Here is a 72,089-nt window from a genome sequence, read left to right on the forward strand (position 1 = left end):
TGGACGCGACTATATATATTGCATGGGAGCCATCGTCTCATCACTCTTTAGAGTAATGTCTTTTCCGCATGAAGGAAGAGTGGTCAAGCTCATGGACCAACTTTCATTTCCCGGATCACACATCGCAAATAGTCATGTACCATCCCTAAATGGTCTATTCACGCAAGAAGTGTCTCAACCCACGGTCCGTCCTCCTGATGAGCGCGAGTAATCTGGGAGGATATGACTGGAACCCAGGGGGCATGCGTCCTAGTCTGCTTCGGTAGGAAAACTTTGGGTATAGGGTAGGTTTCCACAGGAGAATATGACTAGTCTGTACCCCGTCCGTCTAGGAAGAGGGGTTATTCTAGAATAAGATTCTTTTGTCAAAGTTATGTGAGTTGGCGGGCTTCGTCGCTCACCTTTGTCTATTTCGGTAGACATTGTCGAGGAAGTGTTTTGTTTGAAAGATTAACAAGACAATCTTTGGGTAACCTGAAAGAGGTAAGCCTCTCTCGTTAAAACAAATGTTTTGACGGAAAAGAAGTAGAGGTAACCTTGAAATCGTACTTTATAACTGGGGGCATGCAAACCTTTTGGAGTGCAAGCAAAGAGCGGTTATTTATCTGTTTTTTTGGGTTAGCCGTTTCCTAACTTGCATAAAGAAAGGATGCAGGGCATAGCTTTGTGAGATGAAGCTCCATAAAAAATAGAATCTCGATGAGACACTCTTATCATATGACTGGGTTAATCGAGCAGTTTTAGCACAAAGTTCATGCTCGTTAAAAAATAAACGCCAGATCCGAGCAGTTTTAACGCGGACTTCATGCTCGTTAAAAAATAAACATAAGCAATGAGCAAGTGTTTCCACCAGCGTTTAAGCTCATTTTAAAAATAAAAAATGAACCACTACCTGGTAAATAACCATCTATGAATGTAACATTATCCGCCATTAAAAGCCTTGGTCGTGTTTGCACCGTCACCTCCACTTTTCATTTGGCCGATCGTTCACCTCCATATGATTGTTTACCCACTTTGAGGAACAGCTGCGAAGAGTGATTTCACCTAGCCATCCTTGTGACACTGCCGTGATTGGAAAATTCCAACCTGTACCTGGAATTAGCTGCTAACCCTGTTTATCACTCATTCCTCAAAAGATGAGTCTTCTTTAAGCTCTTTTCAACTGACTCGTAAAATATGAAAAGATTGCTGAGTTTTGGCCTTCCAGCTCGTTAAAGCGACAGGAAGTGCTATCCCTCCTCTAGATTTTAATCTTTTTGGACCTGAGGGATTATTGCACAAAAAGATCAAGCGCTTGTTTTGTTCGGCTCGTTAAAACTATCGAAAACTCATCCCTTCTGTATTGTTTTAAACTTTTTCGGACTTAAGGGAGTAGATGACGAAAAAGGAACTTTGGAGTTATCTTTACGTACCTTTTCAGACTCTCTAAAAATGAAAAGGGACCGAGTTTTCTTTGTCGTTAGACTCGTTAAAATCATTAAATAGCGACAAACTTGTCTTTAGACGAGAACGAGTTTCACTATCGCTAGGCTCGTTAAAACATAGCGATGGGCTTGCCCAAAGGGTAAGTTATAGAACAAGCATATGTTATCCTCCTCAAGCTTGACAAAAATAAAGAGGTACTGGTCAGCAATGACTGGGGAAAAATTGGGAGAAACTCAAGAAAACTTTGATGGTAGCAAGTCGCTCTTGAACATGACACTTTTCCTCCGTACCACAATCGGGTTGGGTTGTTTCATTCACCGGTCACATCACCATGGTCTTGCCATACCATCCATATTTGGGGTAATGCTACCGAGCCATCGCATCAGTGTCGCCATATGTTCAAGAGAAGTCGTTCAGAAAAGTCAACCGTGTCCCATCCACTGCCATACATTATCCTTCATCCTTTCATGACCGCCACCCTGAATCATATGTCACAGATCGTTTTCACCTCCATCAAAATCATTAGCTCCGTTCCGTGTCACTGATGTGGGATTCATTAAGGCCCTCCTTTGACGGATCGCTTCTTGTCGACATCAGCTCATTATCCAAGAAGTTGATCTAGGAACACCCCCTTCAATACTTTGAAGCTTGCATGCCTCAATGGCAAGTTTCTCACTTCCGGCGACAGGTATACATCAATGACCTTCGACCGAAAGATTTTGCGTGGTGTTCGACGCCAAGTCCTTTATTCACACCACGTGAATTGTACTGCAGTACCTTGAGGGTCGTTATCATTATCGGTGATTCCTCTCGCGCTTGTTAACGGTTTACCTCATTGACCGGTAATCAAGCGATGTCTTTCCATGTTCGACTTCAGAAGATTTCTCACATGGATCGACTTGTACTTAGAGTGAAGATCGAACGAGTTTGAAGACCCCGGATCTAGTTTCATCCATCCGGGCTGCGATATATATTCAGGAAAGATAAAGACATTGACATGTACATCATTGCAGCAAATAATCATCCTACTCAAAGGATGATAATTTCATCAAAATTATCAGTCTACCATCAGACGATTGTCTGTTCTATGTACGGAAAAATGAATTTATAAAGCTGAGCATGGGAATGCCCGCCTCAGCTAGATCATGAAAGCAGTATGAAAAATAATGTATTGTATTGTATCTTATTACAGGTCTCCTCCCAGCATTGGATGAACTTCGGACCCTCCTGGATAAAACATTTCACCCGATAAACGGCCTCATACTTTAGGGGGCAACTGTTATAGACATTTTTGTGCCTTACAGCATTGAGCATGAAATGTCCATAATCTAAGGGATCCAAAGTCCCTAAACATGTTGTTCCTACCCCTAGAGGAACAAGGCTAACAAACCACAACAAGTCATAGAAGTTCTCCACCAGAATCTGCTCAAAAACAAGTCAATTCAGGATCAATTCAGTGGCTCCACTAGCTGTCTGCGCTGAATGTCAAAGCCAACACTGGCTACCTGTGCTGAATGTCAAAGCCAACACTGGCTACCTGCGCTGAGCGAGATTTGACATGTGGCAAGTTCATTCCACAAGGTGTCAAAACCCAGGAAGCTTCCAAAATCTTCCTCAATGACACTTGCCTCAGTGAATTCGACTGGTGATGAGTAAGAGGTTCCAAATCTCTAAGTGGAAGCAAGAACCTCCAAGTGGAATCAAGAACTGACAGAGGGAGAGGACACTAGTCAGATCTCAAGCTGACTCATCCTCTCTCCAAACATCTATATATGGATCTCTCCTCCATGAGATCTAGAGGCTGGAATTTTGTTATTGCAAACAATTGTTGTTGGTGAGATCAGAATCATTGGGTGCTTAATGCTTTGAAGGGAGGTGAAGATAGGAATTCCATTTTGCTGGGAAGGAGATGCTGGATTGGAGCCTTCTTGGTTGTATCTCTTCCTGAACATTGTTATTCATCAATAAAGCTATCTTGGTTTCTCCTATATACTGATGTATCTTTGATGTATGATTGCATTAGTATGTTTAGTTTATTTCTAATCCTGAACTAGTTATGAATATGAATCCATGTCTTGTGTAGCGTTCTCTTCTTGTGATCTTGCAGAGACCTGTTGAAGCTGGGCGAGTGAGAAGGCAAGTAGCTGAGAACTCTCAAAGAGAAGAGAAACTGGATCGAGGGACAAACGGAAGACACCGGTTAGTCCATCCATCTCTCTTCATTCTAATTCATAAAGGAAGAATACTAGAATAGTTGTCTCTGTTTGTTGCTAAGGCACTGTCACACCTTAGGTGGATAGGATCGTCCTGCATAGGCATTTTTCCCCACAACACCTTGTATTGGCTTTCTATGGTTTTGATCCATGGTTTGAGTAATGGCTTTCCTATAAAAAGGAAAGGAGATCAATTGGCTAAGCACTTATGTGTTGAATATATTAAGAGGAACAAGATCTGAAATAATTGTAATCGGTTGGTGAGTTAGAGTTGACCTTGAGCATGAGAAGACAGATCAATTGAGGGGTCGTGATCTCTTTGGCGCATGATCAGATCTGTGGATCTGACAGTCTGTGGCACATTGGAGGACTGATAATTTGGCTCTATTTGGAGGTCCGCAGGCGATCCACAGCGCAGGTGTGGTGGTACATAGCTCAGCGACAAGATCAGGTGCGGAGGTACGCAGTCCAGTAAAAGGAGAAGGTGCGGAGGTATGCAGTCCAGTCGAAGGCGCAGGTGCGGAGGTGCGCAGTCCAGCAGAAGCCGCAGGTGCGGAGGTGCGCAGTCAAGCAGACGGATCAGGTGTGGACATCCGCAGTTCAGTAAACGGCGTAGGTGTGGAGGTGCACAGTTCAGCACATGAATCAGGCACGGAGGTACGCTGTCGAGTAGACAGAACAGGTGCGGAGCTACGCAGGCTAGACACAGAAGAACTGCGGATATTCACAGGTTTCTATTGGTGAAGTTGCAGACTTTTCTTGAAATATTTGTCGGCTGCCTTTTGTCTATTACTGTAGAGTTCTGGGTTTAGATTACTGGTATTACTTTTCTCGTTACTGCATTCTAAGAAGCTATTGGTTGATTCATTAGTTGATTGTAAAAGGAGATTGGTTGAATTGGTTGATTCATATGTACTTGATGATTATTTGATGTTCATGGATCCAGTTTGAAAATTAATGAAACGTGGTCCTTGGAAGAAAAGAAGTAGGTCAGCACCTACATACTAGTAGCTCAGCTAGTACAAGAGCTAAGGGGGTTGTCACTCTCTTCCAGGAGAGACTGGAAAACGAGAGAGGGTTGTAGCTCTTTGCAGGTTGCAGCCTGCATACTGGTAAAGGACTGCACCAGTACAAAATCATTGTAAAGAAGTTTCTAATTGAAAGAAGATAGAGACACATTGCAGCAGGTGGTTTTCACCCACATTGGGTTTCCACCTTATATCTGGTGTTCTTTGGTGTGACTGTCTGTTTTCTTGTTCCTGTTCATTATTATATGGTACTGACACTCAAATTAATGGTCAACATCTAAAGAATAAATTAAATTATAAATCTACAGGGAATATTGAAAATAATTTGATAATACTAATTCACCCCCCCCCCCCTCTTAGTATTATTTCCAACAAATAAGGCAATTTTGTATTAATAAAAGTAGGAGAATATTACAACCCTTGAAGTCCTTGACCTTGTAGATCTCTCTCGACTATCTTATCCTTCCTTTGCCACAATAGCAAGCATTCAATCATACTTGAAGAATATGGATGGATTATGGACCTCTTGACACAAATAAGAAACATGAAGGCATAACTAAGAGTCTCCAAAAGACAACCTAGACTCTATGGGAGGCAGTGAATTTATAGGGTAAAGGAGGTAATTTGGGATTTACCATTCTAGGGATTAGATCCACATTAGAGGGAGTTGAGTTTTAGGAGATAACAGATAAGACCTCAATATGGAGTTTGACATATGATCCAACTGTAAATGGTTGAAGCCACTTCTGAAGCTTCTAGAAAGAGAGACTTCAAAATTAATTTTTATTTTTTACTCATTTCCCACTATCATCACACTTTTTGAGAAATAAACCTACACTAGCTAGCACAGTTTCCATTAGTGAAACTTGCATCAATGCATTCTCTCCTAAAGGTAAGTGCAATGATCCACAAAAATAGGGATTTTAGCTAATGTAATCCATGATTCTTGGAACTTTTGAAAAGAGGATGTTTTTATCTTTGTAGGGGATGATTGAAAAGTGTGAATGGATGATGATTGATCCAGGTTCAAGGTCATTTGGTTGAATGTAAAAAAATGGCCTGTAACAGTGATGCTATGGGTCACTAGCACAGGATCAGTGTGATGGCAATGAATTTTATCCATAATCTCTAGGTGGGATGTCTGCTATGCTTGTGAATCCTCTAGGTTCTCCCCCTCTCATTCCTATAGTTTATTCCCTTGTTGTTTCTTTATCAAGTATGTGGTATGACTGGGACCTTGTATCTAGGGGGCTTCAACTTGTTGTGTCACAATATGTTCCTAGGGTTTCCTTTATTCAAGTCATTTTTCATATTCCCTCTCCTTCGATGGCATTGTCCTCCTCGAGAGCCTCTATTTCCTCTAGTGTTTCTAATTTCTCTACAGATCTTGTTGTTGTAGGGATTCTCTATAACCTTCATTCTAGATAGAATTTATCCTCTTCTAAAGGCCTTCTTGGTGCCTTAAGCCAATTAGTGATTTCTTCTTAGAAGTTTCATGGGTAGAAATTGACCTTGTCTATAATGTCCCCATCCACTTAGGAGACATAAGGAATGGAATCCACTAGCCTAATAAGGTTCCTGTAGGCTAGCGAGGGAAAAATTAATCAAGGGAACACAATTCACCTAGGAGAAAACATTACAAAAGCCAAAGTGGTTAAAAGGGGACATGGGTCCTAGGCTAATAAAAAGTCACTTTGAAATTATGAAGTGAGAAAACCCACTAAATTGAATTTATTAAAATAAAAGGGTAGAAAGGTGAAAAAAGTGTCAAATGAGTTATAAAAAGGGAAAAATGAGGACTCTCTCCTCATTCTTTCATTTTATCATTTGGAAATTAGAATTTTTGAGAGCCCTTGAGAAGAGAGTCTAGGGTTTTTGGAAAAAAATCCCCATTCTGGTTGCTAGTTTCGGTGTTGAAGCTATACATCCTAGCTAGTCTTGGAGTGGAATCACTCATATTTCATCGCGAGCTTCATTATTGACAGAGGAGAACACAATGGAAGTGATTGAGTAATTTTCATGGTGTTATCATATGATTTTATCTTCTAACCATGAGAATTCTATATTATATTTACAATACAAGTTTCCAAGCTTCATATGAGGGCCAAGCTCTGCCAAAAATCAGTGGGTCAAGACTATGGAAGAAGGGGTTGAGTTTAGAGTTATTTGGGCGATTGAATTATGTTATTTTCTGAGATAAAGGGTTGAGTTATTTGTACTTTCGATTTGCATATTTTTTTACTAAGGGGAGAAAGTTTACCACTACTAAAAACGGGTTGAGTTTGCTTCATCTTGCTGGATAGATGTAGCACTAAAGAAAAGCGGTCAATTTCTGCACGGTTAAAGAGGTCGATTTTCTCCCTTCAGTTAGACTAAGAGGTCATTTGAAGGGGCTAGGATTCCTCTTTATGGGATGAGTACTCTTGTCCTCACTAGCTGAGAGCTGAGCATACAGGAAATGAGATATATACTCTAAGAGGCAAAGAGATTACAACCATTTATTGAGGCTAAGATATGTATCTTCTTTGGGGATGAGTTCTTTTACTCTTGTTGGCCAAACTCATAGCAAAACCATTCTCTTGTTGGCCGAGTCTGTACCAAATTTGTGGTTCGTGGTGCATACCTGATTGGAGATATTTATGACGAGAAAGGTAGAGGTCGAAGGTTGTCTTATGGTTAATTTCCTAAGTCTACATTCATCACTTGTGGTTGATTTATACCACCAAAGGGAATGATATTTTAGAGAATGTATGGTTGAAGTGAAAACCTAGGTTCCTCTTCAATATTAAGATATGTATTCTTTGTTATCAAGTTAAATGTATGACTATGTGTCATCACATTATCGAATGTTACAAGTATATATCAATGAGTTGTTTGTTTTTAAGTGCAATATAAGTCTCATTCTACTGATTTAAAATATTCTTATTAGTATTTATGGGTATTTTTCATCTTGGTTTAACATAAAACACCAATATTTACACCTATAACCATGTGCACTCAAACTGTTTGATGAAAGACCATAAAGATCAACTCAAGCAAAACTCAGAAATTTTGCGGGAAATTAAACATACTTCCAGTGGGGTGCCTTACATTATCAAAGGCCAAAAATAAAGCCTAAAAAGAGATGGTTGTTGGAAGTAAATTATCCATTACTGGGGTTCTTAGAGCGTTGAATGCTCAGGGCATAGTATCCCAATGAAATTTTTATCATTCAACTATAGAGATTTGGAAAGTTCCTCTAAAAAACTTGTATTGAAGAGGTTGGTTAAGGTTGAGGGTCTAAATGTTGTCTTCCTCCGGGAAACCTTAAGGGTTGGGGCGATGATATCTAAGTCTATGGAATCAATGTTAGGAGGGTGGTATTTTATCTCTTCAAATATATGTGGTCGTTCTGGGGGTCTCGTTGTTGGTTCGGAGACCCGCAATGTTTTATTCTAAATTTATGGAGTATTAATTATGGTTTTGGGCTTGAATTTTTCTCTTCATATTTGGGGGTTTCTTCATATGTATTAATCACTATGGACCTTGTGAAGGCTGAGTGGAAATTTAGAATCATCATTTTGATATGAAGGTGTTGGACATTGAAAATATGATCATTGGAGAAGATTTAAACTTCCCCTTGGGTGTTGTTGAGTCCTGGGGTGTGAGAGCCAAAGTGAATAACCTATTTGATTTATTTTCAATCAATATTAAGGGTAAAAAGTTGTGGATATAGAGCCTAGAAAGCTAAAACGTTCTTAGAGAAACCACTGTATTGGGGAGGATCACATTTCTAAAAGGATTGATAGATTTTTAGTGGTGGAAGCGATGGTGGATTGATTTACTAATATCCATTAGTGGATTGGGTCCGAGGATGATTTTGACCACTTGCCCATATTGTTGAATATTAAAAATCACGGTTACAAGTCTAGAATCTCATTGAAATTTTATTCCTCCTATATTGAGGATTAAGAGTTTGTAAACCTATTCAAGCAAGGTTGGTCCTCTTATGTCCCATGTTGAAGTAAATGTAACTAGGTTCAGTCTTTATAAATGTACTTTTGATATTTGTATTTATCAAAGAAAAGAAATATTATTTTTATAATATATGTCAATGAGTTTCTTTATCATTGAAGTAGGTCTAGGACATGTTAAAGTGCTATAGGTGAGTCAAAGAGTCAAAAGAATTATGTTGAAGACCTTAAGGGTATGCTACATTATGTATATTTTTGTATAAGAATCAAAGAAGACACCTCCAATCAAAGTGAAGTCTCCTCCTAGCAAATACACCATCAAAAGAAGCAACAACACCGATAAAAGCACCCATCGAAGCAAAGGAAGTCAAGTCAGCCTCAAGGTAGCAAGTTGGCCTACAAGTCGGCATAAAGGAAGGAAAATCCTCTATATATAGAGGTTTTCCACTCCCTCAAATGACAAGCAAATCAATCTAAAATAAACGAAGATAGAGGACCGTAAAAAAGGCCGAGAAATGGACAAAGAAGGAGCCCCTAGTGCAGTGAAGAAGAAAGAAGGAATAGCAAAGGTCTTGGGAATGTTTTAGGGCCAATACCAACCACACGTGTGAAGAAAAGGAAGGGATATTTGTGGTTAGGACATCAGCAAGTCACCTCCCAACATACCTCATTGTTTGGGCTACAAACTAGGCCTACTAGGCCTCCTATCCAAGTGAAGAAGGAAGGACCTCAAGCAAAGGAAGGAGAATCAATATAACATCAACAAGACCTCTCACACATGCAAGAATTAGGGCTTCAATGCTGTCACACAAAGCCTACAACTATAAATAAAGAAGGATTTTTTTTGGTCAAGAGAAGGAAGGAGTATCCTTAGGTGAAGGATCTCACTAAGTACGAAATATAAGTGTCTCTTCTAGAAGGACTACTAACAATGGAAGGAAGAACGAAGTGTGAGAAGAAGGACGAAGTACCGAGGAACGAAGCACTGGAAGAAGGTGGACAAAGTGTCAGGGAGACATAGTGCAAAGAAAAGGAAGGACTTGACTTGTGCTTGGAGGATCTTCTAGTCAAGGGTCTAGGGTTTGACATTGATCAAGAAAGATGCTTCAATAAGAGAAAACTTACGGAGGGGTTGTCCTCTCAAGATAAGAGAGGTTTTGACCCTAGCAGAGAGCCAGTACCTTGTGTTCTTGTTTTATCTTTTTGATAGAAGTTTGATGAATTACACACACATGCATTAATAAGAGAAGAAGAAGATTAAGCCAACAAAGAAAAATTGTAAAAATACTTCAAAAATTGTTATCTAGTCCTGAAGAATCACTCTATATCTCATTGCCCTAGATTCTTCAACATGGTATTAGAGCTAAGGTGACACAGGAAGGAAAGGGCATCTCAAGAACACTCATCAAGGAAGCATATCTACAAAATTTGAAGCATCAAGCCAAGAAGTCTCTATCACATCAAGAATAAGAAGGTCTATCATCTATCATTCATTATGGGAGACTAAAAATCTAGAACAAGAGCCTTATATAAATGCACCTAAAAACAAGATTATATCAAAGAGGGACCTACATCAAGCCACAAATCATCAAGCAAGACCACTTGGAGAAAGCATCTTGAGGAACATCAAGATTCAAGAAAAGCAAGCCATCAAGACTTCAAGGAGGGAAGAATTCAACTACATTTCAAAGTCTATCAAGTAAGTATAGGTCCCCTTCTGAATATACATCAATGTCTTTTTGTGAGGTAAGCAACAAATTGGTAGGTACCAATAACTTTCTTGCATGGAAGAAGAGGATTGATCTACTTCTCACAGAGAATGAACTTCTAGAACAAATCGAAGGGAATATCACTATCCTTGCTAAGGAAAAAACTAAAGCCTTAGTTAAGTATAATCAGGATGAGACAAGAGCTCAAAGGATTCTAATAAAATCTATCAAGGTCTGTCTCATTCCTTATGTCTCCAAATTTGAGACATCGAAAGAAATTTATGATAAGGTATAGAGTTATTCTTGGTATAAGAAAGCAAGGAATAGCTCCCTACTTCATGAAAATCTCTGAGATGAGGGATCAACTTCAAGAGCTAGGGGAAGTCTTGTCCGACAAAGAAATGACAATCGTAGTACTCAATGATCTACCTGAGGACTAGGGTAACTTCACATCAAGCATATATGCCAAGAAGGAAGCTACCACACTAAGTGAAATGTGGTCTCTATTCAAGATAGATGAATCCAAACTCAAAGCTAAGGAAGATGCGGTATCATATGAGCAAGCATTTGCTACCATGGCCAAGAGAAAGAGAAAATTTGGCAAATTTGCTCCACGAAGATCAAACAAAAAACATATGTCCAAAATCCAATGTTTTGGATGCTAAGAATATGGACACCACAAAATGAATTTTCCTAAACTTAATAAGGACAACAAAAAAAGACAAAATGGGAAGAAGCTCATATGACTCAAGAAATAAAAGAAGAAGACAAGAAGAAAAATAAGGAAGATCCTCCGGATCTCTACTATGACTAAGTCTACATCTTTACCTAAAGTCTTCTTTCAAGGTTTTGAGTAGTGTAGGAGCATGTAGGAAGAGAATAAAATTGCATGGCTAGAAATATCTTCTAGAATCTAAAAGCATGATGTACATAGAGTTTTAAATACTCATGTAAAATGAGCATGTATATATAGAACTAAATGCTAGGTTAGAAATATCTTCTAGAATATAGGAGCATGGTAGATATAGCTCAAGATATTTATGTAGAAGGAGCATACCTAGAATAAGACCTCATCCACAATGAAAGAAAATTGGTCATGATTAAGAATCTTAGGAGACATCCATCATCAAAAGGAAAGAAACAGTTGCAGGTTATGTTTCTTCAAGATCCTATGATGGAATCTTCAAAAAAAGATTCATAAAGAAAAGTAGATGTCTCGTTGGGAATCCTATTCATTGGATTCAAGAAAAGGATGATATGAAGGCAACCTAAGATGAAGCAAGAAGGGCCACACCAAGGACAACCAAATGAAGCTAAGATGGTCAAAGGAGAATCAATATGAGGTGTGTATGCATCAAATTTTAGTCATGTTATTATATGTATATTATTGAGTCATGGGAATAGTTCTATAACATCATCAAGTAGGGAAGAATCTCTTTCACCAATGACACACTCAAAGGCATGTACTACAATACAATGAAGGTCAACAGAAGGAAATACTCACATAAGGTGTATAAAATTTTAGGCTAAGAAGCATGTGAAGAAGAAATGTTGACTAGTCCTAGAAGCAAGCAATGAAGAAGTGCTCCCACAAGGAGTAGAAGGTGGTTGCCAAATCCCCCCATGAAGAAGTAAATGACGAAAGAGATCAAGAATGTGAAGAACACCATGATCACAAAGAATCACTATATGACAAGATACATTCAAGACATCTCTGAAAAGAAGGCATTAAAAATCTGACAAAGGAAGAAAAATATCAAAGGACCCTTGACACCTATGAAGGCCTTAGAGATATGAAAGATGTAGATAACTAATTCTACTCTATGAAGATGTCATGATGAAAAATCCATCCAACAAAAGCACCATTTAATGTTGAAGCAATATCAAGATGAATTCATGAAGGGCTACTAGATCAAAGCATGGGAACAAGCAAGTACAAAGAAACATCCATGTGAAGAGTAGTCTGAAGCATAGACAAGATGACAAAGAATGACCAGATGACAAGAGAACCTGATATATGACAAGAAGGCCACTTTCCACGAAGGAAGCAATGACATGACTAACCAGGAAGGAAAGTGATCGATGGATGGTGCCCTACCAAAAAGGAAGTTCAAACAAAGACTTCATGACATCAAAGGAAAGAAGAAAATCGAGTAGTTGAAGGACCCACGAAGAAGAAGTTGCTGATGTATGGAAAATTCCCTAGCTAAAAGGGAGTTCTGACAAGTTCTCAAAAGGAACTTGGGTAAGTTACCTGTCAAAGGAAACTTGGGCATGTCATTCTGAAGGAAGGAATAGACACAACATTCTTGTCTTCACTTCTGAAGAAATAATGGGAGGGTTGGGTAATCATCTGGCATCTGATACTCTTTGAGGATGTGTAGGGAATCCAAGACAAGAGTAGGCAAGAGGACTGATATTCTTTGAGGGATGGGAACCCAAGATAAGAATAGTCCTAGAAGGTCATACTCAGTGAACACCCAAGTGGGTATGTACCTTGAGAGACAATGACTATGTTATCTATATGTCATTAGTCTCGCCAACATTGTGCTCTGATCTATTGAGAGATAGAGTTTCAGTCAAGGCCTTGTTGTGGATATAATGTTGATTACTATGACGCTATAACAGATGGATTTCCAATCCGGTTTCTCTTATGTGAATTCTTAAAGATTGATAATAGCGAACACCTTGTAATGTTGTATGAATACCTCCCTAGTTAAGAGGGAGTGTTGAAGAAAATGTAACTAGGTTAATGTACTCTTGATATTTGTATTTATTTAAGAAAAGAAATATTATTTTATAATATATTCTAATAAGTTTCTTGCTCATTGAAGTAGGTCTAGCACATGTTAAAGTACTATAGGTGAGTCAAAGAGTCAAAAGAATTATGTTGAAGACCTTAAAGGTATGTTACATTATGTTTATTTATGTATAAGAGTCAAAGAAGACACCTCCAAGCAAAGTCAAGTCTCCTCCTAGCAAAGACACCATCAAAAGAAGAAATGGCACCATTAAAAGCACCCATCAAAGTAAAGGAATTGAATTCAGCCTCAAGGCAGCAAGTCGACATATAAGTTGGCTTGAAGGAGGGACAGTCCTCTATATATAGAGGTTGTCCACTCCCTCAAATGACAAGAAAATTACTCTGAAATCAGTGAAGATAGACAAACGAAAAATAAGCTGAGAAAGGGACAAAGAAGGAGCCTCTAGTGTAATGAAGAAGCAAGAAGGAATAGTGAATGTTTTTGGATTGTTTTATGGCCAACACCAACCACACTTGCGAAGAAAACGAAGGGCTATCTATGGTTAGGAAAACAAAAAGTCAACTCCCAACATATCTCATCATTTGGGATACAAACTAAGCCTACTAGGCCTCCTATCCAAGCGAAGAAGGAAGGACCTCAAGTGAAGGAAAGAGAAGCCATATAACATCAATAAGACCTCTCACACATGCGAGAATTAGGGATACAGTGCTATCACACAAAGCCTACAACTATACATCAAGAAGGAACTTTGTTGGTCAAGAGAAGGAAGAAGTATCCTTAGGTGAAGGATCTCACTAAGTACAAAACATAAGTGTCTCTTCTAGAAGGACTATTAATATAGGAAGGAAGAATGAAGTGCCAGAAGGAGGACGAAGTGTTAGGGAATGAAGTGTCGAAAGAAGGTGGACAAAGTGTTGGGGAGACATAGTGCAGAGAAAAGGAAGGACTTTACTTGTGCTTGGAGGATCTTCTATTCAAGGGTCTAGGGTATGGAATTGATCAAGAAAGAATCTTCAATAAGAGAAAACTTATCAAAGGGTTTTCCTCTCAAGAGAAGAGAGGTTTTGGCCCTGGCAAAAAGCCAATATCTTTTGTTCTTGTTTTATGTTTTTGATAGCAGTTTGATGAAGTACACACACTTGCATTAATAAGAGAAGAATAATATTAAGCTAACAAAGACAAATTGTAAAAGGACTTCACAAATTGTTATCTAGTCCCGAAGAATCACTCTACATCTCATTTCCCTAGATTCTTCAACATCCCAAACAATGGAATTTTAGTTTCCCAACATTTTGAAGAAAACCTTAAATGGGCTAAGAGTTTTGATGTAGATTGAGCCAAGAAGAAATGAAGAAGAGAGGAGTAGGAGCTTACAAATATTGAGAGGGGGATTCTTGTTGTTTTTTACTCTAGGGATGGGGGTTTTCTAAATGCTTAATCTAGAGATACATTGGTCTAATTGGAGTCACGTAGGAAGGCCATCATAGAGGCTCAATAAGCTATGTGGAGTTTTAAAATCAGAGCCATCTGGGTTGAAAAAGTGGATGAGAAAGCAAAATTCTTTCAAACATATGCTAAGGGAAGGAAGATGTGTAATATAATATGGAATCTTCAGGACAAGGAGGGCATGGAAGTCTCAAATTTCGAGGGCCTTTCTTGTCTTGGTCGTGGACATTTTTAGAAGCTATTGAAAGAGCTTGAAATTGCTATTATTGCTAAAGTAAACAAGGTTACCTAATTATTCCCAATGTTGGACATCTTATCCACTAAGGGTTATGGTGTGGAATGTGAATAATCGTTGGAGTCCAAGACACCACTTGGAATATGAAAACCAAGGGTAGGAAAAAAATGTATTAATATGTAAATCTTGTTAATATAATGTATCTCGTGATTATCTAGATTCTATCTACATTTTCATGTGTCTTTAACATGGTATCAGATCGGGCAAATTCTTTCCCTGCTCAATTTTGAGCTACTAGTTGTGTGGCCTTCTTCCTCACTGTGCACATGTCCATTAAGTTTTCAGCTAAATACTGACATGTTGCCTCTTCCCTGCTCAATGTAACTCTTTCTTTGACATCTCTACCCTATATGCACCCCTACTAGGTATAGTGCCGATAATATTCAGAAAGATACCTCTTCCAATCTACGTTTTTGGTATTCAGTGCTTGGTCTATGAAAGAATATAATCTCAATGGTCGTCCTGATATTTTTCGTCAATGTAACACAATATTCCTTTCTTTTGTATTTTCACCCTATTTCAATGTATGTTTCATTCATGAAGCTCCTAGGTTTTGTGTTTTGTCACAGACTCTTAGTTCTCCACAAGCATCTTATTGAATTTCCTCACGATTTTCCCTCAAATAATTTCGTTTTTGTAAAACTTCCAACATGGTCATTGGTAAGCATTGTTTAGAGATAAAATGAATGTGTATTTTTTTATGAGTGCTAGTGGTCACAATAAATATATGTAAACATCAAAAATTGCAAATTCCTTCGACCATTGTAGTTCCACAACCAATACTTCATGAACTCCCTAGACGTGAAAGTCAAATTTATTCACTTATATTTTATAGGCAGTTCATACATTTTCTTAGAAATTTACAGTGTTATCTATGCCACTGTTTAAACCCTAGGGATAACCTCTAGCTGGAAGGAGGTCGGTGCCTAGGATATCTATTCAAAACAAGTAAAAATATTTTATTTTGTAACTATAAACATGGTTGCTCATAGATGTTTCTTTAAAATGTAATGTAGTTACTACTATTGGAGAAAATGAGAAAACCCTCCAAGATGACCAAGATGTCTGAGTATAACTTACTAAAGTTTTAGTATGGAAGGAAAGAATACAAAGAAAAATATTTAATGTAGAGGGTTGTGACATAATCTTTACACAAAACCTTAGATGAAATAATGAAATATAAGGAGATGAAGTGATGAAAAATGTGGAGTGCAGTTTAAGGTTTAAATAAAATTTAAAGGTACTTTTTGTTATTCCCAAAGCATCAATAAGTTTGTTAATGGAAAATAACTAAAAGATTCATTACACGTTTCTCCATGGAAGAATGAAATAAAAATGACTTACAAAGACAAAAGAACATGCAATCATCAACACACATATGGAATCATCTGGAAAATTTTATTGCTTCTCCAAGAAAATTTGCACATTACACAATAAATTTTTTCTCTAGGCCAAAAATCAGAGCCCCAAAACTGGTCCCTTGGTCCTTGTTTAAAGAAAATTTTACATTGCGGGGAAGTTATGAAAACTATTAAATTCCCTAACGACTTTTGAACTATTCGGTTCTCTTAAAACATTCCAAAAAACTAAAACATTTCTGAACATGTTCAAAATTACAAAATACAATGGTTTTCAAAATTTCCAAAAATAAACTATTTGAAATCCTAGACTCCTATGCGTTTGATAATTCTAGCTCACTTATTGAAGCTCCGGGATCAACAACTTGGACATTCGATGGTGTGACCAAAATTGACATTTCTTCCAAAGTGCCAAATTAGGGTAGGCACTGCAACATTCTACTGTAGGCCATCCTCAAATTGGTCAACTTGGTGTAGTTGGGTTTATTAGTGAATAAGGTCTTGACTAACCACAACAGTTGAAAGTCTCTATGCAAGTAGTTGACAATTGTCTATCCCTTTAAGACCATTGTTTTCTCATGCAAGGAGTTGATTTTTCTCTTTGCTTCAACCAACAATATTTCATAATATTCCTAGGAGAGAAGGCTCCCTTGTTGATCCAAACATGTTGGAAGGTTGAATCCCTACTCTAATCCTCTTTTCAAAATTAGAATTGAAAGATGTTATAGTTCCTTTGACCTCCTCAAGCTTTTTTTCTACTTGCTTTCTACACAAGTTTCTTTCATCTATTTTATTTATCTCCAACACCACAATTGTCTTTTCTACAATGTTGACTGCTCTGAGTTCCTGGGAGGATTTGGTATTTAAGTAATTTATGATATTTTTTTTCCAGCTGGGCTCCTTATTGTACTTGATCCTTATTTGTATGAATAATGACTTCAGAGGCCTTGATCATAGTTTTTTCTTCAACTTTGACAACCATATGATCCGAGACAACTCTAATTTCCTAAATTGTATCTCCCCATATAATCCATTTTACTTGGATCAAGGACATATTTCCTTTTAGAGTTTCTTTTAATTCATTGATATCATCACATGCTAACTGGTAATTTGTATTATTTAGGTTTGCAATATCCTTTTCAATGTTTAATTGTCTCTCTTTATGCTTCAGTTATTCTTTTGAATCATCCAAATCCTTCTGCAATTTCGTCAATTCACATTTTGATATTTTGAGCTCTGTCATGACCCTTGTCAACTTGTCAATTGGGTCCTCTGAATAAGGCTACACCACAATTGTATAGACATTTTTTTCTATTTTCTGTAACAAATCTACATTGTGTTCCTTTAGAGATGCAACTTATTGATTTCTTTCTAACATTTCATTTGTCAGGGTCTCCTTTTCCTGTTCTACCTAGGCTAGCTCTAGAGTTTGTACATGTTATCTTGTAGGTAGTTTCAACTTTCTCCTTAAATATTGAATCTCATATTATGTACCTTGAATTAAAGCTTGAACAACTTCTTTGTCCTCTGGATTCACCCTAAGATTTATAAGCAATTTCTTAAACTCTTCATTTTGAGTATGAAGAGTTTTACAATTTTACTTTCCGAGTTTCAACTAATTTATCAGTTTTCCCGGTAGATCTTTTTCCTTACTTGTTGTTAGAGAAGTTTTATTCAGGTCACTATAAATTAGCTCCCCTAGTTGCCTGTGCAAGTTTATTTTATCTTATAATGGAATTCTCTGGTTTGACAAAGAGATTGGCAGTTCTGAAATCCACACTAGAAGAAATACACTCGAAGACTGGATGAGTGAAAGAAAATTTCAACTGGTTCCTCTCAAGATCCATGGCCGAGAGGAGCCTAGTTTGATAGCTAGATGTTGATTAAGCTTTGAATTGTGTCATGAGATTTGTCTTCACCTTAATATTCTAATATTCTTCTCTTCAATTTGTTAAAAGTTGTTGAGTTGAGGCTTCTGTGATCCATATCAAGTTTATGAGAAAATTCTTCGGCGTAAATCACATGATCTTACATTGTCGACGCGTTTCGAACCAACCAGTGTGGTTCATCGTTAGGACAAGTTGAAGAATCAGATCTAGGCTGCATGTTAAATAGTTAGAGCAGGACCTCCAATGTAAATTCTTATATTAAACTCTAAAATAACTATTCTAAGAGTAGAGTTTAAATTTATTTTTTTGATATAAAATTAAAATATAAATTCTCATTATATTAAACTTTAAAATAACAATTCTAACAATAGGATTTTATTTCATTGTATTTTTTCTTTAATTTTTATTTATTTATTTATTTATTTTAAACAAATTAATAAATAAATAAACAATTAAATAAAATAAAATTATAAATTCTTATTATATTAAACTTAAATTTATTTATAACAATCCTAACAATAGGATTTTCTTTTTATTAAACTCTAAAATTAAAACAAATTTGAAATAGTTAATTTAACTTTAACTTATTTTAATTTTTAATTAAATTGCTCTCCTTTCCCTTGGTCCTGTCCTGCTAGCCGTTTCCAAGTCAAGATTATCCGTTAGTTGGTCAATTGATCCGTTGCCTAGTCAAATATAGTCATTGGAAGTCTTGCTCTAACTATTTAACATGCAGCCTAGATCTGATTCTTCAACTTGTCCTGACGATCAACCACACTGGTTGGTTCGAAATGCGTCGACAAATGTAAGATCATGTGATATACACTGAAGAATTTTCTCATAAACTTGTTAAAAATTCTCCTTCAAAACATTTAAGGAAGACTATTCCTCCTCATTGGGGATTGGAGATGAGGGTGCACACCTTATTTCTCCCAATTGCAGCTAAAATCCAATTTCATTTGAAGGCCTTTCTGTCAATTGTGAAAATTATGTCTCTCCTCCTTTAGTTTTTTATTTCTTTATGCTTTAAGAACTTTCCCCATCAAGGTCTATCATATCTATAGTATTTCTTTTCAATCATTTTCTCTATATGCAAAGGGGTTTCCACATCCACACCTTTTTGTGTCTCCCTTATAATGATGATTTGCTAATTTCTCAACTTCTGGTCTCGATTCATGAATATATGGGGCACAAGATATTTCTAACCTCCTCTTAGAAATTATTTGGTGTGGACCATAGTGTCATTTCTCTCCCTACTGAAAATTCATCTCCAGCAACATTTTCCCAATCTCCTGTATTTCTTGTCTATTATTTATAATGAAGGGACCTACAGTTCTTGGAAATTTAAATAAAAATCCCTTTATGGCTAGGAAAAAGTGGACTTGATCCACATTCAAGATCTTCCTGATGAACTCTAATGAAAAAATACTCATAGGCACAAAAATGGGAAGCTTATATGGTGGGATCTGTGCAACATACAACCTCATCTCCACATATTCTTCAAACATATATCAGTCACCAACCTTTAAATGTTTTCTCAATTATAACAAATATTGAGCCTTTCCCAAAATTCTGGGGCCAGTTGTGTTATTTATAATTTTGTACACCATTGACATAAACATAGCAATGTAATAAGAGAAACCTTCATTATGTTCTTTGCACCTGACAATGTTAGTCCAATTCACCACTGTTCATTTTTTACTTATTTATATCAACAATGTTTAGACCTAGATCCATGAACTGGTCTACATGTGCATATAGAAAAATGTAAACCATCAATGAGGGGAACCTAAAACATCCAAAAATGTTGAAATTAAGGAGCTGCAAGTTAACGTAATGTTCCCAATAAGTGGGAATATCCAACACAACATCATGTTGCATAATCAAATGGCAAAACCCTAAGGCTTGACAATTAACAACTAAGGTATCATATCTTCTCAATAATTACGAACAAAATTGATATGACATTCTCAAAAAAATGGGTTATGGGGAACTTTGTAGACTATGGTGGAAGCACAACATTTGGAGGTAAAGTAAAACCAAATAATTTGTTTTTATCTTCTGTTGTAAGGATTTGGTATACAAACATGAGAGATTCATCATTAATTGTTTCATACTTGTCTGACTAAGGAAAGTAGAAGGCTCGATGAATTAATAAGGAGGACACTTGCAAAACTTTCTCACCAATAGAATTCATAACATAGAATCTCTGGGGAGACAAGGACAAGGTAAGCCATCTAATAAATTCATGGAAAGGGTATATATAGGGAATTATTGTAGCACACATACCAGACTTAACCACTTGTAATAATACTTCATACTCAACTTGACTGATTAACAAAATTTGACGATCTTCCATTAGATTTAATCACAAATGGGATAAAAAATATCCCTTTCCATGTCCATTAAGGCCGGTATATGAGTATATGAACTAGATAAGGAAACCCTTTTAGCCATTTTTAAATTTATGTTTGAAGCAATAAAAGGTGGGTAAGAAATTTCAGTACCTAGGATCCTCGCAAGTAGTTGGTGGTGGAAACACTGTAATTGAAACCAACGTCTCGAGAAAAAAAGTGAATGAAGCAAAAGAATCGAGCGAAAATGAGGATTTTTGGATGATGAAGTGGGAAAAGTAGGAGTTATGACAATACAAACAAATAGGTATGGAAGAGTGACATGGAGGTATGACGTCTCATATGATGTATGACTATGAAGGGATGAGGTGGGGAGAGGTTGGTGATGTGGGAATGATGTGGAGGGATAACTCGCTTGCTTGCTCACACTTAATTTTTGCCGCTTGGTCGGATTGATATAATCCACTTACCATCCTTGGGGTCACCTTAGGTGGTAAGTGGTTTTATTTTGGTGTGGTGCTGGAGCAGATCATATCCATTGATCTCCCCAACGGTTGAATCTCGAAACTGCCCCTCGGGGGAACCCCTCGACATAGCATTCATTTGTTTTATGGTGTCATAATTTGTTCAAAGTGTGACTTGATTTAAGCCACAATGATGGAATTTTAAAGTTGCACACCTTCTAAACTCTTCATCCACTGCTTCATGTGTGTGTGGGATCACCCACCCCTTTTTAAAAATACATATGAATGTTGCCAAAACCTTTGAGCCTGTAACATTAGGCATACAATAAACCTGTAAAATATTTACAGGATACAAACTTAAAGAGTCCCATATTTATGCTTATTCTTCCTTTTTTCTTCTTCTGATTTTATATATATATAGATATATATATTCTTCTTTTCTTTTCTTGTTTTTCATTTTTTTTTAAGGGAATAGAAAAGTGAAATGGCTACAACACTTCCTATTTACAACATTAATATTGGGAACTTCACTAGGTTACTCTGAGCAACTTTGTTCCTCATCAGTCTACATTTTAGCACCAGTCAACACATCAAAGTTTCAATTTTTTCACAAGTTAATTACAAAATTATATATCGCTTTCATAGTCTCATTCATCTGTAAAGGGATGCAAATACATATGGTATGTACTCTCAAAATATTATAGCTGGTGAGGACTTAAAGGTATTATCTAATATACATATATATATATATATATATATATATATATATATATATATATATATATATATATGTATGTATGTATATATGTATCTATATATATCTATATATATAGATATATATAGATATATATAGATACATATATACATATATATATATATATATATATACATATATATATATCTATATATATATATATATATATATATATATATATATATATATATAGCTTCAAATTCTTCTTGAAGTTTGCTAAAATGTGTTGTGACGGTTGAATGTTTTTGGAGAGAATGTATATATTTGGTTGCAATTGAGTAGATATTTATGTTCTAGTAGCCAAAGTAGTCATCATATTATACTTCCATTAGACCTGAGGACTAGTGTCTGTCTTTTTTAAAATAAATTTTCTTGTGAAACAGTAGAAGACCCCTTCCCCGTTAGGTAACACGACCAAGTATATGGAGAGGGGAACAAAAATGTTGATCGATGAGATATTAGTGCAGGTTGTGAGATGCTGGCAAAAGATAGCATCAAAATAAGTGCAAGGGTTCCTGCTAAGGTGACATGCGTGCCCTCTGCCACTACTCACATCTTTCTTAAGGAGGTAACATTCTGTTCTACAATCGGTTTCATGTGAAAATGTCTTAATATGTTGTCTAATTTGGAAATTTTGGAGCTCTCACATCCAATAAGCTAAGTGATATATTATTCTCTCTGCATTGGAAGAAGGTGTTTATTAAATATTTTGGTGTAGCATGGTATTTATTTCATCAATTGAAGTCGTAGTAAAATAAGATTTTGGAACTGATAGTTGTGCATTTCTAGTTGAAACACTTTGAGGCCTTTATTTTATCTCTAAGAAAATGACTAAACTCAATGACTTCTTAGAGTTAATCAGCACACTAGTGGTGTCTATTCTTCATAGCAAAGAAAAAAACAACAAAACCACTCTTGCTGACATTCAAACATGTCTATAAGATGCACATTAAAAGATTTGATTTTTGCAGCTTAAGTCACAACTTTAGCAGGATGAGTTACAACCATGTAGTCATCATTCTGAACTAGTTTTTGTTCAGAAAAAATCTCTATTTTAGTTTGAGACATACTCCCATCAACTCCCTGAAAGTGATCAAATCAGTAAAGTTGAGGTTAACTCAGATCCAGTACCCATTTCAGGACTAGTTTTGCATAAAGGTGTAGAAGTTCAAACTACACTTCCCAAGCCCATCATCAGATCTTGGTAAGAGCTTGTCAACAACAAGCACAAAACTAGTATTGGATATGACAAGGATGTGTCCTTTCATGTTCTAGATTACTAAAGTCCCATCAAATTTCAAAGTGTTATAGTTCTTTAGGACAATTCATCTTCACCTATTTCTCATCCAAAACCACATATTGTTAGATGTTGACATTATGATAGAGTTGACCATGTGAAAGATAATTGTTTTGATCTCCAGCTGTGTGAGAAATGTCCTAAAAATACTAATCATTTAAGAATTTGATTCAGAAACAAGCCTCCTACAAGAACAAATATTAACCTTGGATGAACCGATTCTTGGAAATGGGCTTTAACAACTAAGAAGGCATTTCAGTAATCGTTCAAAGTCCATGCTTGAGTATTGACATGTCTTGTCATTTAGATTTCTACATCTTCTCACCTTCTATCTGATAGGGGGAGAATTATGGTGATCTAAAATATTCAAAGATACATCAAGTGAGCCTCGACCACATCTTAAGTTTGTTTCCTGATCCTAGAGCCACAATCAGCCATACCCAAATTCAAAGTGGTAGCCAGAGATAAAGAAATTCCCCATGAGAATTCCTTTGGTCGGTAGCCTTCCTTAAACCATCGTAGGTTGAGACCTCAAAGGTCTCCATTTTCAAAGCATTTCCTATAGTAGAAGACTTCAACTTCTAGTTATATTTGGGACTGTTCCAGGAACTACACTAAGTGTTCTAGTGTTGGTTGTCAACCTTAAACTACCACCAGTTGAGACTTCAAGTTCTTCAACCTTATACTATCATTTTAGAGATCACATTCAACCAATTGTTGGCATGCATCTCTTTGCATTTTTTGTATTTTAGATCTCTTCTTGGACTCATATATACCCCTTCGAATTAAGGGAGGGGAATGTTGTACACCTAATATACTAAGAATTATGGTGTGGAATGTGAACAATCATTGGAAACCAAGAGACCACTTGGGATATGAAAACCAAGGGTTGGAAAAGAATGTATTAATATATAAATCCTTTTAATAGAATGGATCTCATGATTACCTAAATTCTATCTACATTTTCATATGTGTTTAGCACTAAGGTTTGTGGAGGATGATGACAATGGGGCATTGGCAGAGGAGGTATCAAAAGAGGAATTGAAGGTTATTCTTGCCATCATTCAAAAATACAAAATTCCTAACCCCAATGGGTGGGGGATTGATTTCTTTGAAAGGTTTTATGATATTATTGGCTTGGGTTCGTTGGCTATTGTTAATGAATAAAAAAGGGAAGGTAGGTATATGGTGTCCTCCAACACAAATTTCATTTCATTACCCCAAAAGTGGATAAAACTTCTTCATTCTAGTACTTTCATGCTATTTCACTTTCCAATTGTATTTAGAAAGTTATCTCCAAATTTATTTCTATAATATTAAAGCCTATTTTTTCAAACTCTATTTGAAATGAACAATTTGGCTTCCTTGATGGGAGACTAATCAATGAACCCATTAGGGTGGCACAACAGAGTAGGTTGGATCATGTTTACCTTTCTAAGGCCTTTGAATGTGTAACTTGGATGTAAATTAGCCTTCTCTTAACTCTCTCAGGCTTCGAGATTGATTTTGTGAATTCGGTGATGGGTTGCCTTCAATTCGTCTCTTTTTCTATTCTAATGAATGGGTCTCCCTCACCATTTTTCCATTCCTAGTGAGGGCTAAGAAAATGATTCCCCTTCTATATTTTAATATTTTTATTGGTAGTGAATGGTCTCAATAGTATGGTGGTAGATGCTAAGCATATAGGAAAATTTCAGGGAATTGTTATTACTAATGCTCTAGCAAATACTCATTTCATTTTTGTTGATGATATTCTAGTTTTCTGTAATGGTGTTTGCAGTGATGTGGCTAACTTATTTGAAAGTATCAATATATTTGTAAAATATAAAAGTATGGTGATTAATGGCAAAAAATCCTCTATTCATCTCAAAACCTGGTAGATCATGAAATGATGAATCTTAGGAATAACTTTCCATTTCTTTTTTTCTAGAAATGGATGCAGGCCTAAAATATATGGGTTTCCACATGAAACAAAATTTCTACAAGGAATAATATTGGTCATGATTAATTTAAAAGATACAGACAAGATTAAAAGGTCGGAGCCTAAGGTGGCTATTAAGGGAAGAGAGAATTGTTTTGGATTTCAGTGGCTTGGATCCCTAGGGGAGTTTAGAAAGCGCTATAAGTATCCATTTTAAATTTTTATGGCATGGCTCTCAAGAAACTTTCATCCTTCCCTGGGTTAAATGGAATCGTGTTGCAATGCCTTAATCTCTTTGTGGTTAGGGTATTGAAAATATTTTCTGGTTCTCAAAAGCTTTGGCAATAAAAAGTAGTTGGGGACTCCTATCCATTCCCAACCTGTGGACTCGAGTGGTTTATCAAAAATAAATTCACCCTTACTCTTGAGTATTAGGTATGGTTGAGGATCATGCCTCATGTTAATATATCGATAATATGGTTTTTTTTTCTTAATTCACTAGACCTTATTGCTTGAACACTGGCCTAGAAGGTTAGAAATGGGTTTAATGTCAAATTGGGTCAGGATTCGTAGCTAGGTAATGGGCATGCCCATCACTTGACACAAGAACTTATATATTTTCTCTGAGATAGAAGTGTCTCAATACTTTCCCATATCAACATCCCAGTTAGGACCTCTATATGGCACCAAGGTTGGTTAACCACCAAAGACTTGCAAATTGATCAGGAATTTAGTGAGAATTGGAGGGGTTATCTTGATTCTATAGTTGTGGCTCATATCATACTTTCTAGTAATCAAAATGAGTTGGTCTAGGTTCACTCTCCAATAGGAATTTATACTCCCAATATGGAATAACTTCACCTGAATATGGTTATAGTTGAGGAGGCATAGGGGTGGTGCTGGAGAGGAGTGTGGAAGGTGAAGTTTTCAACAAAATATTTCCTATTCATGTGGTCTCTTCTTGATAAAAAATTTGCTACTTGGGATCTATTGCAGAGTGTTCTGGAGTCATCATAAGATCAGTCATAGATGGTGCTCCCTTTGTAAGTCTAATGTTGAATCCATATAGCATCAATTTGTTGAGTGCCCTTTTCTTGTCATATATAGAATTTGTGTAGCATTGTGTTTGGTCAAGGATGCACTTGGAAAGGCCCTTGTTTTTAGGATAAGTGGTTGTCTTGGGTCAAAAACAGGAATAATAAATCTTATAAGGATTTTCCTCTACTTATTTGTTGTGGCTTTTCATATGAAAGAAATAAACAAACTTTTCTTAAAAAAGCTCCTATCTAGATGGGGTGCCTGTTGAAGCTTTCGCCATCCTTTCTCATACTCCCTATCCATGTGTCTCTACTAGGAAAAGACTTGTGGTCCTAGAGGAGCCTGATAATATCTCTCGTGGGGATTCTTTGATGGGGCTTAGCAAGGGGAAAATATCACATGTGGTGGTGGTTTCATACTTTATTTATCTGATCGGTATTATTACAAAGTTATCCTAGGGCTTGGGCGGGGAACACAAAGTATGGATGAGTTGTTATCTTTCCACTCTTTATTTGCTTTTACTTGTGAGAAGGGTTGTGATCAAATCCGAGTGTTTGGTGATTCCTTGTTAGTTATTAATTTGGTCAATGAAATACAACAATGCCATTATTTTCACCTTTCCCACATTTTGGAGGATTTTCAGAGGATAAAGCTTTCTTCTGTATCTTTTTTCCAGCACTCATAATTACAGGAAGGCCTTCAATTGGATTGGAGGCTCTAGTCCATTGAGGAGGTTCTAAATGATTGTCATTATAGGGGTTTCCACTGTCCATTCATGGATGATTTTGGCTCTTAAATTCAATAGCTATATTACTCCTCTGTTTTTATCTTTATATTTTACATGTTGATGTCAGTTTTTGAAAATGATGTTGAAGCCTATAAGGTTGAATACTCTTTTATTTTGTTAGACTATATATGAGTTGTATTACTATGCTCCTTTTGAGTTTTTTGTGATGACCCCTGGGGTTGAATGTTGTAAAGATGTATTATCATGATGGGTGGATTGGTTTTATTTTATTGGTCGCTATAAGGATTTGGGCATATCTTCCATGAATACACACTTTGTTGTGTATATACAAAATTTTATTTTGTTAAATCTATAAATGAAATTACAGGTTTTTCCTTGCGAAAAAAAATCATATTCATATAGGAAAATGATAACATCTCACATTCCCCAATCTATACTAGATTTACTCTTAATTATTCCTAATCAAAGGACGCACGTAAATATTGTATGTTAATTAAAATTATAGTTTTACACAGTTTTGGTTTATAATTTTCATTCCATTTCTTGGGAAAAAAACATTAAACCCCTTTAAATACCTATGTATGATGAGATCTAATCAAACATGTTGTCACAAGCATTGCATCAATTCTAGCAGAACATGTGCCCTATAACATGGATGTAGATGTATCATTGATGATAGGAGCTATACATGAAACAAACTGAAATACATTTACAAATTCTTTAAAATATATGTTTACTAAATATTTTTCAATATGAATATTAAATACATAAGGTATCAAATTGTTAATGCCAGAAAATCGTACACATGTTTCCACAATCCAGAAGACACTAAAAGGTGTCCAGAAGAATGCACAGGTGAAGATTTTCCAACTGAATACATCATGAAGTTAAAAAAAATATCTCTTAAGTTCCGAAGTTTATAAAGGTAAAAAATGATGTCATGTGACTATTTCTCCAATAAACATGCATGCATGGAATATCCTTCAAAAGTTGTGTGGTTGCGCAAATGGATGACTCAGTGATTCAGGTCCACTCCACATGCTTGGGGTTGATTATCTGACATGAGCTTAGTCCAGTACAACAGAATTCAAGTCACCTGGAAGATATGCAGCCCTCAACGGAATCATCTTGTCCTACTAATCTGTCATTATCGTGCATGAACCAAGAGGGGACAAATGGATTTAAAAAGTTCTATATAAACAAGCCACGATAGAGCCAAAATATGAGACATTGTTATGCTAGCCCAATTTCTATCAGAGAAAATCTCCATTCCATTTTTGAAGCCAAATAAGGGAAGAACACTAGCATGTTGGTCATATTGGTTATAAGAAATTTGTCATCCTAGTGAGGAAAGAGAAATCCACCATTGGAGAGTCTTCATACTTCTTTGAGAGAGAGGAGAAAGTTGCAAAGAGATTGAGGAAAACAAACATGTTGTCACAACCATTGCATCAATTCTAGCAGAACATGTTCCCTATAACATGGATGTAGATGTATCATTGATGATAGGAGCTATACATGAAACAAACTAAAATACATTTACAAATTCTTTAAAATATATGTTTACTAAATATTTTTCAATATGAATATTAAATACATAAGGTATCAAATTGTTAATGCCAAAAAATCGTACAAATGTTTCCACAAGCCAGAAGACACTAAAAGGTGTCCAGCAGAATGCACAGGTGAAGATTTTCCAACTGAATACATCATGAATTTAAAAAAAAATATCTCCTAAGTTCTGAAGTTTATAAAGGTAAAAAAATGATGTCATGTGACTATTTCTCTGATAAACATGCACGCACGGAATATCCTTCAAAAGTTGTGTGGTTAAGCAAATGGATGATTCAGTGATTCAGGTCCACTCCACATGCTTGGGGCTGATTATCTGACATGAGCTTAGTCCAGTACAATAGAATTCAAGTCACCTGGAAGATATGCAGCGCTCAACGGAATCATCTTGTCCTACTAATGTGTCATTATCATGCATGAACCAAGAGGGGGCAAATGGATTTAAAAAGTTCTATATAAACAAGCCACGATAGAGCCAGAATATGAGACATTGTTACGCTGGCCCAATTTCTATCAGAGAAAATCACCATTCCATTTTTGAAGCCAAATAACGGAAGAACACTAGCATGTTGGTCATATTGGTTATAAGAAATTTGTCATCCTAGTGAGAAAAGTGAAATCCACCATTGGAGAGTCTTCGTACTTCTTTGAGAGAGAGGAGAAAATTACAAAGAGATTGAGGAAAAAAAAACCCCTTTTTCTGAGGATTCTTTAGCACCATAGCTCAAATAATTCTCTTCAAGTGTCTAAGATTCATCTGTTGTATTAAACCTCTAGTACTAGCAGTCAAAAAAGGGAGATTTTTTCATTATTTTTTTGACTTGTTTTCTCCATTAAGCATTGTTTATGTATTTACCTCTTTGTTTAGTTTATGTTTATGTATGAATTATTTCCACTATTTACAATGTTGTGTTTATTTAAGTTTGTCCACTAATAACACCAATTCTGCCTGTGATCCTTTGCGGGGAACAATCAACTGCTAAGGAGGTGTTTTTTGGTATAGCATTACCACAAAAACACTACCACATGAATGGCAACCATATTGTTATATTTTTGTCAATCTAAAAATTCTTTTCGCAGGACATTATCTCTACACAACCATCCTACAAGGTGCTCAACAACTCTCTGGAATTTTTACAGACCTCAGGGACCTGTTCTAAGCCCACAAAAGTGAAGTTTTCTTTTCATTTTCTCGCCTGAGAAGATTTTTCTCCGAAAGACGTGTGCACGCATCTATGTGCACTAAACTCACGTGGTCACCAGAAATAAAAAAGATGGAGCCTTGTATTTTCTCTTTTATCAAGTGATCGGAAGCCTTTAGTGAATTGCCTTCAACTCTGCATTATGTATTTTCTATTTAGTATCCATGGTTGATTTACTAGCCTCAATTGGTGGAGAAATTAGAGTATTTTTCATTTTGTATTTACAATACACATATAGATTAATTAGGGAGAAAAGTAAGTGGCCAAATTACACATATGTTTTTCAAATTATTTTGCTAAATTTTTCTGCAAATCCCATGGCTTAATTAGTAAAGAAGCAAGTGACCTATCATCCACAAATATTACTACTAACCAAAGCCTTTAGTTCTTCATTTTTTAAGACTAGGATCAAATGTTATTAGAGAAAGTAAGTAATTTTTGCTTCCCATGCGTCTCTTAGACAAACCTAGGATTGCATATGAAAACTTTCTTAGAAGAATTTGAATTTCCATCTCCCTTGTTAAACTCCACATAGTTTAATAGGAAAAGATTAAGTGGGACATAATCCACAATATATTTCTTTTTCAATGCAAGGAATAATCAACACTTAGTGTAATTAGAAGGATATTGTAAAGGATCACCACATATCTACATCTTATCACACTTTGTGTGGTGACTTGCATCACACACTAATCTTCCATACACTTTGTACTCAAGGGCATCCAGTTTACGAAGCTTTGGTTACTTCGTCTATTTTTTCTTACAAAATAACTTCATAAGTGAACTAAGTCTCCTTAAGAAAACCATAACTTGAACCAATTAAGTTCCCCCACAGGGGCCACTAAAATGTTTTTTATATTTCAGGTTAGCACCATTGGGGGTAGACATCCCATAAGTCGCCATGGTAATGTGACACCTTTGAAACATAGTTGTTGAATTTCTAGGGAGCTTAAAATCCTTCAATCATCCCACAAAAAAGAATCCTTGAGCATGGTAGAGACCTGATTCAGAGGGGGTTTAGCTTAGGTCTAGTGCATGTGGCACTCTTTGGGGCTACCTGACCCATGTAGTGCTTGGTACTGGTAACTGAATACCAAGAAGCTAAAAACTCGAATGCTCTCATGGGATGAAGGTACTTTAGTGGCCGAAATCTAGGGCATCCTTTCCCTATAGGTGATGGTCCAGGTAGCACTTGAGTCTTATTACCATTACCTTAGTTGATTCTTCAGTTGCTCGAAGGCATCGCCAATTCTTTTAGGACATTGCCTCAGGACCCATCAGAAGATATCTTTGCAAGGCCTAGTTACTTTGAGATTGGTAAGGACGATTAGGTCTACATAGGATATTTCATCATACACAACAAACAAAAAACATTTTTTCTTTTTTTCTTGATCCCATAGCTTAATTGTAAAAGGAAAATAACCATTTATATTTTTGCTTTGTTTTATGTATGTGATCTTACTGCATTGATAAGTATCCCCTTCCCTCACCATACACAAAGTAGTACACACTCTAATCGACACCATAGGGGACCCCACACCTCCCCGTCGATCTAGATTATTTTTAAACACCCCCCCAATACCAAGAGTTGTGCCAGGACTCCCACCATTTAGGCGTAAAGGACGTCACGCAACCACCATTATTGGATATTCCTTTATTGATGCATCTTTGCTCGGGACCCCTCCATGTCAAATTACACTCTTCAACACCTCAAAAGGGTCCCCACATTCTTCCCCTTTGAGGATCCCACACACCACTCCTTCAGATAGTCTGTGAGACCCATCAGAGTAGTTCTCCTGAAACATCCCCACAAAGGACCCCTTTGCACATACCTATCCAAAATTATTTCACAATGGAAGGTAACTTGGAGATCCCATTTTAGCTTCATTAAACCTAATGGATTTAAGCAAGCTAACCAATGACCCAACCACCCATGGCTAGAATTGGCTAGCTATTCCCACCAAGCTTCCCTCGGACATTCCAAAGTTCGAAGGGAAATAGGGCGAAGACCCAAGGCATTATTAGATTAAATTATGATGATACTAGTATCACTAAAAATACTAGTATCACCAACGATAATAGTATCACTGACTATACTATTAGATTACGACTATTTTAATGCACCCTGACTAGGCCTGTAGTGAAATGGTACATCGACCATCCTTCTACATCACACAAAAAATTTAGCTCATTAGCTACAACTTTCCTCACCTTCTTCTACCTCCCGATTTTCCATTATTTAGGTCCAGAACTCCTCACCCACTTCAAACAAACACCTGCTACCCACATATCGGCTCACATAAATGAATGACGAAAATGTCGTAGCCTATGAAAAACCTAGTTTGAAGATAAAGTCCTCTTCGACTTATTCTTAAGGTCACTCACATTGGAGATCTCCAAATACAAGGAAAATTCATTCCTGCGGATCGAGAAAGAAGGTATTAGTAACTCTCAACAGTTGGAGCTTATTTACACCCTTTCTAGGTACATTTATCATGTGCTTCCAGATGCTCCATGCCTACAAACTTATAGAGAGGTCTTAGGCACATTCAACACTATTGATGGATTGATTAGGTCCATCACCGAAAACCAACTTAGAAATAGCTACTAGTACCCTGGATATTCATTCAAGGGCCAAGAATTTGATGTTGTGCAAGATGCACCACCATTGCAATATACAGGATACTACCCTGATCAACCCACACCTATGCAAAATACGGTCAGCAGGGTTAACCAATATCATCCCCCTAATGGGGGACTCATATCCTCCCCTACAGGGAAACCAATACTCCTCTAAGCATACAGATGTAATGTCCTCTTCCCATAATCCATACATTAACCAGGGACAAGGAAACCAATATTCTCCTTTCCCCCCACAATAGTAAAATAACCCACTAATGCAAAATAATACAAGGGTGAATCTAGTGCAACCTTCTCTCACTTCACAGTAAAAATCAGAGGAGGAGCTGAATCCAACTAATAGTCCAAATGTTGTTAATAAAAATCCTAAAAGTAAGCTAAAGGGAGAACCAGACCAGGGGCTCAGTAACCAGCAACAAACCCCAAGGGCACTGGGAAGGGGAAAACCTAGCAGCAATCAAAACCAATGATCAACCAACAATAAATCACAGAAATAAAGCAAGAACAAAAGTCTACAGACTAATCATTCATGTGCTATTTGTGTGGAATATAGTCATTATACCCACCACTATCCTCAACTTCCTGCCTTAAAAAGGATACAAGACAATAGGGGGAAATGAGGTCAACAATATCCAATAATGCAATATCCCTTTCCCCATCAGGGAGTGGTTAACGCTCAACAACAAGCACCCTACTCTCATCTATCAAGAGGGAACCCCCATAAAAATCCTAATCATAAAATTTTCATGATAGGAGAAGATATCCTCCCGCAAACACGAAATCAAAGTTATGGATCTCCCCCAAATTCCAATCCATCCACCTTGACTCTAGTAATACCTACAGGGCCATTGGCCATTCCTATACCTTCTGTAAAATCTATGCCTAAAATGGTCAAAGAACTTTTACAATACGCGAGACATAACTCAAAATTTTCTCATAGCTACAACATAGTCGATGAATTAGCACAATAACCATCAACTATGTCAGCATTTGAGGTCCTTCAAACATGCCCAACCCAACGGAAAACCTTACTTTCTGCTCTAGGTGCGATTGACCCATCCAATTCTCACCTAATGGTCTTCGACTTAGATAAAGCTACTCCACAGCTACCATCAGCTGTTGCTTTCCAAATTCCAGTCTCAGTCTAAAAAATTAACATTCATTGTTGCATTGTCAACGAAGGGGCATCCACATGGATCATGTCCAAATCTGTTTGGTAGAAACTAGGATCCCCCGAATTCAGACCTTCAAACATTACACTTAGAGTGTATGACGGGTGCCCTTTTGCTCCTGTTTGCCTATTCCTTAGCATACTAGTTAAGTTGGTTCGAAAAAATGTGTTAATATACATTGAATTACTAGACGCTTAGTTGAATTACAAAATCCTACTAGGCCAAAGCTACATGTATGAGATTTTAGCAGTCACCTCATCGGTATTTAGAATAATGATTTCACCCACGATGGAAAAATCATTACTATCAATCAACTCACATACTATGAGAAGGAAACCTTGCCCACACTTGATGGTGTGTTACCCTTAGTCTCGTCTTCTAATGAGTTGATCACTACTTACACTGAGCTTAGCCCTGGCTAGTTTAAGCCATCAACACTCCTAGGGACATTCCCAGGAAACCCTCTAGTGATACAGGGAATTTCCCAAAACACCAAAGTACTAGTGTGCATGATGATCTTATCAAACACCAACAAAAACCATGAACCAGTTCTGGATGCTTACAATGAAGTTGTTACCAATACGACCTTCTTACCAGCAATAGGGGTCAATCCTATTCCTCCTCAGGAAAATGTGACACCCCAAACAATGCTTACTCAGTTAGTGCCCACACCATAAGAAGTGCCTAAACTGACACTAGTCAATGCAAAAACAAGGGATAAGAAAAAAGGTAAAAATGTGGAAGCTTCAAACACTCCCTCTTCTAGGGTCCGTCAACCTTGTGCATTATGTGAAACAGTAGGGAACCCCACCAACAGGTGCCCCAAGTTAAAAGAGCTAATAGCTCTTCTACATGCCCCAAAAGAGCCAGTGAACCCTCCTCCCCCTGTCGGAGAAAATAACACACCCACGCATCTTAAGGAATTGCGCACCAACCACACATGCACCATCTGCACAGAGTACGGGCATTATACTCATCATTGCCCCAAAATTCCTCAATATTAGGATGCATTAGGTGTGCTCACCCAATCTAATGCCACATTACTATCCACAGAGGATGGCTCCAAAAACATTTTTTTATGTTTTAAAGGAAGAAGATTCTTTCTCCTATCCCTCATCTGGTCCATCAACCTCCCACTATGATCAGAGGCAACCTAAACCAGAAACCACATTTCCAACACCCACTTGCACATTGTGCAACATACCAAATCATTTCATCAACCAATGCCCCAAATTAAGGGAATTTTATCGATTATATCTGGTACCCCAAGTCACTCAAAGCACAAGACCCAAGCATAGGCATCACACTTGTCACGTTTGTGTAGGAAATCATATTGTGTGTCACTGTCCCCATCTTTATTGATTATGTTCTTTATTAGGATTCATGCAGTGATTCATCATTGAGAATTACAATTTAGTTGGATCAGATACTGAACCATTAAATAATTCACCACCATCCGGGGATGAACCATCTAGGTCTGTTCTATGTGTGTTTGAGAAGAAACGGAAGCCAACAACAAGGAAAGGCCCCTGTCATTTCATCTCCCATCACCACCATCAATCTAGATCAAACAAAAAACAATCTAAATGCACCTGGAAAAGAAGGTCACCCATCACATGTGCCATATGTGATAAACCCAACCATTTGGTGAATGAATTCACAAACTGAGTAAGTAAAATGGAATCTTTCTCTTAGTGGTCCAAATTCCACACAAGAATCTCTCCAACCAAGATAAAATCACACGATGTTATTGTTGCATCTTCTCTCAATTCCACCACACAAGAAATTGTCAGTATCTTCCATGTTTTCGCGCAGCACAAGCAACGCTAAGGCCAACCCACACCAAATAGCCATGTCATGCCAATACCACGGCCCAGAGATGGATACCACCACATGATATTCCATATTGTTACAAGGCATAAAAATCCCATAGTATAAGTAGTACTGCCTCCCATACTATCTACTCAGTTAGTTTTCAACCTGTATGTGGAATCTGTAGCGATACCTCTCATAGCACTAAGGCATGCCCTATGTTACACACATTTCGACAGCTTAGGATTCAACATCAACATCCTATCGAGGAAGCTACTTTTTCCTCTTGTACACCAACTAGAGTGAAAGAACTTCTTCCCATACAGCCTCAACCCACCATAACCAAGATTCTGCCACCACCCAGTGCTGACGACACGCAACATCATATACGATTCATTTCCTCATCCATAGGAACCATGATTCATGTTGTTTGCTCATCATTTTTTGGTGTCAAGACCGAAAAATCCACCTCAACAGTGGTAACATCACTGATTGTGCAGAACCATCCAATCTACACTTTTTCATCCTCTCTTGGTTCTATGACATCAACCAACGAATCATATTCTTTCTTTTCGACCAACACAACCAGATCTAAACCTCAACTTCTATACTTGGTGCACACCACATCAACACTAGATAATATTTTTCACTTAGAAGAAGATATTCTATAAGTGATGATGGAGCTTGAATGTCCTTGGGAAACCATGTGCCATGGTTCATTTTTTATACTTGGAAAAACAATTGTTCCCGACAACGCACAAACTCGCAATATTTGCGCCATTGAATCAAAATATTTCCTTCCACCAAGGAAGATCGATTGGTTCAAAAATCCCATTCCAAAACCTGATTAATTTGAGGAATGGAACATATCCAGCATTTAGCCTACCATCAAGGTGAATATTTCAAACAAACTTGGAAAATTCGAAGAGATCTCCTTGGAGGTAGCATGCTCTCCAGAAGAAATAACCGCATATACATCCCTATTTCAAACATATAGGGATATTTTTGCATGGGATTACTTAGGAATTCTAGGTATCAGTCCCACCATAGTAGAACATCACATTAACACATGGCCTAATGTCCAGCGCATCTCACAGAAAAAACGTCAATTACATCCTTCTAAGGCAGCAACAATCAAACAAGAAATCGATAAACTTCAGAAAGTTGGGTTCATCTACTCAATTGATTACACGTCTTGGGTTTCAAACCTTATATGCGTCAGGAAAAAATAAGGCACCATTCACTTTTGTACTGATTCTAGGGATCTAAACAAACCATGCCATAAAGGTAATTATCCAATGCCATCCATCGACCAAGTCATCAATGCTTGCGCCAATCAGGAGGCCTTATCCTTCATGGATGGGTTCTCTGGGTACAACCAAATTCAGATTCACCATACGAATCAATATAAAACCACATTCACAACCCCTTGGGGTACATTCGCATACCAAGTTATGCCTTCTGGTCTTAAAAATGTTGGGGCCACCTTTCAGCGGGCCATGAACTACATCTTCCATCACTTCTCTTATCGCATCTTTGCATATCTGGATGACCTTATGGTATGTTCCAAAAAACGTTCCAACCATTTAGAGGAACTCTACCTAGTTTTTTAGAGATGCCAACAATATAACCTATGCTTGAACCCTCTCAAGTTTGTATTCTGTGTCAAAGCCAGAAGACTACTGGGTTTCATAGTTTCCCAGCAAGGTATCAGAGTCGACTATGTCAAATTCTAAGCCAATAAAGAGGTACCTCTCCTAAAGGCATTAAAATAGTTACAAATCTTGTAGGGTAAGGCCAATTTATTATGACGCTTTGTACCTGATGATGCTAATTTCATGAAAGGTTTCTTGTGCCTCCTTCATCAAGATATCCCCTTCTAGAGGGATCATCAAGCCCAAAAATCATTCAACGCTTTAAAAAAGCATTATCTCAAGCTCCTTTGATTAGCCCCCCTGACCACAAAAATACTATACCCTACACGTATCCACATCGAAGGTAGCCATCATCTGGGTATTAGTCCAAGATAGACAAAACAACAAGGAGCACGTAATTTATTACATTAGGAAGAACTTGATGAGCCCCAATTTTGGTACAATTCGGGCTCATTTTGGCCTATTCTCTCTGCTCAAACCATTCACTTTTTACTGCTTATGCATGCATTTCTTAGTTTATTCGTGTTGTTTGTAGGAGGAAGGGTAGACACTTTATCTATGTGACTAATGCATTATGATTTCAGGTTTTTGCATTAAAAGGGAGAAAAGACCACGTGAAAAGGAGGCAAGGAGACAATGAGGTGGCACTGCTGGTTTTTAGGAGAGGATGTCCACGGTCTTAGGGACATTCCTCGTGATTCCCACCAAGAACTCCGAGCTCCAATCCATCCTCCCTCCGAGCTTAGAAGCAGCCAGCTGTTCTACAGGAACAACAGTTATAAACTGCTCTACAGGAACAGTAGTTATGACTGTCCTACAGGATCTGTAGTTGAACTCTAGCTGGACAGCCGAGCTCCTAAAATCAAGGACACCTGTTGGATAGTCGTTTTGGCATAAATACTGAGGCCGTAGCCTTGTAGAGAAGCTTTTTGAACCTTGGCGTTACTCTCGTAATTGAAAAGTACGAGCTAGAGCTCAGTTTTTGTTCCTTTTTGTAAGCCAATTTGGCATGACATCAGATTATGAATAAAGAAGGCAGATTTTGATCTAGTTCTGAGTTTTCTCAAGGAGCTATAGCTCTCAGGTTAGGGCCCAACCTGAGAGCAATAGATCTCCTCAGTGTTGTAATGTGTTTGCATTTCGTTCCAGCACTTTGAGTTTGTTTATTTTCACATGCAATTCGGATTTCTAGCTTGTTAATTTAGCCGTTTTCATGAGCATAGATAGGACTAGTTTATGGTGATTTGCTTTCAGTGTTTAAGTTTGATAGGAGGATAGATATAATCTCTTGGAGCTCCAGCAAAACAGGTTGTAAAGGCTCACTGCCATCTCACTGTTAGGGATTGGGGTGTAGTCCATGACCAACCACCAAAAAGAACAGCAGTCTTCTCATCTCCATGCAAGCTGCAACATAAACGTTTTCATTGAAGATCTATTCAGGCATTTTTGACATCGATCCATACTGCACTTCCACGCATAGGTTTCATTTCTTGTTTTCCATTTCTGTTCATAGGTTTCATGGCACAATTATCATAGGTTAATGAATTTCTCGTTTTGATGCATAGGTCATTTGTTTCATTTACGCTGCTCCTTCTCAAACCATTTTCTTCTTCTTCTTCTTGATCTATCTGCAAGTTCTATTCAACCTCTGTCTCACTCATTTACCCTCCAACTCTCTCATTTCCCACATAGCTCCATCTCCTTCAACGTTCGTTGGTTCCATCCTTCCAATCATCAAACCATTGCATACACCCTTCCTTCATCTGATTTTCCAGCTCCTGAGCCATCATCAGGTCCATCTCCATCTCACTTAGCCTCCCACACCACTCCAACACTCCATCATCTCCCAAAACCTCCACGGCCAATCATCCTGTAGAATTGCACAGCCATCCTGTAGAAACCAGAGTATCCTGTAGGATCCCCTGCAGACTTCCTGTAGGAGGCCACTCACTTGGTTGCCGAGCTTCTGAATGTGAGGGACCTCTGTGGATGGATGCTAAGGATCCCTAGGGACCTCTCCTAGCCTCCCCAACCTGTCCCACGCTTTCCTTCCTTCTCTATCCCATCTGCACCACCAAACCCTAGTTAGCACAAAATCACAATCATTCCACACACTTAAAGGAAAAATACAAAAACATGTCTTTCATGATGCAAGTAGTTTAGATCCATGCATTTGCACATATTAGAGGTGATAGCAGCCTTGGTTGAAGTTTCATTCACACTCTTTGCATTGTAGAGGTTAGACTAGTTAAATTAGGGTTTCCTAGGTTTACATGCTTTGATTTGCTTTTAGTTCAGTTTGTCAAGTAGAGTAGCTTTCCTTTGAGCATAGCTTTCGTCCATCAGTTAGCAAGCTTCTTTTGAGAGCCTATAGAAGTTGGCTTGAGCCCTAGTGGACTTGTGCCAGCTGACCAAGTGACAGCTGCGACAAGAGCTAGTACTTGTGCATATAGCACCGTCGCTTCCAAGTTTGTACGAACTACCGGGTTGATAAAATGAGAGACAGGAAGCCCCAGGAGTTGTAGCATTATTGCTACAATACTGGAGCTCACCATATTTTTGGCGCCGTTGCCGGGGAAGCGTCAGAGTATTAGTAATTGTTGCTTTTCTTCTACTTTCGCACTCTTACTTCTGCTCAGTAGTTTATTTCATTTCCATTCTGCAAAAGTAGCTTAGCATTTCCTGCTTTCATAGATTAGCATTTCCTGCTTTCATAGATTAGCATTTCCTGCTTTCATAGATTAGCATTTCCTGCTTTCATAGATTAGCATTTCCTGCTTTCATAGATTAATATTTCTTGCTTTCCTAGATTAATATTCCAATTCCGCAATTTCATTTGAGTAATATAGTTAGTTGTAGATCACTTTGTTCCAGTTTTGCAGGTACCAAAGAAAAACGCAAAAGCACTCAAAAAAGAAAGGTCCTTTCCATTTCATGCCTCGTAGGAACCGAGATAAATCAGGCAAATTCCTACCCAACACCCCCACCACATCACTAAGTCACCCTTCTCTCTTCTTTGGTGACAGTGACCCAGAGGAACCTATAGGTGAGCATCCTGAGATATACCAAGACCCTATAGAAGAAGAAGAGTTAGAAACCACTCCATCTGAAGCCATGGCTGATAATAGGAGAGAAGATGAGAGAATAGAAGGAGCTTTCCCCATCCGAGAGACCAATGGAGATATGAAAATGAAAAACATTAGCCCCTCCGCCTTGCCTCACTTCCATGGACTGACCACTGAGGATCCTGATACCTTCTTGTTTGAGTTTGCTGTCCTTTGTAGAACTTATGACTATACTGAAGATGAGCAAAAGCTGAAGCTTTTCCCTTCCACTCTTAAGGATGCAGCACTATGCTGGTTCACGGGATTACCTGGGAATAGCATCGCTACTTGGGCTCAAATGCAGCAAGCCTTCAATACCAAGTATAGGGATTACTGTAGGTCCAAGGAAACCAAGGAAGAGATCTTTCGGATGACCATGGGAAATGATGAGTCTTTGGAGGATTATGAGGAGAGGTTCCAACTTAGCTATAAACGGGCCAGGTGCACACTTGACCCTGAATCCCTCAAGTTGGTTCTACTCCGAGGAGTCCCTGAAGATCTCTTAGACACCCTTCACATGTTAGCTGGGGGGGACATTTACCAACTTCCTTATGAGGACATCAAGACTGTGTTTAGAAATCATTCCAGGGCAGCTAGAAAACGAGGTAGAGGAAATCTCCTCTCCACTGGTGTCCCTTTCTCCAAACATGAGTTTACAAACCAATTAGAAGATCTTAAGAGTGAGGTGAGACAGACCATTGCCATGCAGCTGGACACATTCAGGATCCAGCAGAAGAAGGAAGAAGCTGAGAGAGCCTTGGCTGTCTTCTGTCCTAGGTGCACCAGAAGACACCCTAAGAACGAATGTCCATTGCATTCGGTTGAAGTGTGTTTCGTTTGTGAGGAGGACCACCCAACAAATCAGTGTCCAACCTTACCTGGATTTAAAGCCATGTACCAAGGAGCCGAAGCCCCCACTGAACCTCTCTACTTCATCAACCAAAGGAGGCCTCAAGGATCTAGACCTTATCAGCAGGGAATGCACGGGGAACCACAAGCTTATTATAACCCCAACCACTCGACTCCCATGCCTTCTTGGTGTCCCCCTGCTCATCCTTCTTGGTCCATGCCTCCTCCATGGTCTTATCCACCTCAGTACCCGACTCAACCTACTTCTCATTCATATCACTCACATGCCCAGTCGCAGCCTCAATGGAGTGCTCCTCAGTCGGGGTGGAGGCCCCAATACAACACTCCTCCTGCCATTTTGCCTCCACCACCAGCTCAACCTCAACCTTTACCTCCTGCTCCTCCAAGGCAACCTCAAATGCCTGCTCAACCGAACCCGAACCCCAACAATAGACAGGCCCAGCAGGTATACACTGGGGAAACCTCATGCCCTACCTATGCTGTGGAGATCCAGGAGATCAACCTTCGATCTGGAAAGACTCTACCAGATCGCCAACCTCCTCCCCCAGAGGATGAGGAAGATCTACAGGAAAGTGAACCAAAAGCTATTCCACCCTTTCCTGAGAGATTAACAGCCACCACACAACCTAACCCCGAAGAAGATGAGCTGTTGGGTGAGCTCAAGCAGTTGTGTGTAAAAATCCCACTTCTCCAAGCCATCAAGGATGTGCCAATATATAACAAGCTGGTTAAGGAGAAGTGTTTCAAACACCCAGGCAGACGGAAGAAAGATGCCTCAACTATCAATGTCATAGGACAACTGTCTGACCTTATGCTAGGACAAGTCATCTGCCCAAAGTACCTAGATCCTGGAAGTCCTGTAGTAGATGTTCACATCAATGGCACCATTATCCCCCACACCTTGATTGATCTGGGGGCGGCCATCAATGTGATGACCAGGGATACCATGCAAAAACTCAATCTTCAGGGTTCCTTGAGGAAGACCTCGACAGTACTACAATTAGAAGATCGCTCCACCGTGACTCCCGAAGGGATTGTGGAGGATGTCATGGTCTCCATTGATTCTTGGGAATACCCTGCAGACTTCCTGGTTCTACAACCAAAGGCAAAGCTTACTGGATATCCTCTCATTTTGGGAAGGCCTTGGTTAGCTACTGCAAATGCTTACATCAGTTGTAGGGTAGGAAATATGACCATCAAAAATGGTCCCATGTCCAAGCAGCTAGTCCTATACCCTCCTGCCCAACCCTCCTTAGAGCATGACTTACCACTTTGGCTAGAAGAAGGAGAGGAAGACGAGGTGTACTCAGCACCTCTGTGCACCCTAGATACCACTAGAAGAGACCCTCCTACCGAGGATGATTTGATTGAGACCCTGATCCAGAATCCACCTTCCAGTGCACTATCCTTAGAGAAGTTGGTGGAGGATGCCCAAGCTAGCACCTTAGTGGACCTTTGTACAACCAGCCCCGTCACTCCCAGAGTCAAAAGTGTGGAGTTCGGCCCTGAGAGAGCATTAAAGATCAGCTCCTCCCTATCTCCTTCCCAGGAGAAGGAGTTGTGTAGCCTATTGGCCAGCCACTTAGATGCTTTTGCTTGGAGCTATAAGGAGATGAAAGGAGTCCATCCCTCGGTCTATACCCATCATATATACATCAAAGAGGATTGTAAACCAGTTAGGTAACCCCAGGGGAGAATGAATCCAGCCCTTAAGGACATTGTCAAGGAAGAATTGCAGAAACTGTTGGATGCTGGATTCATCTACCCCATCTCAGATAGTGAATGGGTGTCCCCTCTGGTTTTGGTTCCCAAGAAAAATGGGAAATGGAGAATCTGTGTGGACTACCGAGAGATGAACAAAGCTACCAAGAAAGACCATTTCCCTCTGCCTTTCATAGATCAAGTGTTGGATGGACTGGCAGGAAAGAAGTTCTTCTCTTTCCTGGATGGGTTTAGCGGGTACAATCAAATCCAAATCAGCCCGGAAGACCAAGATAAGACCACCTTCACTTGTCCTTGGGGTACCTTTGCCTACCGTGTCCTTCCCTTTGGGCTATGTAATGCTCCTGCTACCTTCGAGAGAGCTGTCTTGAGCATCTTCTCGGAGTTGGTCCATGATGCAGTAGAAATCTATATGGATGACTTTACTCCTTACGGGGCTAACTTCCAGGAAGCATTGTCCAACTTGGGAAAGGTCCTAACCAAGTGCATCGAGATGAACTTGTCCCTTAGCCCTGAAAAATGTGAATTCCTAATGACTGAAGGGACTGTGCTAGGCCATACCATCTCTCGCCAAGGGTTACAGGTGGATCCTAACAAAATCACTCTAATCAAAAAGGTTCCACCTCCACAAAAGGTAAGGGATGTTAGGAGTTTCTTGGGATTAGCGGGGTATTACCGAAGATTCATTAAAGATTTCAGCAAGCTAGCCTCGCCATTGTTCGGTCTGTTGGAAAAAGATGTGGAGTTTAATTGGACTGACGATTGTCAGAAGAGTTTAAATGAATTAAAAGACAAGTTAGTGTCAGCTCCAATCCTGAGAGGTCCAAACTGGGCCCTACCTTTCCACATCCACACTGATGCCTCAAACAAAGCCATAGGTGCAGCCTTAGGACAAGTTGAGCAAAAACTTCCATATGCCATTTACTTCGTTAGCAAAAACTTGTCCAAAGCAGAGCTGAATTACACTGTAACCGAGAAAGAATTCTTAGCTGTGGTCCATGCATTGAAAAAGTTCCGACATTATATTACTGGTTACCAGACCTCTGTACATACTGACCATGCTGCTATCAGATATTTGATGAATAAACCAGATGTGAATGCTCATATTATTAGATGGTTACTTTTATTGCAGCAGTTTGATCTAACCATTGTTGATAAACCAGGTAGAGAAAATGTTGTTGCTGACTTCTTGTCTAGATTGGATTTGTCTGCAGATGAAGATGGGACGGTGGATGACCAGATGCCTGATGAGCATCTATTTGCTATCTCAGTACTCTCTCCATGGTTTGCTAATATAGCAAACTACCTTGTTTCAGCACAATTTCCTCCGCATCTCTCTTCGAGAGAAAAGAGCAAAATCATCAGGAAGAGTGCCTCATTTACATGGATCGGGGGCAATCTGTTCAAGCTTGGCCCCGATCAGATCTTAAGGCGTTGTGTAAGGGAAGAGGAAGTCTTTGACATCCTCCTCACCTGTCATGATGGGCCTTGTGGAGGACATTTTGCAGCAAAGAGAACTGCCTTCAAGATCCTGCAGGAAGGCTACTATTGGCCCACACTTCATCAAGATGTCAAAAGATATGTCAGCCAGTGTGACCAATGCCAAAGAATGGGGAAACCGACCCAAAGGGATGAGATGCCTCTCCAACCTCAAGTGACTCTTGAGCCATTTGAGAAGTGGGGCATGGACTTTGTGGGTCCAATCAATCCCTCTTCGAGGCAAAGATCCTACATCATTGTGTGTACTGACTATTTGACAAAGTGGGCAGAGACCAAAGCAATCAAAGCAGCAACAGAAGAAAAAGTGGCCGAGTTCCTAAGAGAGAACATCTTCTATAAGTTTGGCTATCCAAGAGAGCTGGTCACCGATCAAGGGAGCCAGTTCACCTCCAACCTGGTTGAAGATCTCCTAGCTCATCACAAGATCAAGCATAGGACTTCCACTCCCTATCATCCTCAAGCAAATGGGCAGGTGGAAGTCACCAATAGAGCATTAGAGGGGATCTTGACCAAAGTAGTGAGCAGCAGCAGAAAAGATTGGGCAGATCGTCTGGTTGAAGCCACATGGGCTTACAACACCACTTGGAAGACCACCACCGGTTTTACACCTTATGAGCTGGTCTATGGGAAGAAGGCTTTGCTGTCCATTGAGTTCGAATACAATACCTTGAGGATGGCAGCTCAGCTGGATCTAGATCTCAGCCATGCACAACAAGAAAGGCTATTGCAGCTGAATGGACTGGATGAGCACCACATGCAGGCCCTCCTTCACTCAGAAGTGGTTCAACTTCAGAGGAAGGTGTGGCATGACCAACATCTCCATGACAAGCAATTTCAGCCGGGAGATTGGGCTTTGTTGTATGATTCCAGATACAAAGATTTCAAGGGGAAGCTGAGAACCAGATGGCTAGGGCCATATTCAGTGGAAAAATGTCATGACAATGGATCTGTTCTTATCCGGACCATTGATGAGGAAGCCATCCCCATGCTTGTCAACGGGCATCGATTGAAGATCTACAGGAAGCCTCCCTCCAGACAAGAGTTCATCAAAACTATGGAGAAGGCAGTATTGGTCATAGAGAAGGGTCTTGCCCCTACTTTGGGCACACCCTGAAGAATCTAAAAAAAAAAAAAAAAAAAAAAAAAAAAAAAGGGAAAAAAATAATAAAGATCCTTGGGTGAAAACCTTTTTGAGGCGCCCAAGGCAGGTGGTAGGGGTGAAAACCTCATTGAGGCGCCCCTGCCATCTTTCAAAAAAAAAAAGAGAAAAAGGAAATAAAGATCCTTGAGTGAAAACCTCTCTGAGGCGCTTAAGGCAGGTGGTAAGGGTGAAAACCTCATTGAGGCGCCCCTGCTATCTTTCAAAAAAAGAGGAAGAAAAAAGAAAAAGAAAAAAACAAGATCAATAAGCTATTATGTGAAATTTGCATGCAGATTGCAGGTGTTCTATGGAGGAGAGGAAGCCTCTCAAGTCAAGGTCAAAGGTCCTTCTCATGCAGCCAGGACACCTCACAAGCTCCTCCTCCAAGAATACTTATGTTTTTCAAGGTATGTGCAATTTTATCATGGTTTGAATCTTCTACAGGAAACTGCTGTCTTTCTACAGGAAGGCACAGTTTTTCTACAGGAGAGCGCAGTCGTTCTACAGGAAGGCGCGGATTCTCTACAGGAAAGTGCAGACTCTCTACAGGAAGGCCGAACTTTCTACAGGAAGCTCTGTGTCTACAGGAAGCTTCCTGTAGGAGTTTTGGGCGGCCATAATTCGTCGTAAAAGGAGATTTCGCGACCATGGCTTGGTTTGGATGCATGTAAGCCTCTGTTAAGCATCCTTGCACATTGCTGTCACCATGCTCCACCACCTGTGTCGACATGCGGCCAAGTCCCTGCACAAACAAAGGAAATCAATGAGTTCTCGTGAGAAAGCCATTTCCAAAATAAAAAATGATGGGATCTCATACCACAGGCATCAAGAGCTCCGGGATCGTGATCAGAACCGCCATCGTGCAGCATGCACCCAAGGATAAAGGACTGTTACAAGACCCCTCGCGGGGATCCTGTAACAATTCAACCTGCTCGAGTGGATGCCATTCACAGCACCGTCATCCGAGATGAAACGCGGGCGCATGCAAGCCAATCCGTCCACTCCAGCGTTCGCATCTGGTTACCACGAGCTTCCGGGACTGTGTAAGCCGCATGCAGCAGGTAGATCCGCTCCCCGTCGTCCAAAAACCGAAAAATCGTGTGCAGCCGCGCACAGGTAAGTGTCTTCCCCTTCATTCCATCAAAACGCATGAATCTAACTTTGAATTTGTTTGCAAAGCGTAAAATTGAATGGTTGAGCGGCCGTATGGCCAGTCGGCTGGCCACGTCGGCTAGTTAAAGTGTAATTGGGTGATTGGATGGCGGACATGACAAGGAGAATGAACGGCATGCACGTGGGAGCACTCTCGTCAGAAGCATGAGTTTAACAGGAAAGGCGGCGGCAAATCTGAGGGAATGAATGTAGCAGTGAGTGAATACGCAGGCGGAGGATGGATGACGTCACCCAACGGTCCGGCGGGGACAGCTCATCCCCCGCGCCATGGATTGCGCCAGTTCAAAATCCAATCGGCTAAATCAACTGCACGCATTTATCATCCAACACTTCAACTCGGCTAGCCATTCTGATCTCCTCTGTATTTTGATATGCCGAGTTGTTGGCTACCAGAACGCTGGTCAAGCACACCGTGAGCGCGGCCAACTACAGTCCTCCCCGAGAATTGCGCGTGGCTTCTACAGGAACGTGGTTCTACAGGAGCACAGTTTACAGGATCGCAGTCATCTACAGGAAAGCGGGTGCCTCGCAAAGAAAGGTGGCCAATTAAGGAGGTAACCCTGAACTCTTAATGTAACTGGTTCTTAGAAGTGGCAAGACCATCGTCCACGGTCGGGTTATAAAAATATTGGTGGAATTGTGTTTGCTGTGCCATTGCTACTATTCTACAGGATGGTGGTATAAGTAGTCTGTGTTGAATTTTGTATGTGCATGCTCTGATCTCATAAACCAAACCTCTTTTACACCTGCCACCTTCAATTCAAACGACAGGGTCCATCATGCCGGGTGGGTTTATAAGATGAGAGCCCACTGATTCAAATACACTAAGGAGAAACCCGGCAGTAGTAGAGCTCTTCACCAGAGCACAGTGGATGCCATTTTGTGATAAGCTGCAGGGCTACGATGATGAAGTAGCCGAGGAATTCTTGTAGGCTCTACAGCCTAAATCCCAGACACTGGCCACAGTAACCTTCAGAGGTCTGAGCCTCAAACTCACCCCAGAACACATCAGTCGGATCACAGAACTTCCTATGGGTCTGCCGTGGGACAAAGACGAGAGAAAGCTGAGCCAGCAAGCCAAGAAGGACTTCTTCCCACCTGAAGAAGAATTCACAGAGGATAAAAACGGGGTGAGGAGAACCAGCCTGTCACCACCTTGGAACGAAGTCAGTTTGCACATTATGAAATATATCACTTGTGAGGGGCGTTACAACATCATATATGCATATCACTTCCGGCTGCTCAGTGAGCTAAGACATCGGCTTGATCTTCCCGCAGAGCAGAGACTGAGCATTCCTTACTTTTTACTACAGTCCTTAATGGAATGTGCTACAAAGCTAAGACAGGGCATCCCTGATCAGATAGCCCATCATGGGTTAATAAAACTGCTTGTGGAGGACGCATTGCACTCATATAAGGTACCCCTCTCATGGGAATCCTTTCGCAATTTGACCAAAGACGGGGATATTAAAATGCTGGTCGAAGAAACGGGTTCCTCTAGCAGTGAGGAACACGAAGCAGTGGCCGAAGAACAAAGGAAGGGGCATAAGGAAAAGAAAGGCCAAGAAAAAGGTGGCACACCTACCCCGACAGCAAGGGAAAAGAGGATGAAGAGCAGAATGGACAAAGCAGAGGTGGCCCACGTCAGCCCAAGCACCTCAACAGCACCTACACCCAAAGCAAAAAGCAAAGCTCAAGCAGGCAAGCAAGCGGAAGTGAAGACCCCTGTGTCTACAGGGAAGCAAAAACGGGCTTCTACAGGAAGCCCGAAAACACAAACTCAGGCTTCTACAGGAAGCCCAAAAATCATTGAAAAACAGGCTTCTACAGGAAGCCCGAAAGCAAAAACAAAGGCTTCTACAGGAAGCCCGAAGATCAGTGAGAAGCAGGCTTCTACAGGAAGCCCAAAAGCAAAGACCAAGGCTTCTACAGGAAGCCCGAAAATCGTTGGAGAAAAGGCTTCTACAGGAAGCCCGGAAGTGCAACCACAGGCTTCTACAGGAAGCCCGAAGACAAAGACAAGGGCTTCTACAGGAAGCCCGAAATTGGGAAAAGGGGCTTCTACAAGAGGCCCGGAAGTCATTGAGAAACAGCCTCCTACAGAGAGTCCGAAGACAGAGAAAGAATCTTCTACAGGAGGCCCGGAAGTGGGCAAAGCAGGGCCTTCCACAGGAAGCCCGAAATCTGAAAAGGAGGGACCCTCTACAAGGAGCTCTGAGAGAGCAAAACGCAAAAAAGAGAGGGCTGGCATTCTCGAAAAGAAGGCTGCAGTGGTGCTGGCTGCCCTCAGTACACCTCCGAAACCGAAGGAGAAAAGGGAGAGGGAGACCCCTCTACAATCTGAAGCCAGGAGAAGCAAGAGGATGACCACGGGCAAGCCACAGCCTCCACCCAGCAGCCAAACCACTTCAGGGGACGTCCCTACTTCACCCAGTGCAAGAACCCCTTCTAAAACATCAGCCACCCCCGAAAAGGGGAGCCCAAAAATAACTTCCTGGACACGAAAGATAGGCCAGTCGCCTTCTGAAGCCCGGCTCAAGGAAATAGGAAAGGGGAAGGAAGCATCACCTTCGTCACCACCAGGGGCAGCAAAGGCAGGGCCGCCAAAAACGGGAAAAGAAGAAGCGCCACCCTCGGCAGAGAAGGCAGCACCACCAAAATCAGGGAAGGAAAGGCATGCTCCGGACTCTAGTTCTCGGCCAAAGACGAGGAGCCAGGGCAAAGTTGCTCAAGGATGAGAAAATGGTTCAGTTGGGGGGTGATGATGAGCCCCAATTTTGGTACAATTCGGGCTCATTTTGGCCTATTCTCTCTCCTCAAACCATTCACTTTTTACTGCTTATGCATGCATTTCTTAGTTTATTCATGTTGTTTGTAGGAGGAAGGGTAAACACTTTATCTACGTGACTAATGCATTATGATTTCAGGTTTTTGCATTAAAAGGGAGAAAAGACCACGTGAAAAGGATGCAAGGAGACAATGAGGTGGCACTGTTGGTTTTTAGGAGAGGATGTCCACGGTCTTAGGGACATTCCTTGTGATTCCCACCAAGAACTCCGAGCTCCAATCCATCCTCCCTCCGAGCTTAGAAGCAGCCAGTTGTTCTACAGGAACAACAGTTATAAACTGCTCTACAGGAACAGTAGTTATGACTATCCTACAGGATCTGCAGTTGAACTATAGCTGGACAGCCGAGCTCCTAAAATCAAGGACACCTGTTGGATAGTCGTTTTGGCATAAATACTGAGGCCGTAGCCTTGTAGAGAAGCTTTTTGAACCTTGGCATTACTCTCGTAATTGAAAAGTACGAGCTAGAGCTCAGTTTTTGTTCCTTTTTGTAAGCCAATTTGGCATGACATCAGATTATGAATAAAGAAGGCAGATTTTGATCTAGTTCTGAGTTTTCTCAAGGAGCTATAGCTCTCAGGTTAGGGCCCAACCTGAGAGCAATAGATCTCCTCAGTGTTGTAATGTGTTTGCATTTCGTTCTAGCACTTTGAGTTTGTTTATTTTCACATGCAATTCGGATTTCCAGCTTGTTAATTTAGCCGTTTTCATGAGCATAGATAGGACTAGTTTATGGTGATTTGCTTTCAGTGTTTAAGTTTGATAGGAGGATAGATATAATCTCTTGGAGCTCCAGCAAAACAGTTTGTAAAGGCTCACTGCCATCTCACTGTTAGGGATTGGGGTGTAGTCCATGACCAACCACCAAAAAGAACAGCAGTCTTCTCATCTCCATGCAAGCTGCAACATAAACGTTTTCATTGAAGATCTATTCAGGCATTTTTGACATCGATCCATACTGCACTTCCACGCATAGGTTTCATTTCTTGTTTTCCATTTCTGTTCATAGGTTTCATGGCACAATTATCATAGGTTAATGAATTTCTCGTTTTGATGCATAGGTCATTTGTTTCATTTACGCTGCTCCTTCTCAAACCATTTTCTTCTTCTTATTCTTGATCTATCTGCAAGTTCTATTCAACCTCTGTCTCACTCATTTACCCTCCAACTCTCTCATTTCCCACATAGCTCCATCTCCTTCAACGTTCGTTGGTTCCATCCTTCCAATCATCAAACCATTGCATACACCCTTCCTTCATCTGATTTTCCAGCTCCTGAGCCATCATCAGGTCCATCTCCATCTCACTTAGCCTCCCACACCACTCCAACACTCCATCATCTCCCAAAACCTCCACGGCCAATCATCCTGTAGAATTGCACAGCCATCCTGTAGAAACCAGAGTATCCTGTAGGATCCCCTGCAGACTTCCTGTAGGAGGCCACTCACTTGGTTGCCGAGCTTCTGAATGTGAGGGACCTCTGTGGATGGATGCCAAGGATCCCTAGGGACCTCTCCTAGCCTCCCCAACCTGTCCCACGCTTTCCTTCCTTCTCTATCCCATCTGCACCACCAAACCCTAGTTAGCACAAAATCACAATCATTCCACACACTTAAAGGAAAAATACAAAAACATGTCTTTCATGATGCAAGTAGTTTAGATCCATGCATTTGCACATATTAGAGGTGACAGCAGCCTTGGTTGAAGTTTCATTCACACTCTTTGCATTGTAGAGGTTAGACTAGTTAAATTAGGGTTTCCTAGGTTTACATGCTTTGATTTGCTTTCAGTTCAGTTTGTCAAGTAGAGTAGCTTTCCTTTGAGCATAGCTTTCGTCCATCAGTTAGCAAGCTTCTTCTGAGAGCCTATAGAAGTTGGCTTGAGCCCTAGCGGACTTGTGCCAGCTGACCAAGTGACAGCTGCGACAAGAGCTAGTACTTGTGCATATAGCACCGTCGCTTCCAAGTTTGTACGAACTACCGGGTTGATAAAATGAGAGACATGAAGCCCCAGGAGTTGTAGCATTATTGCTACAATACTGGAGCTCACCAGAACTTATCCGGGCCTACATTGAATTATGAGCCAGAAGAAAAAACTTCCTTAGCCCTCATATATTCTATACACAAGCTTCAACATTATATCATCCTTCGAACCACTACTGTAATAGCATCCATCAACCCCATGAGGTAACTAATCATTCGTTGTATGATGAACCAAAAGTATGCTTGGTGGGTTGTTATTCTAAAAGAATTTGATCTACAATTTAACTCCCCTAAGAGAAAAAAATCACTTATCCTTGTTAAGTTTATCACAGACATCCCAACAAAGACCCAAGGCTCTCCCGTTAATGAGGCTCTTCCATATGAACATCTATTTTTAGTATCAACGAGCAACCCTTGGTATGGTGATATCCCCCTCTTTTTACGAACTCAAAATTTCAAACCCCATCTTACTCGTGATGATCAAAGGCGCATATGCCAACAGGACCCCCGCTACCTCCTTTTGGGGGATGTCCTCTATCGATAAGGAATCAACACCATCTTAGGTTGATGCCTTGATCACTAAAAAGTTGAGCAAGTCTTAAATGACTGCCATAGCAGGGCTTGTGGTAGCCACTTCTCAAGGATGGCCACTGCCCAAAAAATCCTTTGCGCCCATTATTTTGGCCCACTCTCTTCCATGATTTCATACAAGAAGTCAAATGATGTGAGTAATTCCAATGATACACTCATAAGGCATGAGAACCACCTTCTCCCTTACATCCAGTCATAGTGGTGGGCCCCTTTTGTAAGTGGGGCATCGACTTCAAGACCTATAACCCTGTCATTCGGAAACCACAAATACATTGTGGTCGTTGTAGACTATTTCACCAAATGGGTAGAAACAATGCCCACATATAATAACATTGCCGAAACTACCGCATGGTTTTTCTTCAACCATGTCATAACACGGTTTAGTGTTCCCAAGGAGTTGGTTTTAGACCATGACAAACATTTCAAAAATGAAATATTTCAAGAGTTATCCTAACACCTTGGTTTCTCTCACAAGTTTGCATCACCATACTACCCACAGTCCAATGGACAAGTAGAATTCGTTAACAAGGTCCTAAAAACAATGTCACAACATATGGTGAACACTCATAAAACCAATTGGAACCATATGGTGTTCTCCACCCTGTGGGCATATTTCACAACGGTCGAGGAATCCACAGGGTTTACACCCTTCCAACTAGTATATGGCATAGAAGCAATACTTCCCATTGAGTGTGAGATCCCCACCTTACACTCAACTATCAAAATTTTAACTAACACCAAACCTTTGGAACAAATGTTGGTACATCTGGAGCTTTTCGATGAGTGCCAATGGGAATCCATCCAGAGTAATGAAGCACAAAATAAAAGGGTCAAAGCCTCCTTTTATTGCAACATCACCCCTCGAACATTTACCGAGGGGGAGTTAGTCCTCTGCTCCAATATTTCCAGAGAAACCGTAGGACCTAGGAAGTTCCAAACCCTGTGGAGGGGCCCATACATCATCAAACATTGCCTCCTCAAGGGGGCATACATACTATCAAAGCCCGATGGGACTTGCCTAAAAAATCTTGTCAATGGTCTTTACCTCAAAAAATTTCACCCATAAAATTCTAGAATAGACATGTATGCACCATGACTTATTTTTATGATGATCACCTCATCATGGATTCACTCTAAATATCATTCTCTCATCATGTGTCAAAATATGGATCCTCCACTAGCTTATCATCGTGGGTTTGCTCACTACGCATCTTGATGGTTGTAGAACCTCGCCACTACAGCCTGGGCCATATACTCTCCGAACCAGACACCTCATCTCTTGAATGGACTTTGTATCAGGTTAGCCACAAATAATCAAGAAGAATACGATGTCGTCATAGGCCTTTTGGTCGATGCCCACCACCTAGGTATCCATCATTTCCATGTATTCCTTGATTTCCAACTATTTGTATCGCAGTTAAACAAGACCTTTCAAGTCCCAGATACACGCCTTTTCCAAAAGTATCTAAATGCACAAAGGTTAGCTCGACATTTCCAGCATACCACATTTACACATATACCAAGGGATCAAAATCACATAGTTGATGACGTAGCTAATCAAATCCTAGACTAGCATGCATCACATATATATAACCATCAAGATACATAAACCATCAACGTAATATACATCTCAAAATGCAGAAATACATCAACAAGTATAGATGCAAGTGACATATCATGAGAGTCACCAAAAAAATAATCTCGTATATACATCAAAAAATATGAGTACCAAAAATATCCACATAGTCCACTGACTCACGACCAGGATAAATACGTCACACACACATATTTATAGGGGAGCATCCTCATAATGGGTGCATTCCCTGGTACACACATAATCTATCTATCTATCTATATATATATATATATATATATATATATATATATATATATAAATATATATATATAAGGTAGCATCCTCATAATGGGTGCATTCCCTGGTACATACATAATCTCATCCAAAAGCAAGACCACCAAGTCTATCTAGGGCTCCCGCAGCCTAATCTCTATGCATGGAGCCAAAATCATACTGGTAGTAGCCATCGCCATGACTATACAACACACACACACACACAGATATATATATATATATATATATATATATATATATATATATATATATATATATATATATATATATATATATATATATATACAGGGGCATGCTCATAATGGGTGCATTCCTTGGTACATACATAATCTCATCCAAAAGCAAGACCTCCAAGTCTATCTAGGGCTCCTGCAGCCCAATCTTTATGTCTGGAACCAAAATCATACTAGTAGTAGCCATCACCATGGCTATACAGTGCAAAACAGGTCGGTGCACTTGCTCTAGTGACATCATCATCTCTACAAAGACCTCCGCTAGCGTGGCCCATCCATCAATGGGTAACCCTCTACTCAGGGCCTCTGCTCTGCCCCAAGTGTCTTGGTAACTCTGCGGCTTAGCCTCTATAGTTGTGAAACGCACCTTTGCAACCTTAGCATGCTCACGCCATCGCTCTGCATCCCTGCCTGCTGCTATGCTACTACCCTCACTAGAGGGTCCACCAATATCTAACTGGCATCCTTGTGCCAATCGCTCAGGCCCAGCCGGTGGCCTCACAACCCTCAGTCTCTATGGTAGGGGTTCATCCCATGTGGCACCCATATGTCTAGGATCGTGGCCTACCAAATAGGCTAATGGTCATCCCCGCGACCTCGCATCTACAAGTAAACAAATATGGTATCAACATCATCATAAATAAAAAATCATACTGATACTTGATTATAAACATATGTATACAAATGCAAAAAGAAAAATATACCTACTGGTCCCCAAGCATCACCCAAAGGAAGCCCCATGTCTGGATCTCCCTAGAAGTCCACGCCATGATAGGAATACTCCAGAATCGACTGAGGATTAGAGTTGAATGAATCCTATACATTGGCATTCCAATAATTCCCTCCCACACCACCCCCAGCTCATAACATCGCAGGTTCCCAACGACATATACGTGGGTCCATGGAAAGCCCTGCCGACACTACTAATATCGGACGTAGCATAACCACCCTCTCATACATAATACTACAAATGACACTCACGTAAAAAAAACTCTAGTGTACCATGCCGCACCTGTGTCAAATGAGACAGCATTCCCCTATGCAAAAAATGAGCCCAATAAAAAAGTGGCCCACCTACAGCTGTTGGAGGACCGCTATATGTGGCCTCGACACTTTGTTGGGGGATGATGATCCCACCAGCCTCACAATCATCGCCAACATCGCTCGCTCATCGAGATCCAACAAAACTGCAATTCTAATGAAACCCTCCTCATACAGTTTACGCCCACAGTGAGCATCACCCTCACCCTCTACCCACCTGTGGATATCCACATGCCCAACTGACAGTGGATAGGGCAAAGCCTCCCCATGAGGTAACAAACTAGTAACAAAATAAATATTGTTATGGGTCGATATCATCAGATTTATCAAATGAATAACCATAACCTGTCCGTCCACATCCCAACATTGAATCAAAAAGCGCAGGAACCTACCTTGCGACCTCAAAAGGGGGTTTTGAAGAAAATTCAGAAGGGGCCACTATGCTAGCAACTAGCTAGTAGCTGGATCCCCTACCACATTTTCATGGAGGTTCTCCTAGTAGCTCTCCCGCAAAATCATCCTGCCAGGCAGGATACCATGTATCAAATTTAAATAGCAACCTAGACTATAAAAAGAGAGAGAGAGAGACAAGAAAACCCCTTTTTTTCTCAATAAGCGTGTGCCTATGAGTTTGATAGATGTGATTTCACGTTCTTATTTCCCCAATAGAAGCACAAACACGCGTCTTCCATGCCCCTAAGCTGCGATATCCATGGTGCAGAAGATCGTGCAACTGTTTTTCAAATAGGTGCACAGTCTGCACTCAGATGCGCGACCATTGCCCACTCTGCCAGCAAAGCCACGGCGACCCCCAAAGCGTTTTGTTGTGGCATATCTTACCTCAAATGCATGGAATGCACATCTGAGGTTGAGTTTTGCATGGAGTTGCCATGCAAAACCCTCAATTTTGCACAGCGACCACGCGACTCCAAAGGAGTCACCCACGCAGCTAAGAAAAGTCAAACTTAAAAGGCCATACAAGGGACCCCTGTATGGTCTATCTACCGAAGACTACCAAAATGACAATGTGTAGGGTACAAAACATTACTTGGCTATTCCTGTGTGCATCCTTAGTGCTCTGGTTCAGCGCAACGGCAAGAAATGCTCCAAAACCTTGCTCTGGCCTCTACAACTCAGCAATGCAAATGAAGTGATATTTGGCCCCCCTTAGACCTATCTATCGCCCATTTCGCCATTTTTTGGAGTCCATTACATAAGCTTAGGACATCCACTGAAAAAACTGGATGAGACGCAAGGATTACTACCACATCATCTTCATCATCGAACTCTCCATTCCAGTAAATGCCAAAACTCATTTTTGGGCCCATCGCACACTCAAATATTCATGTCAGGTACTCCTCTAGTTTTTTAATTCATAGCATTCAATCAGTCAAAAATTATATGTATGCTTGAATAGATTCTTTCACTTGAGGTATCGATCATGTATATTATAGGTACATCACACACGATCCGCTTCAGCCAACACCTCAACAAAAAAATAACAGAGCAGGTATCATTAATCTCCACTTAGCATGATAGGCTTCCTCCTAAGATTTTCATATTTTGACATCATTTCTCCAAAATGAACCATAGTTTCCCTTATCATGACCATGTTTATCACCATTTCACCTTCACATTTGATAAACATCTACTTTAGTCGATAGAGCCCTCCCACTCATGACTCACTTCATGTTTGAAGACCCCTCTTCACTATCAGAGCCATGACCACTTACTCTGGCCCGAGAACCACTCCACTTACATGCCTTGAAGTTTAGCCTCATTATGGTACACTCATCACACATTCACCCCATTTCTTGGGCCATCCCTGGTACTTTACGGTAGATCAAGATGGATGCACCTCCATGTCTTACATTTGGCCTATCATTCACCACATTGCATAGCCCATCTATGTCACTTCATCCGCCTCACCAACGCAACACAAAGACCAACCAATGGCACCCCTACCCTCAACAAAAAGCACCACACTTCCATACAAGTCACCATCGTTATGGGGAATCCATCTCCATGGTTGTACATACAAATCATCCTCATATTCTTTTCACAAGTGTAAAAGGAATTTTTTTAGGAGAGAGGCTCCCACCCAAATTTTTTTTATTCATGTATTTTAATCGGCAACAGTTTCTAGTCACCCTTGGTTAGAGCTTGAACATCACCAACAATCACTTCCCATCTTCTCGCTAGTTAAAACATACTCACACCCACCCTGGAAATCCTACCGAATCTAGGGCCATCCCTATTAGTAAACATGTTTTGACCACTGCTATCTATACAAAATCTTTGACCTCGGACCAGTTGTCCATATCCTCTTATATAGTTAGCTCTCACTATCATGCTTTATCTGACCCACACTATTGTAGTCTGTTTACATCTCATATTGATTCCTCGACACAACATGTCGGGTGGTTAATTCTCCTTTCTTGTTGACCTCAACATTTGAATTCCAGGATAGGGACAGTATTTTCAATACTCCCACCTTGAAGGGATATCCTCTGGTGGCACAATGTGAATAACTATTTCCCACTGATGTCATTGGTCCCCTTGACATTCAACACCAACACAAGATTTTATGTCAAGGTGGTTCCATACTTAGCTATAGTTGCAGTTCTTTCATTTAGTCAAAGACCCCCGCATCACTAAGCACCTCATTCAACAATTGTTACACCATAATATGGGGGAGGTACCCAAATTTGAAGACCCATGCACACTATAACACCTATTTCAACAATGCTTCACCTTTGCTATGCATGGGGCAACCAAATTCAATCTATTTGACCAAGAAGCGCCCTAGAGGGTGTAAGTAATTATCATCATCAGCCATTAGCTTTTCAACCACCATAACGTTGATTGTACAAGACCATTCCTTATCTCATTGTAATAATTTAATATTAGTCTTCATAAAGATAATGGGACATGCCCGCCTCGTATAGACACATTTTTCACTCTTTAGATTTTCACCAGAGCATGGTTACCATTTATACTCAGTTAAGGGGTTGCCCTACTCATGTCCATAACAAGTTATACTTTCTCTAGAAAGTTGATCAGACTCTCCATTAGAAAATATAATGTGATGTATTCTGGCTATATGTTTTCTCCTAACCTCATACATCTGGGGGGAACTATTAACACCAGCAAATCGTACACATGTTTTCACAATCCAAAAGACACTAAAAGTTGTCCAGCAGAATGTACAGGCGAAGATTTTCTAGCTGAATACATCATGAAGTTTTAAAAATTAGAGTTATCTCCTAAGGTATAAAGTTTATAAAGGTAAAAAATTGATGTCACACAGCTATTTATTTGATAAACGTGCATGCATGGAATATCCTTGAAAAGTTGTGCAATTGCAGAAATGGATGACTCAACGATTTAGGACCACTCCATACACTTGGGGCCGATTTTCTGACATGAGCTCAGTCCAGTACAACTAAATTCGAGTCGCCCTGAATATATGCAGCCCTCAATGGAATCATCTTGTCCTACTCATGTGCCATTATCATGGATGAACCAAGAGGGGGAAGATGGATTCAAAAAATTCTATATAAACAAGCCATGGGAGAGCCAAAATATGAGACATTTTTATGCCAGCCAAATTACTATCAGAGCAAACCATGATTCCATTGTTGAAGCCAAATAAGGGAAGAGCACTAGCATGCTAGCCATATTACTTCTAGCCAATCCATCATCCTAGTGAGAAAAGAGGAATCCACCATTGGAGAGTCTTCGTACTTCTTTGAGAGAGAGGAGAAACTTGAAAAGAGATTGAGGAAAATAAACACCATTGCTGGGGATTTTTTAGCACCATAGCTCAAATAATTCTCTCCAGGTGTCTAAGATTCATCTATTTTATTCAACCTCTACTACTAGTAGTCAATAAAGGGAGATTTTTCCATTATTTTGTTAACTTGTTTGCTCCATTGAGCATTGTTTGTGTATTTACCTCTTTGTTTAGTTTATGTTTATGTATTCATTGTTTCCACTATTTACAATGTTGTGTTTATTTAAGTATGTCCACTAACAACACAAATTCTTCCTGTGATCCTTTGGAGGGAACAGTCAACTACTAAGGAGGAGTATTTTGGTACACAATTTCCACAAAAACACTACCACAAAAATAAAAATAAAAATGTCATACTAATCTCATTGAAAAAACTATCTTGTATAATATATTTTTTTAGACCTTGACATTTATGCCTATAATGAGAGTGTTGATGTGGAACAAATTTGGAACTATAATCACTATAGTAGCTAGATGTAGTGCATCGTCTAGAATTAGAATGGTCTAAAGGCCCTATTCCTAGTGATCCAACAACATAACACATCAACTCTTAACAATAAGTTTTCGTAAGCATGCTCTACTAAAATCGAATATATGACATGGATGATATTGCAATATTGGTGACAAAAATCCTATCTCCAAGTTCATATGGTTAATGTGGAGGTGGGGGCGATGAGGGAACATGAGTGGATCATAGGGTTAGGCCATAAATTATGAGAAAGTGTCCCTCTCAATGGTGTTGGGAGCATGATGTTGGAATTGATGCCATAAATTGAGGCAACTATATAGTGGCATTGATGTAAACAATTGTAGGTGTGCTTGTGCATCATCATGATGGATGCCTGACATGTTCTGGTGTTGAAAATAGTTGGCATGGTTCCCGAATATGTTGTGATTTAGGTGTGAATATATATGGAAGGTGACTTTTTTAGTTTTCCCCAACTTACGGAACAAGACATTGATTAGAAATTGTCATCCAACATTTTCAACCTCAATTGCTCATGTATAATATGCATCCATAACCCAAATTAAACATTGGTAATCTGGGTCTACATTCCCAAAATTGGAAAATGACTTGCCCTACCCTGTTCCCAAGTAACTTGGTCTTCACTATTATTTTTCTCCATCGGTATTCTCCCATGGTTTTGGTATTGACCTAATATTATCAAAATATACCATAGTAAATTTTTGTGGTAAATTGATGGGTTGGATAGATCTAGTCATCAAGAGAAGTGTATAAATGGGCACATCTTGCATCAAATGGGTACCCATCTAAGTGATTAAGATCTATTTTTCTATGGATCGATCTAGGCAATTATTCTTATATTCTGGTAAAATTTTGGAAGTAATGGTTACCCTTTCTCTGTTTTGAGAGACCGTATGGTTCCTAAATTCTCTTGGAATGATCAATCATTGAATGGTTTTGACTTTGTCTTGGCACAGTGTCAATTTTAGGGTAACATGATCATTATGGTGTTATATGGATCACATTTATCTCATAATAGTGAATGCTTGAAGATTGAATCTAGTGCACAATTACATGTAAAACTATTCTAAAGTGTGTATTAAGGTCTAAGACCTTGATTCTGTATGGTGGCCTAGCTTGTTCTTGAATTGTTATTTTCTCTTGAATTTGTATAGGAATATCTACCTAAATGATCTAACCATGTTCTAAACATCACATTTTGTCTGAGCATGAATGAATTTTGGTGATTCCAATCTGATGCGTATGATTTAATGCTTCCTCTGTCGTGGCACAATTGCATAATTGCGGATGAGTGGAAATGATTAATGCATATATCATCTAACCCAATTTGAAGTGATGAAAATCATTGATCTCACAAACTCGTAAGATTGTGACAAAGGGTGCTCTTCTTCCCATATTTATATCCTCTGATATGGTGCATAAGTCTGCAAACAAGAGCTTGACGAGTCTATAGATGTGGTGATCATGAACAATCAATATTGATGACTTTATCTGTGTTTTGCCATGGAATTAATTACTGGTGTGATTGTGCGAGTAACCTGATGTGATATATTGGCCCATATTCTTAATTAGTGAGCGAACAATAAGATGGTGTTGAGGTGTTATGCTACAAAATAATCTAAAGGAAATTGATTTGGGCATAAAGACAATGCAATATAAGAGGTTATGATCCAATGGACTTGAATGTATGGCTATAGGTTGAGAATGATGATCCAATTTGGGCAACACTTGTAGTCGATTGAGTTCCTAAAGTGTAAGGGGAGTAATTCCATCTTTGAATTGGTGTAGATCATTACGTTCACCATACCAATATTTTGTGGTTAAGGGAGAATATTTATGGAAAGCATAGTCAATAAATACAATCTACTAATTATGTGAAGGGTTTTTATGTCTTACGAAGGCTGATATTCAAACTCATGAATTCATCATTTGGTCGACATGAGTAATGATGTGACTACTTGGTAACCTTGGTTGTTGCTTGTATACCTTACTGACAGTGTGATAAGTGTTGCCTTGATTGATAATTATTATGTTTGCAACTTGAATGTTTGCTGATATTTAAAGTTATTCTTACATTGCTGATTACCAAATATGTTTGTTGTCATGAAAATAGTCAAAATAGTTGTTAAGAAAGATGATGAATAGGTCATAGATGTTTTTTGGTTTCCAAAATTAGATTTGTTTGTTGTATTTCACATCATATGATAGGGGATGATTCCTCTATATTATTTTCTACCCTGCTGCTTGTCTATCAGTGACTGTTGAGCTTGACGTTGTGGAAGCTACTTGGTTGATTTTTTCCATAAAATATTCAATGACATAATTTTTGTATGAATCATGTTGATTCTAGCTGACCTTTAAGTATTTTGAATATGGTTTTGCTACTTCGTGATTTGTTGAAGTGACGAGTTAGACATTTGACTGAGTACTCCATGATTAAAAAATTCTATTTAGATTTTATGCTAAAAGAACTATTAAGGTAGGCCAAAGTAGTTATTTGATGTTGCAAATTGGTACACTATTAACGACAATGTCTATGGAATAAATAAGATGCTTATATACTTTTTCTAAGCTATTAAAGTATGTTGGTGTTATTAGTTATGTTGATGTTTTGATTCAAGGTGTGTCTAGTTTGGGACAGCATGAGGAATGTTTGGGACAAAGTGGCTTCTTCATTCTTTGGCTTCTTCATTGTTATTAATGTCATCATAGGATCATAAAGTCATTATGTAGGAGTGCAACATCCATGTAGCATGACGCATGAACAATGTCATCATATACTAGTGCAGTCATAGTGTAGCATCATTAGGATAACTCCAAAATAATCTTCCAACCATCACATGATCTCCAACCATGTTATCAAGACCTCATCAAGTGCCATCATTAATTGTGGTCATTCATCAAGAATATGACATCATCAAATGTAGTCCTCCATATGTCATCAAGGGCTTCTAAATACTTGGCACTTGGCACTTCTTAAGACTTTGTTGTATTTCACATCATATGATAGGGGATGATTCCTCTATATTATTTTCTACCCTGCTGCTTGTCTATCAGTGACTGTTGAGCTTGACGTTGTGGAAGCTACTTGGTTGATTTTTTCCATAAAATATTCAATGACATAATTTTTGTATGAATCATGTTGATTCTAGCTGACCTTTAAGTATTTTGAATATGGTTTTGCTACTTCGTGATTTGTTGAAGTGACGAGTTAGACATTTGACTGAGTACTCCATGATTAAAAAATTCTATTTAGATTTTATGCTAAAAGAACTATTAAGGTAGGCCAAAGTAGTTATTTGATGTTGCAAATTGGTACACTATTAACGACAATGTCTATGGAATAAATAAGATGCTTATATACTTTTTCTAAGCTATTAAAGTATGTTGGTGTTATTAGTTATGTTGATGTTTTGATTCAAGGTGTGTCTAGCTAATAAAGGTTGTTGAGATGAGATTGAAAGTCGTTAAATGATGTTTCTACTGATGATAGAACTAGTGTGTGGTTGATGATAGTGTGTTTGAAATTCATAATTGTCTTTCCTATGATCCAGGGTTGGTGTTGCCAAGGCTAATTATAGAATTATTATCTGCTAATGAAGATGTTTGTTACCGCTGAAATTTGAGTATTAGTTTGAAGTTTTTTGTGGTATCTAATGCTTATGTAGGGGGGCTGTGGGCATGGCAGAAGATTGTGTAGTGCAATATTGACTAAATTATGTTAGTGAACTATAACTTTAGTGGATTTGCATGATATTGTTGATGTGAGTCCAAGCATTTAATAGAGTAGGTGTTGTTGATACCTAAGTATGTAGATTGTTGTTGCAACTGATAGAGTGAGCGTTGGTTGAGTTGGTATGTTACTGGTGTATTATTGAGTAAATGGTGAGGTGTTGATAATTGATTTCATTAGGGTTTGTGTGCTACTTAAGGTCTTATGTTAGCAAAAGCTACTAATTAAGTATATTTCTAATAAATGTTGGTGCTGCTACTTAGAATTTGATTGAAAAAATATTTATCATTGTAAAGATCTTCCTTGCAACATTGATGACTATGTGATCATGTCTACTGAGAAAGTATTTATATGTCATTGATAATAGAGATCGAAGATCAGAGTTCTAAGTATTCTTGTATTTCTAATAACTATGTCTTCTAAGATCCAGTTGATGTATTATTGAGCACTATATTGCTTATATTTGTTTCTAATGATGACAAGGGGTGATAGTTAAGTTGGTTGTTGATCACAAAGCTTTGTTATTGATGTATTGATGGTTGAAGCTACTAATAGGGTTTGTGAAATTGACAAAACAAGAGTGTGTTGATTTTTTTTGCTAAGAAAAGAATTTATATCATATTGTCCATTGATTGTTGAGTAAGATGCTACTAGGGTTTGGTGATACAATGACGAAATTATCTTGATGTTATTATTGGAGTGACCTTATTGCAGATTTGAAGAAGTATATTTTTATTTCTGAAGTTATTGTGGATCCAGTTTGAAAATGGATGGAAGGGTAGCACACATTGATTAAATGGGGTTGGTGCCTCCAACTACTGTGAGCCAAAAAATTAAATATGGGAGTGGGTTCTTCTTGCTGGTGGATTCTAGTGAAATAGTAGAAGGGAGTGGGTGTGTTTGTAGTCATTTGTGTGCCTAGACCATAAGGGGAGGTAATCCAGGTATGAATTGGTGCATATTATTACAATGGCCATACAAAGAGTCTAAGTTTAAGGTACCCTATGTATGGAAAGAATAGTCAACAAATGTGATCTGCTAATCGTGTAAAGGGTTTTTCTATCTTTTGAAGCTTGTTATACAAACTCATGAATTAATCATTTGGTTGATGAGAGTAATATTGTGACTACTTGGTAACATTGGTTGTCACTTGCCTACCTTACTAACAGTGTGATAAGTGCTTCCTTGATTGATAATGTTTCTGTTCAAAACTTGAATGCTAGTTCTTGTTTTAATTTATTCTTATCTTGGTGATTTTCAAATATGTCTGTTATCATTACAATAGTTAAAATAGTTTTTATTAAGAAAGATGATGAACATGCCATAGATGATGTTTGGTTTCCAAAATCAACATTTTTTGTTGTATTTCACATCATATGATAGGGGATGATTGGACTATATCATTTTCTACTATGCTTCTTTTCTATCATTGACTGTTGAGCTTGATGTTGTGGAAGCTACTTGATTGCTCAATCATTCCATAATACATTCAATGATAGAATTTGTGTATGAATCAAGCTGATGTTAGTTTAGCTTTAAGGATTTTGACTATGGTTTTGTTACTTCACAATTTGTTGAAGTCGTTCTTTCGACATTTGGTCGAGTACTCCATTATTAAAAACCTTTATTCAGAGTTTGTGCTAGAGGAAATATTGAGGTAGACCACGGTAGTTGTTTGACGTTGCAAATTTGTACACTACTAATGGCAATGTCTCTGGAATAACTAAGTTTCTTATATACCTTTTCTAAGCTCATAAAGCATGTTGGTGTTTCTATTTATGCTAGGGTTTTGATTCAGGGTGTGTCTAGCTAATAAAGGTTGTTGAGATGAGCTTGAAATTGATAACATGTTACTAGTACTGATGATAGAAAAATTGTGTGGTTGATGACAGTGTATGTTTGAAATTCAAAAATGGATTTCCTATCATCTAGGGTTATTGTTTCCAAGGATGATTAAAGAATTATTATTTTCTAATGAAGATGTTTGTTGTCGCTAAAATTTGAGTATTAGTATGAATTTTTGTGTGGTATCTAATGTTTATGTAGGAGCGATGTGGGCATGACAGGAGATTTTTTAGTGCAGTATTGACTCAAGTATGTAAGGGAACTGTAACTTTAGTGCATTTCCATGATTCTATTTTTGATGTGAGACCAAGTATTTGACAGATTATGTATCAATGATACCTGAGTAAGTAGATTGTTGTTGCGGATGGAAAGGAGAGTGTTGGATGAGTTGGTATGTTACTGGTGTATTGTTTAGTAAATGGTGAAGTGATGATAATTGATGCCATTAGGGTTTTAATGATACTTGAGGTATTATGTTAGAATAAGATATTGATTAAATATATTGATAATAAATCTTGATGTTTCTACTTAGGATTTGATTGAAAAATTATTTATCATTGCAAATATTTTCCTTGCAACATTGATGACTATGTGATTATGTCTGTTGAGATAGTGTTTATATCTTTTTGATCATAGAGATCAAAGATCAGAGTTATGAGTCTTCTTGTATTGCTAATAACTATGTCTTTTGAGAATGTATTGATGTATTTCTAAGTACTACATTGCTCAAATTTGTTGCTAATGATGATAGAGGGTGATAGCTAAGTTGGTTGATTACCAAAAAGTGTTATTATTGGTGTTTGCATGGTTGAAGTTGATGTTAGGTTTTGTGAGATTGAAAAATTAAGGGTGTGTTGATGGTTGTTTGTTGAGAAGAGGATTTATATCATATTGGTCATTCATTCTTGATGTAACTTTCTGCTAGGGTTTGGTGATACCATGACCATATTATCTTTATATTATTGTTGCATTGATCTTGTTGCATAGTTGAAGAATTCTATTTTTATTTTTGAATTTATTACGGATCCAGTTTGAAAATGGATGAAAGGGTGGTCCATGTTGATTAAAGGGAGTCCATGCTTCCAGCTGGTGGGTGCTAGAAAATCAAAGGAGGGAGTGGGTGCTTCCTGTTGGTGGGTTCAAGTGAAATAGTAGAAGGGAGTGGGTGTTATTGGTGCACTAAGATGACTTATTAAAAGTGATCTTAATACCTACATTAATCATCAACCCAGGGTAACTCTCTTTATTTCAAGAGTGTTCAACATTGTATATGGAAGCGAATTCAGAGGAAAATTCATAATGAAATGATTTATAACCATTGCAAATACTAATATCTAATTCTCAAAATTCAATCCAAACAATTCTGAAAGAAATATTTAAAACATTTTCAAATATACTTAATCCACTCTCCAAGAAATTGAATTGGAATGTAAGTAAAAGGAATCACTCTTAGCAATCTAACTGATATTGACACTAATTCATTTAGCATGAAGGAAAGCTACAGCAATTGAACAACAAATAACTATGCAAACATATCATGGAAAGCAATCAACTATAAGCTTGAGATCTCAAGTAACACTACTCTAGAATGAACAACAATCGAATACTTAAATCAACCTGATCAATTTTGTAAAGATTAGCACACAACTATAAACAACAGAAAGATCTAGAATCTAGTTTGAATAACAAAAGCAAATCATAATCATCAATACTCACTTCAATCGAAATAATGCTAATTTCACAAACTAACATAATAAACAATTATCAGAATGAGCAGAAGTAAATATGACACAATTAAAGCATAATAGAGTTACAACGTCACAGTAATGAAAGTTCTATGTGTCCAAAATGAATGATTACAATCTTAAAATTCCTAACTAGATGTTCATTTCACCTAATGGCTTTATATAACTTTTGGAAAGGTAAATGGATAGAAGTGAATCCTTAGGATCAGGAGATCCTGAGGATTTTGCAACCATCAATCTGATTTCATTAAAGAATAGAATTGATCCTCCTCGTCTTCCGCTATCCTTCATAATTGAGACATTGTCCTTATTATTTCTTGGTCGTTGTTGTTCTGTCGTTTGAACAATAATCATTCAATTCACGTCCCTGCATATAAAGATAGTGAAAGTTAGTTTTTTGTACCCAGATTTACCTAATTTGTTAATAATCGATTTCATCCAGCTTCTGCTATTGTTCCTTCTATATTTATTCCTAAAACAAAAATAAATACATAAATACAAATGATTAATTAGGATAATATGAGGATAAAAAATACATTTTCCACAGCCCAACATACTCCCCTGCTTACCTTTTTGCATGTCCTCATGCAATCAGATGATTGAGGTGCAGTTGAGTCAAGGAATAAGCAGGATAAACCTCTTCCTTATACATCTTAAAACTATTTTTCTATTTGAGTACTACAAAAGCCTAGTTCACAATGTATTCTGGCAAATTATAATCACTGTAATACCCATCATGAGGGTACCGGATAATTGGATTTTTGTAACGGCACCCTATCCAGTCAGGGCCCATGCTTAGAACCATATTGTTGTATTTGTGTAGGCAAATAGAGGCAACTTTGAAATTTCTAAACCCAAATTGCTCCCTGTTCTTGACATTGTTACTGGAAGCTTCCAATATTTGTCTTACTGCTGACAAGGCTTCCTCCTTAATTTCCTGAAAGTATTCCTTCCCTACCTATATGATGTCTATATGGAGTGGTCCTAATTGAGCCACAATGCCTATTCATTTCATGAACTGTTTATGTTGGACAGAAAGATGTAGGGGTTTTGTGGGTTCTCCCCTGACCCATAAGTTTATACCATATTCCCTTTTTTGAAAAGTATTATGGGCTTTAGCCCATTTAATCTGATTGGTGGAAAAAGAAAGAAAATCTTGAAATTGAATATCCCCAATGAAGGGGCCAGGATTACTATCCAAGTCATCCTCTAAGAAAAAATTGTGCATGTAAAATTCACATTAAAGGCGTTGTACCTATTCATTTTTTTCTTTGAAACATTTGACAAAGTCTGCAGTGGTTTTTAATTCCATTGACTTACTAGCCTTGACGGCTTTAACCTTTAGTAAAAGGTATCTTTCTAACAAGAATAGTGCATACTTGGTGGCCAGTGCTTGACAAGATAAAGCATCCATGTAGAGAGAGAAAATAGTCTCAATTTTCTCTTTGGCCTTCTACAGCTTAGCTTGTGCTTTTTCTACTTTCTTCTGTTCGTCTTTTAAATTAGCGAAAGTCTCATCTTCTGTGACAGTAAGTGCCTCAAATTTCTTCCTCAATTCCCGGTGTACTTGTAACGACACTACTTCTTCCTTATGTCGAGCCAACTCCTACTGAGTCTTGGATAATTCATTTAGCAATTTTATGATAACAACTTCCCTTACTAGAGGAACATAGTCAAGTGTTTCCTCTATCTATGTTTCATCATCCTGTGTTATCATTGAGTTAGTTTGAACAACATCCTCAGCTGCTTCTTAGGTCATACAACAATCTACCTGGGGCTTTCCTTCAAAATCAGTTTGAACAACAACTTTAGTTTTTCCTTGGGACTTACAACAATCTTCCTGATTATTCTCTGTATAATTGTTTTGGACAGCAGCATCTGTAGTGGGAAAGTCCATTTGGGTTTCCATTCGAAAAATGCAAGGACCTTCTATCTGCATCTCACTACTCTTTGAAGGACATTTCTCTATTTCGGTTCCTTTTGAATAAACAAAAGGGCTCTAAGTCTGGGTTTCAATATCCTCCCAAAAACAAGGTTCTATTTGGGTCCCTATAGTCTCCAGTTCTACTTTCATTTTTCGAACCCTAAGTGCTTCCTTCAACCATCTCTTAGTTGCTTAATTGCTTTCTTCTACTTCCTGTACTTCTTAAGCAACTTCCTTAATCTATCCTTATATGTTTTCTTTGTCATGAGGTTGTTGATCGGCAGTAGCACAACTATGTTTATTTCTGGTTCAGGTGGAACTGTGATGATATCAAGATGAGGTTCTAATGGAACTGTGTCTCCCAAAGGATTCTCGTCTTCCAGGTCTTTTTCTTCATGAGCTTCCCTCTCAGGAGACTCCAATGGAATGGTGTCCCCTGAGCGATTATCATTTTCAGGGTCTTCTTCTGTATGGGCCTCATCCTTTGGGGACTTCATTAAGATAGTGTCCCCCGGTTGATTTTCATCCTCCAGGGTTTCTTCTGTAAGGTTTTCCTTTGTTGGAGATTCCACTGGGATAGTAACCTCAGTTTGATTCCCATCCCCGAGGGTTTCCTCTGCATGGGCCTCTTTTACAAGGGGCTCATCCATAGAAGGAACTGATTCCCTCTGACCCTCCAAATTATCAGTAAATGGAAAAGTTTCAGCATGGCCAGAACTGTCAGTAGGGGCAGCTGGTTAGGGGCATAATTTTTCCCTTTAGAATTTCCAGATAGCTCCCTTTATCCAGAATTTCCCCATATTCTCCAATACTTGGGCAACTTCTTCCTCATAGTTCTACAAAGAGTCATCTTGTGGACTTGGAGAGGGCATGTGGGATGACCCTGCTTGTTCCAATTGAATTGGGTTTTGCTACTACGATTTCATCCTCACAGAGCATCTACGCTTTACTGGGCCCAAGGGCAAAGAAGGATTCCTTATTTTTCTTATCCTGCTTGGACCTATTACTCTTGCCCCCTGTTGTTCAGTCTCTGGGTTTTCTTCAAGTGGGGTCAAGGTAGATTTTACAAGGTTATCCCAGGTCAATTATTGTTGGGCCATTTGATGAATGATGATTAATTTAATCATCCCATGATGGCTGATGACAAGATGTGGGTCTTTCGCCTCTCTGACCCGACTAGAAACGTCATCCAATAAGGAATTTAAATAAAATGGCAGATTAACTGTAATTTTCTGTTTCAAAATAGCTAACAGTTTAATTTGTCAAGGTTTTACAACATCCTAACGTCTGTCACAGATGATATAACTCTTTACAATGGTTTCCAATTCCTACCATGGTTTCATTAAAGCTGTAGGGTGAATCTCTTTTCCTTTGCGCACCAGTTGTTCATCTGGGTCTAGAAATACTGTGACTGCATCTTGGAGAAGAACATGCTTATCTGTCCATCTCATACCTTCTGCTAGAAGTCTAGAGACTTCCACTCTAACTAATTCAGAGACTGTTATGTTTATTCCTTTTACCGTCATGTGCCCATTCTGTAAATTCTGTAGAAATTCAAGTGTTATTTCCTCATGAAATCCCTGTAATCTAGTTAGATATTGAAGCCAGCCAGCATGCTGAAGAATTTCACGAGACTGTTCTAATACCCGAGGAATTGGTTCACTTACAAGTTTGCATGCACTCTTCTCACAATTTCATAGTTCGGAACAACAACATAGAACGTTAAAGCTATTGATAGAGCAGTGACGTTGTTTCAGACTTAATATGAAAGGAAATTATGTTATTTGTCTCATCAACAGTATTTGGAGCAACGTCACAATTAATTCGCATACTATCCATAACATAGACCATTCCCCCTCCAATCAGAAATCCATTTGATAATTATTACACACGTGCATTCATAATGCAGTCCTTCAACTAGAAAGTAGTTTAATAATCATCACACATGATATCCATAAATCATCACACATACTATCCATAACATAGACCATCCCCCATCCAATCATAAGCGAGAGTCCACACCCACAAAGCATGGGAAAAAGGGAGAGGCGTCTGGAACTCATAAATACAACTAGACAATCAATCAAAGAGGTGTAAAATACGACAAAAGCAATCAGAGCAGTACAAGTCAAAAGATTTGAAATGACTGTAAAAAGGAATAAAATAGAGATTAGATCATTATGTGAAGAGATATTTACCTTAGGTGGAAAAGGTGACGAACGCATGACCGACGATAAATATTAATGACTGTTGGTATCGGTTGATCGGACAATAATGATATAATGTATATAAAGATATAGTTTACCATGCATGTTAGTTAATTTAATTAGAAATGTTGTTCAAATGGTAAATTCTCCTTTAGAAATTAATCAATAGGGGGTAATAGGATAAAGAGTATTTGGAAATGTAACAGAGTACTTCAATACCATAAGAAGAGCCACTACTACCAGCAGGGATTCATAACCTTGACAAGGTTGCTTTTTAACCCGAAAATGAGCCAGAGTCCTCCTTTTTGTATTTAGATGATTTTCTTTTTCCTTACTATAAAGAGACCACTATGCTGGCATGGTGACCAAATACTCATAGTGCCATTCACCAGGATATAACAAAGTGATCAGGTTGGCTCGTGATGAGACCTCCTGTCCTTCTGACGATTTTAACTATCAAGAAGGTCATTACCCTGGTGTGGTGGCCATAATGGAATGTCACTTGTTACACCCTTATGATCATGGTAGGCTGGCTCGTGATGAGACCCCCTATCCTTTTTAAGAAGATGTATGTTGTATTTTCATATTTTTATTGTAAAGGGAGGGAGGCTCATTTACTCCTTAAGAAGTAAATAAAAATTCCAATGAAAGCTATGATTTTATCCCTATATCATCATACCAAATGGAATTATCAATTGAAAGAGTGAAAGATAAACCAACATGGTATTAAGATAGTAAATCATTTAATGATGTGTCCAAATAGAAGATATTCAACTAGTCATTATATAGATGAACCAGGTCAGTTTCGAAATAGATGACCATCAAAATTTTTACAAATCATAATGGTATTAATATTACTATTTTTTCTACTATCTTAGGTACAAATTCCAAATCCGAAAAGATGGTTTCACTAAAAACATGGAAGAGAAAGATAATGGAAAAAAGAATGACCGATGATGGAATAGCGAAAAGAAATCACAACTATTCCTTCTACTGAACAACGACTGTTCAATCGATTGAACAACAACTGTTCAATTGATTGAACAACAAACGCAAAAAAAGAAATCGGTGTTGTTCAATTTATTTAACAGGAAAACACACAAAAACAAATTGGTGTTGTTCAATTGACTGAACAACAATCATTCAAGCGATTGAACAACAAAAGACACAAAAATAAATTGGTGTTGTTCAATCGATTGAATAACAAAACACAAAAAGAAATTGGTGTTGTTTAATTGATTGAACAACAATCATTTAATCGATTGAACAACAAAACACACAAAAAAATCAGCGATGTTCAATTGATTGAATAGAAAAACACACAAAAAGAAATTGGTGTTGTTCAAATGATTGAACAACAATCATTCAATCGTTTGAACAACAAAACACACAAAAAGAAATTAGTGATGTTCAATCGATTGAACAACAAAACACACAAAAATAAATTGGTGTTGTTCAATTGATTGAACAACAATCGTTCAAACAATTGAACAACAAAACATACAAAAAGAAAAATTGGAGTTGTTCAATGGATTGAACAACAATTATTAAACACACCCAAAAACAAGA

The sequence above is a fragment of the Pinus tabuliformis genome, chromosome 4_2 (genome assembly GCF_031772625.1).
Source record: "Pinus tabuliformis cultivar Carrire ecotype Pingquan chromosome 4_2, CPIR1, whole genome shotgun sequence".
Taxonomy (NCBI): Eukaryota; Viridiplantae; Streptophyta; class Pinopsida; order Pinales; family Pinaceae; genus Pinus; species Pinus tabuliformis.